At 39.5% G+C, this 72089-nt stretch overlaps 4 protein-coding genes across 5 annotated transcripts in view; 2 read left to right on the top strand and 2 right to left on the bottom strand.

Annotated features, from left to right (window-relative positions):
• The window catches only part of adcyap1a (adenylate cyclase activating polypeptide 1a), a 6563-nt gene extending 2920 nt beyond the window's left edge, over positions 1 to 3643 (bottom strand). The window contains exons 1-3 of the mRNA XM_062993100.1: positions 3570 to 3643; positions 2300 to 2428; positions 1151 to 1255 (exon numbers count right to left, since the gene is read on the bottom strand). Coding sequence (XP_062849170.1) covers positions 1151 to 1255; positions 2300 to 2428; positions 3570 to 3643 — 308 coding nt within the window. The remainder of the gene's footprint in view (positions 1 to 1150; positions 1256 to 2299; positions 2429 to 3569) is intronic.
• A 14582-nt stretch (positions 3644 to 18225) lies between these two features.
• enosf1 (enolase superfamily member 1) lies at positions 18226 to 32689 on the top strand. The gene is made up of 15 exons (XM_062994010.1): positions 18226 to 18357; positions 18627 to 18729; positions 20457 to 20572; positions 20657 to 20743; positions 22545 to 22571; positions 22691 to 22763; positions 22866 to 22904; positions 23636 to 23718; positions 23807 to 23929; positions 24182 to 24316; positions 28278 to 28319; positions 28394 to 28523; positions 30248 to 30347; positions 31311 to 31392; positions 31993 to 32689. Exons 1-15 carry the CDS (start codon positions 18274 to 18276, stop codon positions 32089 to 32091), a joined length of 1323 nt encoding a protein of 440 aa, XP_062850080.1. The 5' UTR covers positions 18226 to 18273; the 3' UTR covers positions 32092 to 32689.
• Positions 30043 to 41827, bottom strand: tyms (thymidylate synthetase). Of its 2 annotated transcripts, XM_062994012.1 has the most exons (8): positions 41551 to 41827; positions 40391 to 40464; positions 39337 to 39511; positions 36935 to 37036; positions 36490 to 36665; positions 33281 to 33352; positions 33042 to 33195; positions 30043 to 30336 (listed from the first exon to the last, which is right to left on the bottom strand). In XM_062994012.1, the coding sequence occupies exons 1-7, from the start codon at positions 41765 to 41767 to the stop codon at positions 33058 to 33060; spliced, it is 954 nt and encodes a 317-aa protein (XP_062850082.1). In that variant the 5' UTR covers positions 41768 to 41827; the 3' UTR covers positions 30043 to 30336; positions 33042 to 33057. The 2 variants fall into 2 exon arrangements, with proteins under 2 accessions (XP_062850082.1, XP_062850081.1); XM_062994011.1 differs by lacking the exon at positions 30043 to 30336 and having other exon boundaries at positions 32693 to 33195.
• Positions 41828 to 49515: 7688 nt separating this feature from the next.
• LOC134311467 (collectin-12-like) lies at positions 49516 to 62525 on the top strand. Its single transcript, XM_062993099.1, has 6 exons — positions 49516 to 49717; positions 50002 to 50052; positions 54130 to 54255; positions 57171 to 57257; positions 57438 to 58481; positions 61880 to 62525. The coding sequence occupies exons 1-6, from the start codon at positions 49711 to 49713 to the stop codon at positions 62311 to 62313; spliced, it is 1749 nt and encodes a 582-aa protein (XP_062849169.1). The 5' UTR covers positions 49516 to 49710; the 3' UTR covers positions 62314 to 62525.
• Positions 62526 to 72089: the final 9564 nt, after the last annotated feature.

Raw genomic sequence — 72089 nt, 5'->3', positions numbered from 1 at the left:
ACCATATAGAAGCACTTTGTAGTTCTACAATTACTAACTGTAGTTCATCTGTTTCTCTGCATGCTTTTTTTTAGCCAGTATCACCCTGTTCTTCAATGGTCAGGACCCCCACAGGACCACCACAGTGTAGGAATTATTTAGGTGGTGGATCATTCTCAGCACTGCAGTGACACTGACATGGTGGTGGTGTGTTAGTGTGTGTTGTGCTTGTATGAGTGATCCACCACCCAAATAATACCTACTCTGTGGTGGTCCTGGGAGTCCTGACCATTGAAGAACAGCATGAAAGGGGGCTAACAAAGCATGCAGAGAAACAGATGGACTACAGTCAGTAATTGTAGAACTAGAAAGTGCTTCTATATGGTAAGTGGAGCTGATAAAATGGACAGTGAGTGTAGAAACAAGGAGGTGGTTATAATGTTATGGCATATATGATCAGTGTATATAATCACCAAAAAGTTTTCATGTCCTGACATGTGTCTTTATTAAAAAAATGAACTTATTAAATATCTATCACTCTATTTATTAATAAATGTACAAATTACCCCCTCAATCCCAAGCTTTTTAACAGCTTTGTTTTATTATTTTAACTCTGTAAACTACTTCTTAGGTGCGGTGCAATTAGAAGGTGGTGTCCAGCGCAGGTTAAGTGATTAGTTATGGTCTTATTATATTGGATGTTAATTTCAAAAGGATTGCCAGCACACATAGTGTCACAAAAAAGCACAATTTGCATCTCACCTTCATACACCTAGTCTACACTTCCAAAGCACTACATTAAATACCATTCCCAACGTTACTAATTTTAAACTGCCCCCTAATACTAATGTTATTGATCAGATTCAACTGTTACTGAGTGTACTGTTTTAATCCCGATGTAGTAAGGTGGTATGCAACATAATACGAAATGCATTTCCAAAGAACTGTTTGACCTGCTTGGTTTAAATCCTTTCATCCTTTCATCAGATTTTATGCCCTAATCACATCCATTATTTCTGGCAGCACAATTAATGTTTCACTGAGTCATGACAGTGTGTTAGGGTGAGATTCCATGTAAAAGCTGCATTAAACATCACACGTCATTTCAAAATTTTGAGTCAGCGATAGATTATGTTTGGACAGTAATACAGGGAGGTGAGGGTGCGCTTACCCTACACGCTTTGCCATCAGTGAGTGCAGGTATTTTCGGGCTGATAATTGACCCAGCGCCTGCCTGTAGGCTTTATTAAACATCCCGTCTGCATGTCTTTCCGTTCTAAGTAACAAAATCAAAATGTAAACATACATAAAATCACACACTCGGTACTCCATTCTTACACACAATGGCTCAGTGCGGTCCAAAAACCAAATTCTAATTCTATTTCACAGGTTGGAGGATGACAGAGTTTTATAAATCAGGTACAGGTTTATATTCACTAAGCCCTAATCCTGTTTAGAGTTGTGGTGGGTCCTGGACAATGCACCAATACACTGCCGAACACCACACTCTTTACCATTCACTCAACCAGTCTACCTTTTGCATGAGGAATGACTGAGAGGACACCCACACAAAGGAACATGTAGAACTTGCTCAAGGACCCAACAGTGAAAGCATGACAGTGGTGGGATTAGAACATTTATCAGCCTCCTGATTGGCAAACTAGTCTCTTAACATCTTAGCCACTACAGTCCCTATTTTTGCATGTTCTGTCGTGTCCACATGACCTTTCTTTGGGTTGTCCAGTTTTCTTCAACCTGAAAATATGCCATAGGTGGACAAAACTGACCCTAGGTATAATTGTCTAAGTGTATGGTGCCCTGAGATGGATTGTTGCCCTGCCCAAGGTATATAACACAGCAACCCTGTGAAGTGGATAGTTAAAATTAATGTATGAAAAACACACATACTGGACATTCTAAACCCATACTGGACATTCTAAATGCATTCTGAACATCAGATCAAGTAACACAAAACATTTAACACAGTTTGATATGATACTATCTACTTCCACTGGGACACAACAGTATATTTTAATATTTCAAATGTTTGTGACTCGCATTTTAAAGTATCAGCTCATGATTAAGTGTGTTCACACAGCAATCATGAAAGACTGTCTCACACTATATAACTTTTTTAAGTCTTTCTTCTTTTCTGTATTAATTTTAACAACAGTCTAGTTTTAAAGGAAGAATAAACTAAATGATCCACGTATCATCACAGAATATCACAATAATAAACAATGAAACATGGAAACCATTCAGGTTCTGATTATAGGTTAGTAACATTATATAAAACAAAGGGTCTGAAGAGGAGCTTTACCTTGGAGAAGAAAATATGTCATATACATCGTCCATCCCTGATGGAGAGCTTCTCAGAGAGATCTGCTCCGAGTCAAAGGCCAGATTTGCTAGTGAAGTGCCTTCTTCATCATAGCTCGCATTCTCCAGTCTGTAATAATAAAAAATCTGGCTATTTAAGATTCACTTGTTGAACATTTGACAGATTATACTGACTTTAATGTGTTTTGTTAGGTCATGTTGGAACATGAGAATTGCAAAATATGTTCAAACATTTCTCTGCATATGTGTTTTATAGGCTAGATAGTTTTATAATATTTTTGTTATATTATTATTTAAAGTAGGCTACCACTGTGTCCTTTTTAAAGGCTACAAAAATTATAAGAAATATTTTAATACTGCTGTTAAAAATAAAAATATCATAAAAATATATATCATTATACAGTAGTATTTAGAATAGGATATTATTTCCAAATTTAGCAAAAATTACAGTTGGGACCTTATAGTTTCATATAGTTATTACTTGTCCTCAATTTTTAATTTGTATTAATTAAAATGACACTATATCTCCTTCCTTTTAGAAAACATATATTAGCAAATTGTTTCTAATATATAATTAATATACAATCTAAAAGGAAAACATAATGTGCTGTTTATAGCGTATTCATTTCCTTCCAGGATTGTCAAGCATATAGTTATAGTCTATGCCTATATATAGTCTCATTGCAGCACATGTGTGTGTGCCGCACAGCACTAGCGTTCGAACATCACGGTCTGGAGTTTGGTATGTTCCCCTCGTGTCCGCGTCTTTTTCTTCAGGTTTTATTTTTCAAAAAGCGCATGAGGTGAACTAGTTTATGTCAATTGTCCCTAAGGTGTGAGGGATCGCTTTATGTCTGCAATGAACTGGCGACCTGACCAGAATGGATTACTGCCTTGTACCCAGTGTTTCCAGGTGGCGACGAACCCACCGTGATAATGGCATTGCGTTTTTTCTTTTTTTTTTTTAAAAACATAAAGGAACGGGTATAGCTGTATTGTAATTTATTTGTTAATTAGACAAAATATTATTTAAATAACACTATATTACACAAACCAACAATGTTCTGTACAGTTTTAATTCATCCTTAATAGATGAAAATATGGGTTTAGTCAGATGATGCTCCTTATCGCCAATTTAAAATTCTTTGTCTAGCTTTTTATTTTATAATTTATTAATGTATTTAGCTATTTACTTATTTTGTCCCTGAAGCAAACGACAACTTTTCAGTGAGCGCTTCATCGTGTCCTACCTGAGCGGAGAACAGGAGCTGCAGTGCACCAGAAGCGCGTAAATGAGGAAACCTAAAGTCCCCCTGCTGCCCATTATATTCCTGCAGGAGAGAGGACAGAGAAAAAACACTACATTATTAGAGAAAGCATTTAATAAACAGTATAAAAACATGTGGAGTGAAGTATTTAAAGCGCAGCAGGTGTCCCAGCCTTCATCTGGCTGAATAAGGAGCGAATAAACCTAAGCGATTGTAATCCAGATTTTTTATTTACAGCATTACGCACGCACATATTTTCCCCAAACAAATATACATGTTTATATAGACATAAACGAATACTTAAATTATTCCTATTCATCTATACACATTTTTGTTTTGCCTGTTTTGTTCTGTGCTTTGGAGCTAGAAGTGTGATAGGTTTCCACCCAGAGCACAGCAATTTGCGAGTGCAGTCTGGCGCGATGCGATCACTCCTTCTTTCTCTCTTTTTACCTCTCTCTTTTTCTTTCTCTGTTAATATATTGTACCTTTCTCCCTCAGTCCGTCGCCCTTTTCCTCCAGCACTGAAACTTTCCCTGTCTTGTGCGCTTCTGTCCTCCAAGGCTCTTCGCTCGGAGCTGGACTTGGGTATCTCCGTGCAGATAGATGGACGTGGTTCAGATCAGGTGTCTCCTGTCTCCCAGTCCCGGCCACAGCTCAGTTTTATTCTGCTGGATGAAGCCAGGCGAGCCCTTTTACTCCCTTTCTACGTCACTCTTTTCCTCTAGGACCGACGCGCTTTCCTTCGTCATGGACTTATACTTGGACTTTACGCATAAGGAAAAAAAAGGGAAAAAGGCTCATTTGACACCGCAGGTGAATGCTAATATTTGTCAGTTTAGTTCACAGTTTAGAAGGGAGGGTGGGGATTGCTGGGTAGGGGGTGGTTGGTGGTGATGGTGGTGATAAGGGAGGGGTGGTGGTGTTGGAGTTTGCGTGGGCAGGAACAGGTAAGTGCTAAATGACTCATAGAGACGCATAGAGCTCCTCTTCATAGCTGTCCACGTTCCCAGTGCTGAAACTGGCTTTTGGTTTCATGTGCAGTTTCTGAATTTTAAAACTTAAAACTGAGACCAAAGTTTTGTAGCACATCTTTGTCCAGAACAAACCGTTATGAATAAAAAAAATCATACCGTTATAATTTTATTTCTGGGATTTCTAAGTTGAAATGTATATTTTGATGATTTTGTGGCTGTGTATGTGCATTTCCTTCTTAATTATTGTTATTGGTTAGCATTAATGTTCATTTGACTTAAATACACACCAATAAATAGTAAAAACAGAGAAACCTAGAATGTATTATGACAATGTGTATAGAATTAAATATACCAATATACAACAAGAAGTCTCAGTAAACATAGTAAGAATATTTGTTGATACACACAAGCAATTTTGATTAGTCAACAATTTTGAGTTTAAATGAAACTCTCTTTTTTTATGCATTTTCTCTTTTTCTCCCGATTTTTAGCACGTCCAATTTTTACCCAATTGCGTTATGCTGACCCCCGCCCCTAATTGAGTAGAGCGAACTGACACACATCCCCTTTGACACGTGAGCAGTAGCCGACTGTATTTTTTCACCTGCACCAGCCGAGTTCATATGAAGAAGAGCCACACCCTGATCAGCATTATTCCTCTACTCTGTGCAGACACCATCAACCAGCCAGCAGAGGTCGTAATTCCATCAGTTATGAGGTCCCCACCTGGCTTCCTAACCCTGTATGAACAACAGCCAACAACGTTGTTCATGTAGCCGCCCAGCCGGACAGCAGAGCTGAGATTCGATACGATGTATTCAAAATCCCAGCTCTGGTGTGCTAGCGTATTTTACCGTTGCACGCCACCTGAGCGGCCCACATCTAGTTCTTTTGACAAATGTCCATTATTTAATTCCAAGCCTCTGTACTTTTTAAACATCCTTTTGCCTTAATAACTTATATATAACTAAAATTAGCGATTTTAGTAAGTGCTAACAAGGTTCTGATACTTCACTTGTGGAATCTTCTCATGCAAAAGATTCCAGCTCATTGAGGTTTGATGGCTCCACCAAAGATTTTCTATGGAATTTAAAACTGGAGGCTGAGAACACCAATTCAGGATATTCCAGGACTGACTTTTTAACCAAGCTTTGGTTTTGTACTTTGGATTGTCTTATTGGAAAGTCTGATCATCAACAAGGTTCAGTTTCATCACAGAGGGCAAAACATTCCTCCTCAAAATGACTTGTTTTTTTTGTGAATCCTTGATCTCAGTCACACTATAAGGAATGTCAGTTCCCATAGTAGAAATCCATTTTCACATTACTAATTCATCTTTTTGCTTGAACATTTTTCTAGTAATAAGCCTCACTTTTTTTGTGCCGTACAACCTGCTGATCCATATGGCCACACAGTTCCAGTTTTGATGTATCACTCCGTAAAATGATGTCTATGGCAGGTCTATTTAAATTATATCCTGTATCATTAAGTCCTAGGAGCTTTTCTTCATTGTCCTGACAAAAATGCTAGGGCCTAAATTTGACAATAAGTTTAGACCTTCTGGAAAATAGTCGCAATTGTGTCTCTAGCAATGTTCAAGGTTTTGGAAACCTTGTGTTTCTGTAACACTTCACCGCGGAAATTTATGGTCATTAGTCATTATCTGGCTCTGCACAAGCGTTTTGAGTTTTATATGGATCTAAAATATTTATTAGGGATGGGCACTTGAGTTAGCAACTTGACTTGTAACTTGTCTCTAATGACTACAGACTGGACTCAGACACTCATCTTGTAAACAGTAAGCGTCTTTCCATTATCATCCAGACAGGGTGTGTGAAAGTTACAAAAAAAACCTGTTCAATAAGTTGTTGCCCTTTTGAGAGAACTTTATGCTTTCCACAGTAGTTACTGATGTGACGGGTGGGACCCAATTACCTTGTGACAGTGCTTAACATTAGTATATCACATAAATATATCTCTCTTTTTTAGTTATGCTGTAATAATTAGGGGTGTCGGAGTCTAATTCTACTCTCTACAGAAATGATTATTTTACTCTTAACAATTTCACATTTTAACTACATTTTCTGTTGTTTTACTTTGAGGTGGTTCTGATGGAAACCTGTTTAGCCACCCGAGGTTGTCGAGACTGCTGTGCCAACAATGCTGCTCCTGCTAGATTGGATGGAATCCTGGCATGTTTGCACCAAAAAATGTCAAGAACTCCCTGCGGACTTTATCACAAACTGGACTTAATAATGAAGAACTGATTTGTATGATTTGTGTGGATTCTGCTCCGCCCAAGGATAGGGTCCCTGCTGAGTCTGGTTCCTCTCAAGGTTTCTTCCTGTATTTTTAAGTGAGTATTTCCATGCAACTGTCACCCTTGGCTTGTTCAACAGGGGTTTTTGATCTGTTGGTCCTGGAGTCTGTAAAGTTGCTTTGAGACAATGTACAGTACATTGTAAAAAGTGCTATACAAATAAAATTGACTTGACTTGAAATATAGATGTGGTGTCGTGTTGCACTTTGTAAGAAAATAACGCCAGCAAAGTTAATGGTTGGGCTGCAATGAACGGCTTTTAAGTTTTGGAGTTTACCTGTTATATAATTTTGTTCAAATTAAATTACACAATTAAAATCAAAATTTTGTTCATTGACATTGTGTGTGTGTGTGTGTTCCATGATTTTTTGAGCAGTTTATCCAATCTGTGATTTCTTTATTAAACTGTAGATAGGAAAGATTTCCAATGTTTTACTGATCAACTTCACTGCCACATCACCCCACTGCTGTGTTCTCTTTACTGGCTTCCCATAGCTGCATGCATTCAGTTTAAAACACTGATGTCTACAAAGCCAAAAATGGACCAGCCTCAAGTTACCTTTGAGGTCTAATAAAACCCTGCTCTGTACCACACAACCTCCGAGCCCAGAACCCAGACCTCGGGAAAGACAAGCATCAAGCATCTTTAAAAGACGATTAAAAACCCAACTCTTTATTAAGCACTTAAGCTGACATGTACTAACTCTTATGTATTTCTTGCATAAAAAAAACTTTGGTTCTAACAGGGTTTCAGCAGATTTGTATTCTGGGACTGTTGTCTACTTAAACTAGTGTAAGGTCATGTTTACTGTGGAAGCACTTCTGTAAGTCGCTCTGGATAAGATGCTAAAAATGTAAATGTATTTTTTAAATAGAAACATATTCAGAACACATTCATGTCTGCAACACACTCCAAACCAGTTGGGAGAGAGGCATGTTTACTTCTGTGTTCTTTTCCTGTTAATTTATTTTCACTGTTGCAGCGCCAGATCGCTATGAATAATTTAGACTGATGATTGGCTAAATCCAGTTGCCCTAGACATCTGACATGCTGACTTATGGGTCTCGTGTTCAACAGGGAAATAATTTTGATAATTGATCAACATTTGCCAAAGTTATGTGCAAACCTATGAGGTCACTTTTTGACTTACAGTGTATATATGGTTTGTCTGCCATTGGAAATGGCATATTGCAATTGCTTTTAATTCATAATGTAATCAATATAATTTATTTCAGTGTTGGAAATGGTATTATTAGCATGATATAAAGACATATATTAATAATTAATAATGAATGCATTTTAGACATTTCACTCACTCACTCACTTAACCAATTATCCCCTACTTAGGGGGTTGCTGGAGCCTATTCCAGCTTTTCAGTGGGCGCAAGGCACACAGTAACACCATGGACGTGTGCATACACACACACATACACACACCCATTCACCTATAGGGTAATTCAGTGTCTCCAATTAACCTGACTGCATGTTTTTGGACTGTGGGAGGAAACCAGAGCTCCCGGATGAAACCCACACAGACACAGGGAGAACATGCAAACTCCGCACAGAAAGGAACCGGACTGCGCCGCCTGGGAATTGAACCCAGGACCTTCTTGCTGTGAGGCGACAATGCTACCCACCGAGCCACCATGCCACCCACCGAGCCACCATGCCACCCATCTTAGACATTAAAATAAAAATAATAAAATAAATAGCATTTATGGTATTATGCAAACGTTTAACACTACCAGCAAAATTATATGTAAATATTTACTTGCATTGAAGTGAAAATTCGACCTGCTTTCAAAATAAAAAAATAAAAAAGATATTTAATATTTTATCTTATTTTTATGCAAAGAAAATGGAATGAGGCAATTTAAGACAATGGCTGTGGAAGTTTGTGAAATAATTAAAAACACCTGTTAAAATGTTTTCAACAGGTGAATATGTAACAGGTGTATATAAAACATTGTCAAAATTATTTAAAAAAAATACAACCACATGGGCTCCAGAATACTAAATCATCTATAAATATGTTAAACATTATAAATATTAAAGAATCTATTAATGCAATTTAAGAATTTAATGCAAATGAAAGTAAATAAATAAAGCCATATATCAACAACGTTCATTTCTCTGTGTTCAAATTCTTTTGAGATGTACTCAAATTGGAAATATGTGTTATGGTCTGAAACGTCCACTCTTTAAATTGTTCTTGGGAATAATGAAAACAATTTTGGAAACATATGTGAAGGCAATATAAATGCTAAAGGGTACACAAACGTTTTGAAGCAACATATGCTTTCATTCAGACAATGTCTTTTTCAGGGATGAGGCTGCTTTAGCAGGTCAATGTTTAATCACACTCGGAATGTTGTCAACAGTGTTACGGCCTCCCATTGAAAAAAGTGTGAAAGAGCAAAAAGTATATTTGAAAAAAACCACACTATCCAAATGTCTCTCTTTCACCCATTACAGTAGACATGGAACAGTTGTCTCTTTGCTTAAGTTACCTTACGTTGGAAGGGAATTTATCCAGATGATCAGATATAATGCAAACACCACTAAAACAGTCTGTCAATACAGATTAACTAAAATGTGTTACTGGGCAAAAAAGTAGAAGGGGTTTCTTTATTGCATGGAAACTTTTTTTTCCCTGTACCTCATTTACCAATTAAATAGGGAACACTATAGAACCCCCACTGATCAGATGTTTGGGTGGACCATTCTCAGTGCTGCATTGATACTAATATGGCAATGGTTTTATATGTATGTTAATCTTTTTCTAGTTTTCTAGTCAGTGAACACTGTCTGATCACAGGATGCTGTTAACTATACAGCTCTGGTGCCACAACGGTAAAAACACACGCTGGAACACCAGAGCTGGAATCTCGAATACATCATATTGAGTCTCAGCTCTGCCTGCCGGCTGGGCCGAGTGGCCACATAAACAACGATTGGCCTGTTGTTCAGATAGGGGTGGGAAATTAAGCCGAATAGGGACTCTCTCAAAACAAAAGCAATTACGACCTCTGCTGGCTAATTGATGGCGCCTGCACAGAGATGGAAAAAGAGTGTTGTCAGGGTGTGTCTCTCTGTACACAGTGCTGATCCGCATTGCACTTGTCAAAGTGTAGATGACAAAATGCATACGGCTGCTGCCCACGTGTCAAAGAGGGCATGGGTTAGCTTTGTTCTCCTAAATCAGAGCAGGGATCGGCATTGGTGGAGAGGAAGCATGACGCAAAAGGGCAATTGGATGCTCTAAAAAGGGAGAAAAAACTATTTTTGGTTGGAGCACTATTCTCATACCAGGATTGGCATTAAAGTGTTTGTCACGACCGGGGGTTAAGGCAAGACAAAGGGGCGGACACACACGCAGAGATGGGCATAAAACAAGGATATTTATTATAAACAAAGCAAAACAAAATAAACAAGGCTTAACAAAACTAAACACAGCTAACTAAAACCAACCTAAACATGAACAGAAACACAATGACTCTAAACAAGAGCTAGGAACATGACTACACAAGAGCTAGGAACATGACTAAACAAGAGCTATTTAACATGACTTACAGAGCCAAAACGAAAGACCAATAGTCCCCACTGTGTGCTCCAGCGCACCTCTTAAATAGAGGGCAGCTGGAGCTAATTAGTCCCAGAGAACCAATCAGTGAAGGGTGGAGGAGACAGTATTGCTGATCTTAAGCTACAGCTCATCTGTTTCACCTAACGTAAGGTTACAGCATGATTTACCTATTGGAAAGTCAATAACAACTTTTTATTCGGTGTATAACTTTTTATTCATTTAGATGTGTAACACCACCCACCACACAGTGTTCAAGGTGTGTTGCAATCATGGTGACAATGAAAGAGCTGTGACAAAAACTGAGAGGAGATTATCATTGCATCAACAGGCACTGGGTATTAAAAGATTAATAAAGACACCATTGCTAGTTTTGTCTGGAAATTCCAAAATCCTGTCTGGCCATAAGTCCAAAATTTTGTCCAAAGAAACAGGGTAGCAAAGAATAACCCCAATTTTACCTCAAAGTAAAATAGACTCTGAGTTACAAACGGTTTACCATACGAACATTTCGGGTTACGAACGATCTTTTTCAACTTAACGTACGAACAAATTTCGGATTACGAACAGAAATTCATGAAACACATGACATCACAAACAAGTTCACTCCAACCGTCTCTCTCTCTCTCTCTCTCTCTAGTGAGTGAACATTTGGACAGCAGACAGTGTTTTTCCTGTGTTTTCTTTATATTTTGTAAAATTCAATATTAAAATGTCCCCAAAGAATGTGCAGAGGAAGTGCAGTGGTGAGAAAATTTAAAAAAATCACTATTTGTTGTTGTATAATTACTCCTGCCAGTAGCTGTCACTGTGTATCAGACAGAGGGGACAGTGAGTGAGAGAGAAGAAGGAAGTCGCTGAGTAAAGTATTCTTTCTTTCGTGCAATTACACCTACAAAATACATAACTATTGAAATAAAGAAGGAGATAATATAGACATATGAGAGCTATTGTTGTTTATGGTAGATACATTTAACAAAAAAAAAAAAGAAGGAAATGTATTATGGTGTATGGTACAGCACACATACTGTACTGAAATGTGGTGTGTGTTTTATGTACAGTACAGTACTACTGTGTATTGTTTGTTATTGTTTATTACAGTAATGTCTATTCTATTATTGAAGATTTAAGGGAAAATATACTTGTATTTATAACAAAAAAGATCATTTAAGACATTAGAAAGATTAGGTAAGGGGGGTTTGGGAGGTCTGGCACGGATTAATTGTATTTACATTATTTCTTATGGGAAAAATAGGTTTAACTAACAAACATTTTGACTTAAGAACAACCCTTTGGAACCAATTAAATTCGTAACTCAAGGGTCCACTGTATTCGTTTTGCTGGCAAATTGATTGTAAATACTTTTAAGAACAGACCCACACAAAGATCATTTCGATTATCCGTCATATGTTATTGGACATTTTACCATTTTACTGGACAAAGCGCGCCATCCAGTGGTGAGGAGCAACAATAAATGAATAAAGTACCTTTGGGCTATCTCTGGACCACAAGGTCCATAAAGACATGTTTTGACATGGAGTAATCTCACTAGTCCGCACGTACCAGAACACCTTGGAATGAACTGTGCCATCTGTTGTGAGCCACTCAAACATTGGTCCCCAACCTTTCAAATGCTTTTTGACTGAATGGCCACAGAAACACCACAAAATCTGTAGAAAGCTTTCCAAAAAGTGCTGTGCCTGTGATAGCCACATGGTCAGGTGTCCACATTGTTTTGGCTATAAAGTAGAAAAAGGCCACACAAACGTTTAAAATGAATTACAGAAAAGGCCAGATCACTCCAATGTAAAAATATCACTGCACTTTGTACCACATTGAACTCTGTTCTTTTACTAATGTATCATCTCAACTGTATATACAGTGTATCACAAAAGTGAGTACACCCCTCACATTTCTGCAGATATTTAAGTATATCTTTTCATGGGACAACACTGACAGAATGACACTTTGACACAATGAAAAGTAGTCTGTGTGCAGCTTATATAACAGTGTAAATTTATTCTTCCCTCAAAATAACTCAATATACAGCCATTAATGTCTAAACCACCGGCAACAAAAGTGAGTACACCCCTTAGTGAAAGTTCCTGAAGTGTCAATATTTTGTGTGGCCACCATTATTTCCCAGAACTGCCTTAACTCTCCTGGGCATGGAGTTTACCAGAGCTTCACAGGTTGCCACTGGAATGCTTTTCCACTCCTCCATGACGACATCACGGAGCTGGCGGATATTCGAGACTTTGCGCTCCTCCACCTTCCGCTTGAGGATGCCCCAAAGATGTTCTATTGGGTTTAGGTCTGGAGACATGCTTGGCCAGTCCATCACCTTTACCCTCAGCCTCTTCAATAAAGCAGTGGTCGTCTTAGAGGTGTGTTTGGGGTCATTATCATGCTGGAACACTGCCCCGCGACCCAGTTTCCGGAGGGAGGGGATCATGCTCTGCTTCAGTATTTCACAGTACATATTGAAGTTCATGTGTCCCTCAATGAAATGTAACTCCCCAACACCTGCTGCACTCATGCAGCCCCAGACCATGGCATTCCCACCACCATGCTTGACTGTAGGCATGACACACTTATCTTTGTACTCCTCACCTGATTGCCGCCACACATGCTTGAGACCATCTGAACCAAACAAATTAATCTTGGTCTCATCAGACCATAGGACATGGTTCCAGTAATCCATGTCCTTTGTTGACATGTCTTCAGCAAACTGTTTGCGGGCTTTCTTGTGTAGAGACTTCAGAAGAGGCTTCCTTCTGGGGTGACAGCCATGCAGACCAATTTGATGTAGTGTGCAGCGTATGGTCTGAGCACTGACAGGCTGACCCCCCACCTTTTTAATCTCTGCAGCAATGCTGACAGCACTCCTGCGCCTGTCTTTCAAAGACAGCAGTTGGATGTGACGCTGAGCACGTGCACTCAGCTTCTTTGGACGACCAACGCGAGGTCTGTTCTGAGTGGACCCTGCTCTTTTAAAACGCTGGATGATCTTGGCCACTGTGCTGCAGCTCAGTTTCAGGGTGTTGGCAATCTTCTTGTAGCCTTGGCCATCTTCATGTAGCGCAACAATTTGCTTTTAAGATCCTCAGAGAGTTCTTTGCCATGAGGTGCCATGTGGGAACTTTCAGTGACCAGTATGAGAGAGTGTGAGAGCTGTACTACTAAATTGAACACACCTGCTCCCTATGCACACCTGACACTTAGTAACACTAACAAGTCACATGACATTTTGGAGGAAAAATGACAAGCAGTGCTCAATTTGGACATTTAGGGGTGTAGTCTCTTAGGGGCGTACTCACTTTTGTTGCCGGTGGTTTAGACATTAATGGCTGTATATTGAGTTATTTTGAGGGAAGAATAAATTTACACTGTTATATAAGCTGCACACAGACTACTTTTCATTGTGTCAAAGTGTCATTTTGTCAGTGTTGTCCCATGAAAAGATATACTTAAATATCTGCAGAAATGTGAGGGGTGTACTCACTTTTGTGATACACTGTACAATCAGTATTTTGCAAATTTGCACATGGCACTATTGCACTGTTTACACCAGCACAACAATAATGTATATACTGTATATATCTGCTATACTTATATACTTATTTATTCTCATTCATTACCCATTCATGTAGCCACTTTAGTCACCTTCATTACTCTGTAAATACATATTAGTCTATACACTGTACAATCAACATTATCTGTTTAATATTCTTAATATTCTTATATGTCTCCTCATTTCACTACCTGGTCACTTCTGCACTTTAACTGTATTATATGTATATAATCTCTGTCTTGCACTTCTGGTTAGTTGCTACTGCATTTCGTTGACTTTGTACTTGCTTACTCTGCACAATGACAATAAAGTTGAATCTAATCTAATCTAATCTCTCAACTGACAATAATTTTTTTCATTATGAATTATTATTTACCAAAACGTGCAATTAATAATGCATGAATCTATTTTATATGTCATGTTATGTATAAGCAATGCAGATTATGTGTGCACTGCTTAAAATTTGTAGTAAATGTTTGAAGAATTAATAGCAATAAGGGCTCAGCTAAAAGTCTGTTTGTTTTATTGACTTCCCAGCCGTTTAAATGCCACTGAGAGCTCAAGTATAACAACATGCATTAAATTTCATAAAAATCGCTTCATTAAAAAATTCCCACTTCATAAAAAATCTAATCTTATTCATCTTTACGTTACACGTTGACCTGTTTAAGGTCCCAGTTAGGAGTTCTTTCTGAACCTCATTTCATGCTAATTAAATTTGGGCAAGCAATGTTGCACAAATGTGTAAATGCAGTAAAACTGTGTACTACCACTCCTGTCTCAGCTAAAGCTTCCTTCAGGTCTTTTGCTGGTATCTCTTGTTTCCCTGGCCAGCATAACAGCACATAAATGATATCAAATCTTTATTCATTCATTTATTGTCTGTTTTACCACATTATATTGAAGTGTTGAGACACCTTTTCTAATTTTTGAATTTATGTATTTTAGTCACAATAGTTGCTAACAGGTGTAATAAATCATTATATAAGGAAAATCTAAGCTTACAAATTTGCAGCAACAGTTTAGCAAAGACCCTTTCTTGAACCAGAATTACTGTGCCCCTGTGCACAAAGTAAGGTCTTTAAAGACATGAAGAAAAGCTTTTCCCATGGGCCTGTACAGAGCTCTAACCTCAGCCCCACTGAACAACTTTGGAATTACCTGGAACATCAATAAAGGCTTTCTTGATCAACATCAGTGCCAGTTATACAAATGTTATTTTGACTAAATGGGCACAAATTCACACAGACATACTTCAAAGTGTGGTCAGGATCACATAGAGGTCCAGAAACATCTAGTGATGTTTCTGCTAGTGTATGATTAATAAAGACAAGTGTAAGAAGTATACAATTATTTCTGGGAGTAAATGCAGTGTGCTGAATATTTAAAACTGATAGGGAGACTTTATAACGTTTCGATTTTTCATTATAAATACCATCACATGACTTGTTGACATGACACATGTAAAGATGTGTCATTTTACATAACTTCAATCTGCTTTTTCAAATTTGACAGTGAATTCTTTAATCCCAGGAGCTCTTGTTTATTGGAGACACAAAATGCATTGTATTTGCCAAGATATATTTGTTGACCCAGCTACATCAAATAATTTCTTAAAGTAAAGCCATTGATTGACAGCCAGAATTGGAAACTTTTTTATTGGTAGTCTGATCACTGTTTGGGGTAAGGCATTAAACCACCAAACAAAGGTTTACCCCCTTCCCCTTCCCTGTTTTTCATTTGCACTTCATTAGCTGCATGACTTTTAACTAAGACAAAAGACTGAAAAGTTGCTAAAGATAAACTGCAATCCCAAATCAGAAACGGCAAATAAAAGTGATATCGGCCCAGAGAACTTGAGCTGGTTAAATCCCTTCATTTGGAATGCCCTGCAAGGTCATTTGGTAAATGTCAGCGTGCCGCATTGACAGCAATCATTGACTTTTCCTTTGCTTTCTTAATGACCTAGCAAACAAATGAACCGTAGCCATGTATCATATTGTATGTGCAATATGGGAATATGCATGATTTTATGAACACAACAGGTTTGTGTGGTGTTTAGATTGTTTTGTTTTGCTCATGATAAGCTATGTAACATTTGAGGAGCTAATTTTATTTTCTGGTGGATTTCTGCAGCGTTTCTGGACATTCTAGGTAGTTTACATTGTTGGCATTGTTCAGCAAAGATTTATGAAACTTTAGTTTGAGGAACCGCTCAGGTGGCGCAGCAGTAAAAGCACACGCTGTTCACCAGAGCTGAGATATCGAATACATCGGCTCTGCCTGCCGGCTGAGGCTGAGCGGCCACATGAACAATGATTGGCCTGTTGTTCAGATAAGGGCGGGATTAAGCCGGATGGGGACTCAGACTAGTGTGATTACGACCTCTGCTGGCTGGTTGGTGGCGCCTGCACGTAGATGGGAAAGGAGTGCGGTAGAGGGTGTGGCTCTCCGTACACAGCGCTGTACTGCACTGCACTCGTCAAAGTGTAGGTGATAAGATGTTCGATTGCTGTGCACGTGTCGGAGGGGGCGTGAAGCAGCCTCGTCCTCCCTAATCAGGAGCAGGGACCAGCATTAGTGAGAGGATGATTGCCAGGCAGAAATTGGATGCGCTAAAGTTGGAGAAAAGGGGGGGGGGGGGGGGACCTTTAGTTTGATATAATCCCTCTTGTTTCATTTGCTGCTCTTTATGGTGGCACGCTGATTACAACAACAAAACAAAGCAAACAAAAAATGAGAACACAACAGCATTAAAGAAGAACACAAATATATTGTCAAACATGCATAAAAAATGCTGCATTAACTGAAACTAAAACACTTTATGCAGCGTGTTTGTTTTTTAGATTTTTTTTCTGTTTCAGTTAATGCAGCATTTTTAAAATGAATTTTGTTTCAGTTAATGCAGCATTTTTCAAATGAATTTTGTTTCAGTTGATGCAGCATTTTTGAAATGTACAACCCCAAATAAGAAAAAGTTGGGACAGTTTGGAAAATGCAAATAAAATAAAAATACAGTGTTCCTTACCATTACTTTGACTTTTTTTTTTTTTATCCGAGATATTTCATGTTTTGTCTGCTTAACCTTATTTCATTTGTTAATATACCTCTATTCCTCCATTTCAGGCCTGCAAAAACATTTGAATTGAAATGTTTAAAAACAATGTACCTCAAAGAAAGATTGGAAGGGATTTGCATATTTCTCCCTCTACAGTGCATAATATTAATAAATAATCCAAGGAATCGGGAGGAATTTCAGTACGTAAGGGCCAAGGGCGCAAGTCTAAGCTGAACGCTTGTAATCTTCGATCCCTCAGACGGCACTGCATCAAGAACCACCACTCAACAATAGCTGATATAACCACATGGGTGAGGAATTACTTTGGTAAATCTTTGTCAAGCACTACAATACAGAGTTACATGCACAAATGATACTTAAAACTTTATTCTGCAAAAAAGAAGCCTTATGTTAACCATGTCCAGAAGCAGCGTCAACTTCTCTGGGCTCTGAGGCATCTAGGAAGGACCATCACACAGTGGAAATGTGTATTGTGGTCAGTTGAATCAGCTTTCCCTGTCTTTTTTTGGAAAAAATGGATGCCGTGTGCCCCGGACCAAAGACGAAAAAGACTATCCAGACTGTTATCAGCAAGTCCAAAAGCTAGAGCCTGTCATGGTATGGAGCTGTGTCAGTGCAAAGGTTGGCAAAGGTCATTTACACTTCTGTGATGCAGCATTAATGCAGAAAAGTACACTGAGATCTTGGAGCAACTTTTGCTGCCTTCAAGACGTCATCTTTTCCAGGGACGTCCATGCATTTTTCAAGAAGACAATGCAAAACCACATGCTGCACACATTACAAATGCCTGGCTGCAGAAGAAGGGGGTACGGGTACTGGACTGGCCTGCCTGCAGTCCTGACCTGTCCCCAATAGAGAATGTGTGTAAAAATGTGACAACAACCCCGTACTGTTGCACAATTCAGACATGTTACAGCTGTCTTAACCTGCAAGACACGCGTTGACTGATGGGTAAAAATTACTGTCAACTTCCTTAGTAATGATTAATCATTAATAAAGGTTTCATCTTCTTCGGTCAGGCCGCGTTTGCATAGATCACGGTTTAGCCAATCACAGCGATGCAGGGGCGGGACTTGTTCGTAAATTTCACAGGTTACTGAATTGTACACGGTGGAGCGACGGATTGACTACTGTCTACAAACTGACTGCAAAATGCTGAAAGCTAAACTCACCAACCTGAGTGTAACCGATGTGAGGTTTCCTACATCTCTACAGCAGCATGGTTCAGACGCCATGGTGTGTATAAACTACAGCAGTGAGTTAATAACGCTTCTGCAGATTTAGCAAGCGATAGATGTTATTAAGCATATTTCCGCTTTAAATGTCACACAGACTTTATCAGCTACTATTATTAACTACTATTGATCTACTACTATTATTAACTACTATTGATCTACTACTATTAACTACTAAACTGATGCATGGAGAATCGGTTCACTTTGTAACTGGTCTGATACGGAGTAGCAGTGTGTTTGACAGTTCGTGTGTCATGTGACATGTTGTAGCACACTGATCCAGATTACTCTGCTGCATATGTGATGTTGGAGACAGACACCGATCTGAGAGGTTATGGATTAACTTTCACTGTGGGGAGAGGAACTGAGATCGGTGAGATTTATAATGTTCATAATATTTACAATCACTAATACATACACACTGTAGGATTTAATACAACGGGGCTGTTTATAGTGCTGGTATTGCACTGGCTGTTGCCAGTAAAATGGCACCACCTTGTGGTAAAAAAAAAGACAAATAAAATGTACACCTATGGTTAAAGATTTTGATTCGTTATTATTATTTGTAGCAGAGATGTTTACAAGTCACAAAATACGAGTCCAAGTCAAGTCACGAGTCTTTAGGCTAGAGTCCAAGTCAAGTCACGAGTTAATATAATATACACACGTCGCTCATCAAAGTACGCTAGCTCATCAGAGTTGGGGTTTCGAATACATCGTATCGAATCTCAGCTCTGCCTTTCCGACTAGGCTGGGCGGCAGCATGAACAACGATTGGCTCTAACCCAACGAACGGGTTAGAGGGTAAGAAAGTCGGATCATAGGTCCTCATAACTGGTGCGACTGCGGCCCCTGCTGGCTGACTGATGGAGCCTGCACAGGGCTGAGGAATAATGCTGATGGGGGTGTGGCCCTCCATACACAGTGCCCGTCAAGTATATGAACTCGACTCGTGCAGGTGAAAAACACCCTATCTGTACTGACTGTGCGTACCGGAGGTGTCCACAGTCAGCGGTGAAGGGTCGAATCAATATTGCGACTGTATTTTGCCGTTTTACTTAGTGCTTTTACTTTCCTAGGTACCAGTTAAAAGCTTAAACTGATACGTTCATTGCAAAACAAAAGCGCACGATAAATCAGGCACAGCAGCCAAAATCCAAAACACAGCAAAAAATCATAACCACTGCTTACCTTAACTTCTGTACTTCCAGATGCTATTAGATTTATAACCGTGTGTCCCATTAGGAATATAATCCGTTATTTTGTAAATGTGCTTATAATTAAAAACCTCCAAACTTTTCCCGGTTGTGAAGTAAAAGACGAACTCGTTAGAAAGCCAATCAAAAGTTTCATTGACAATCATCTGTGTGACGCTGCAAACTGAATAAATGCAAATAACAGCATTTATTACTAAAAATTTAAATCAGAAGGTCTGATTGGATCAGATAGCGGTCTTTCAACTATTAGCGCCAGTTCTGTCACACGTAAATAATGTTAACACATGCTGACTTTTGTTGTATACAAGTCATTTTTTGCGAGTTACGAGTCGAGTCCAAGTCATTTGAAACGAGTCTGAGTCGAGTCTGAAATTGCTGTGTGTGCAAAAAGGTTTAGTTTTTTTGCTCATGTGAAATTCAATGAATCCATGATAAAGATAAATATCTTGGTATTTTCTCATTTTGGTTGATGTAGTGGGTTTACTTTTGGTAAACTGGTGGTTTTGAGCTTGCTTACCTGGGTCTGCTTCAAGGGGATTTGGACATACAACTAAATCAGAATCATTCGTAGTCCCTATCCATTGACCTTTGCACTTATGAGGGGGGCGAATCAAATATTTCTAAATTTTTAAAGACCCAGTGGCAGTTTAAAATAGATCTATGTGAAATCACAAGAAATCTCCTATATGCCTATAATAACCTATTGATTAGTCCGTCCCGTGTGACTATTTTATGCTCTTCACAATCAAATGCAATGGGACCCCCATCTAGGCCTACTGAGGCCCCCTATTGGGCAACGGCCCCCTGACTGATAAGTGAAATAGGTGAATTTTACTTCACTTTTTCAGGGTCTTCATATAAGCTTAAGTCTCTCTGTCTGTAGTTGTATGTGCTGTGGAGGCCTTGTCGACTTTAGTCATCGGAAAGACGTTGGAAGAGATAGTGAGTGATTTTAGAAGCTTCTACAGAATCCTAACCAGCGATGGCCAAATGAGATGGGTAAGTAACATGACACATAAAAATGTGTAAATGAATGAAGAGGTAGTCAATCATTTTCTGGCTTTATTGTTGACTCAATTACAGATTGGACCTGAGAAGGGAGTCATTCAGCTGGCAACAGCTGCCATCCTTAATGCTATCTGGGATATGTGGGCACGTGCAGAGGGCAAGGTAAAACACATACATGACATTTGCTCACACCTTTCTTAGTTCTGTTAAGCTTATCAGTTTGGACAGAGTGTTGTCAAAAACACTCACTCATAACTGATGGATTTGCTTATACAGTAAAATGGAGCATCAGAACCATGATTACAGCAGACTAGAATAAAATAGAAGTGTGTAATGTGTGGTGGAATAAAAGTGAAACTTTGGTGTGACATTATTCTATAATTAAGGTTTAAACATACTATTTATTGGGCCGCTCAGGTGGCGCAGCGGTAAAAACACACGCTGGAACCAGAGCTGGGATCTCGAATACATCGTATCGAATCTCAGCTCTGCCTGCCGTCTAAGGCTGAGCGGCCACATGAACAACGATTGGCCTGTTGTTCAGATATGGGCAGGACTAAGCCGGATGGGGTCTCTCTCTCATGACTGGTGCAATTACGACTGATGGCTGATTGATGGCGCCTGCACAGAGATGAGAAAAGAGTGCTCTCAGGGTGTGTCTCTCCGTACACAATGCTGAGCTGCACTGCGCTCGTCAAAGTGTAGGTGATAAGATGCATACGGCATGCTGCCCATGTGTCGGAGGGGGCTTCGTTCTCCTCAATCAGAGCGGGGATCGGCATTGGTGGAAAGGAAGCATGATGCAATCGGGCAATTGGACGCGCTAAAAAGGGGAGAAAATGCATAAAGAAAAAAAAAAACATACTATTTATTGCAAAAACAGTAAACCAAAAACAGCTACACCTACAAGACAAATTAAACATATTATAAATTCTGGAGACCCCAAAAATTTGATGCTTGGTTGGCAAATGTTCGGGCTGTAATGCTAATCCACCAACAACAGAGAACTTGGGCTCTCAGATTACATTACATTTACATTTTTGGCATTTAGCAGACGCTTTTCTCCAAAGCGACTTACAGTTGGGACTGTATACACTGCAAGCAATTGAGGGTTAAGGGCCTTGCTCAAGGGCCCAACAGTGGCAACCTGGCACATGTGGGGCTTGAACCAGCGACCTTCCGATTACTAGTCCTGTACCTTAACCACTGAGCTACCACTGCACTACCACTGATTTGAATCTCAGCTGTGCTATCAAACTGGCCAGACATCCAACAGGCACAGTTGGCTGAGGCACAAAGGTCCACTGGGTTTCATTGCCTCTGCAGAATTGTGACCTATGCTGATTGACTGGGAGAATCAACCACTGGCAGGTAAAAAGAATCAGCTGGCTGCTATTCTCATGCTAGGCTGCACCTCTTCTACCTTCTGGGCCAGCATGGAGGTAGAAGAGGAAGAATGTCTTTATTTGTCATATATACATATACATGTGTACAGTATAAAGCTGGGGTCAGAGCGCAGAGTCAGTCATGTATGGCGCCCCTGGAGCAGGGTTAAGTGCCTTGCTCTAGGGCCCAACAGTGGCTGCATAGCAGAGGATGCATTTGAACTGGCAATCTTCCTATTAATAGCCCAAAGTTTTACCCGCTAGGCTACCACTGTTCCAGTGCAAGCAGCAAGGGAATTGCAATGAATTCATTGGAAATTTTTAGATTAGCAGAAAGGCACTTTTTAAGTTTTGTTGACGACTTATTTAAATATTTCATTGGTTAAATGATAACAAAGGCCCCTCAATGGATTGGCATCTTGTCTGGGGTGTGTTGCTGCATTGTGCCCTTTGATTCCGGGGGAAGGCGAACTCTCTGCATAAAAACATAAAATAAAATGAAATAAATTTACTCCACAATGCAGATTTACATTTTCATATACTGCATGAAACTAATGTAATATCTATCATTATTCCAGCCCCTGTGGAAGCTCCTGGTGGACATGGTAAGCTCATAGACCCAGTATATAAACAGAGTTTGCCGTCATCGTGTGCAAACATTGATTTAATGACTGCAAAATACTGGAAATGGTCCAATAACAAGGAAGTATGTTTGTATGCGCAGGACCCGAGACAGCTCATTCGCTGTATAGATTTCAGATACATTACTGATGCTCTGACTGAACAGGAAGCATTAGGTAAGGTCATCATTATTAGCAGTTAATTAGATTATGTTTACTCAGTAATATTTTAACCTACTTGTATGTCTCTCTCTCTCTTTCTATTCTATATGGACATAGATATACTGGAAAAAGCCAAAAAGGGAAAGCAGCAAAGAGGTAAGTGGCTTAACATTTAATATAGATCTGGATATAGCTACAGTTCCATGCAAAAGTTTGAACATCCCTTGACAGAGTTTATGCTTGCAATTGTTAGTGTAACTAAGTTAACACATTTAAACACTATAACAAAATACTGAAAAACTATTTTTCATTTATTATTTTTTAGATTTTGGTGCACATATTCTAATAGTTTGCCATGTGTAACCTTTTGGAAAACTACAACATTAATGTGGCATATTTTTTTGGCAAACTATTAATTAAAATTTACCACATAAGCAGTAATTGCATAACAGTAATTTTAATGTGAAGAATGTTACTTTCTTTTGTAACTTTTTGACCAGGGGGTTCCAAACTCTTGTAACATCCATAATTTTAATGTAAAAACGAAACGTCACACTGAGGATACACACTAAATGCACTGATTTCAAAGCATTTGGATATTGTGTTAAAGTCTAATAGTTTCTCATGGTGTTTTTGCTGTTTGAATGGTGAGGTGTTTGAGACACTGTAGGGCCATGCATGTTAATCCTTAGTTGTAAGATTGGTAGTGTTCTGTCTGTAAGTTATTATTAATAAAAAACAATGTTTATAACACAGTTTTAACCATCATTAAAAACAAGTAGATAAAAGTACTAATACAATGGCCAAAAGTATTTTAATACATGTTTAATTTAATATTTTCCAATGGAAAGTAATACTGATTATAAGACTTAATTTAATCCTTACAGAGGAACAGATGCTAAAGGAAGGGTATCCAGCCTACACCACATCATGTGCCTGGCTAGGATATTCAGATGAACAGCTTACCCAGGTGTGTTTTCAAAAACTGAATAATGAAAATAGCAGCAGAATAAAACTATATGTATAAGGTCACGGTAATTATGCTCGTGTATGTGTAGTTGTGTTCTGCAGCACTAGCTGAAGGATGGACGAAGTTCAAAGTGAAGGTGGGGGCAGACCTGCAGGATGACATTCGCAGATGCAGCCTCATTCGAAAGATGATCGGCCCTGAGAATACTTTGGTAAATTTTAACAACATCTAAACTGCACTAAAGTCAAATGTTTATAAACACAGCCAGCTAATGGCACATAAATGTGTGGTGGGCAAGCTTAATAGACCACTGCGCCACCTGAGCTGAAGCAAATACTTTTTAGTCAAAAATTGTTCTTGTTTGCATGCCATGCAGTGCTAACAGGTCATAGCCAGGAATCTTTCAGAATAAAGTAAAGTCAAAGATAAAACATTGTGTGATCCATCACCTCTCCACTGTTAGATGATCGATGCCAACCAGCGATGGGATGTAAGTGACGCCATTTCTTGGGTAACCAAACTAGCAGAGTTCCGCCCACTGTGGATAGAAGAACCCACATCTCCAGATGACATCCTTGGACATGCTGCCATCTCCAAGGTAGCTACTAACCTGTATTACCTATAAACTTCGTCATAAATATGCCTGAACCATAAGTTTGTTGGTTATCCAAATGCAAAATCATGGGCATGACAGTGGAGTCCACCTTTTTGAGCTACAACAGCCTTCACTCTTCTTTGAATGATTTCCATAATAATTAGTATTGTATTTTGTGAATCTGTAGCCATTTAGTCAAAGGAGGTCAAAAGAGTGAGGTCGGGTACTGATGTTTGATAAGAACGCCCAGTTCGCAACTGGCATTCCAATTCATTTGTAGTGGATTGAGGTCAGGGCCAAACTCATCAAATTATGTCTATACGCACTGCCCTCAGAACCCTCTTTCCAAATCAGAAGACTTCAGATTAGCTTACAAACAGCCCTCAGAATTCAGGATAACAAAAATAATCCAACGTATCAAGCCATCTTCGATGACTCACTTGCTCATCTTTAAGATGCCAGACCCCAGCTTATCAGACCCCTTGGCCTGCGAATTGGCCACATACTGACCACTTTAAATATCCCTGAGGGCCCCACCAAGCCCCCTCTGCCTGCCCCCTGGACTCTGAGAAAACCGAACGTAATACTTAATGTAGCAAAGTCCTCGAAAAAGACTATGTCATCACTTGACTGCCTGTCTTTCTACAACACAATCAGACTCAGTTTCCCAAAACACAGTGTGTGCTGCGTTTTTTTACCAACGGCCACTGTTATAGTATTCGCCTACCTCATCATGCCTCAATATTCACGGCAGAGGCTCATGCACTCCTCTTGGCCATTAGACATATATCTATTAGTCCCCATAACAGATATGTGATTTGCTCTGACTCTAAATCCTGCGTGCAAGCACTTGAGTCCATGAGAACAGATCACAAGAATACAAGAACTGCTTAAACTGGACAAAGAACTATACAGCCGAGGAGTTGCCATACAGCTATACAGCCATTGTCTACTGATGGATTTCCAGTCACTATGGTATAGAAGGAAATGAAAAAGCAGACAGCTTGGCAAAGGAAGCAAGAAACAAAGAGATTGTTTGGAGATACATCCCAAAAACTGATGCTTACCCAGAAATCAAAAACGATTGCAGAATAAAATGGCAAGAAGACTGGTCCACCAATACCCAAAACAAACTGAATGAAATGAAGTAACTCCCAACATCAATATTAAACACAATCGAGATTTCTTAAATAGGCACGACCAGACAATTATAACCAGGTGCCGAATTGATCATACTGCCCTTACCCACCGACACCCCCTGGTTGGAGAGCAGGCACCAACCTGTCAATTCTGTGATACACCCCTAACAACCAAACATATTTTATTACTATGTCCTACAATTTCAGCCATCAGAGACTATTTTTATAGAGTTGAAAATATAAAAGAATTGTTTGAGATTCCTCCAGTTAAAATCCTTAACTTTTTAGAAGTCTTCATATTAAACAACTAATCTGAGCATATAATGTTTTACAGTTCTAATATCTGTCTATGCCATAAAATAGCCAATATGTTGCTGATATGGCAATAAACCCAAACAAACAATAATGATGAAACTGTTAAGGGATGGGGGGGACCGTGAAAGTGAACTAATATAATAACAAAGGAAATAAGGTGTGGAGAATGTGTTTGTGTGCTTTTACTGTTGGGTGTCTGAGGCTGGATTCGAACCAGCAACTCACTGAACCGAAGAGCAGTGCTTTACCACTGCTCCACTGAGGACATGTACAAATGGGAAAAGCACTCGAAAAGGTGGTAGTAAAAAAGGCGGGAAACGGCAAACAAAGGAGACGCCGAATATGGCTTACTCAAACAATGGAAGACTCTAATAAATACTCCTACACAAAATTATCCTCAGCCTTAGGGCTGAAAACATTCCTTTAACTAAAATTTGTTTTCTCAGAAGTAAACATAGACAGTGAGCTGAACCCTTTAAGTTCAGCTCACCCAGAGTTTGTATCTCAGTTAATCTACTTTATTTATTTACTTTTTTTGTTTCAGCTTTCTGTTCTTTTTCTCTCTTTACTTTTACTTGTTTGTTGTAGCTTTCCCTTTCTTTTCCTTTTCTTCTTTTCCTAATAACCATACCGTCTGCCCCTCTACAAAGATGCAGTACTGAGCAATGGTTTGTGTGAGCTTTTATACAGCATCCTGCAGGTGTGTCTGATTGATAGTAATTAGTGCTGGGGCTTCTGGGAACTGGAGCTCTTACTGCGCCGCCCATGCCCCCTGGTGCTGGTGACCGGCGGCGTGGACCGACCCCTTACAAAAACAAAAAGTTCTCTTCCAAAAATCTGAAACAAATTTAGAATAGATTTTATTTAGATTTATGTTAGCAGTGAGTATGGCTGAACACCTGAACCTGAAAAGTAGGGGGTAATAAAATTACCTAATTAGTAGGTATGTAACAATCCCACTCTACCCACGATGCGATACGATTCACGATACTGGGTTCACAATACGATTTTTTTCACTTTTTAAACAAAATGAAATTGAAGACATAAGAAAATTATGACCTTTCCTTTTATTACTTCTGTTTAAAATAAAATACTGTATTTGTGCTTATATTTAATTTATCTAAATAATGAATGCCCTTTTATTTCTGAGATAGGTGCAAACTATGCCGAAAAATGTTGCACGTTATCCTTATTGTGTAAAAAAAATATAGCACCAGTGCCCTCTGCTGTTTAAAGTGAATATCGATTCATCTTAAAATGAATAACCGATTCAAATCGTGGCACATGCGCACCGATTTTTAACTGTTTTCCAGTGCATCGCTACATCCCTACTAATTAGTGCTAATTAACGGTTTATTTATCACTACTTATTCTTTTGGCTGCTCGTTATGTGTCTTCACAGCAGATCATTCGTCTCCATGTTGCACAAACCTGAACATCCTCCTCCGTCACCCCAACAACCTGCATGTTCTTCCTCACTGTATCCATAAACCACCTCTTTAGCCTTCCTCTCCTCAGCATCCCTTTTCTGCACATGCCCAATCCATTTCAATCTCGCCTCCCTGACTTTGTCTCTAAAACATACTACCTGCACTGTCCCTCTAATTAATTCGTTTCTAATCTTGTCCATCCTTGTCACTCCTACTGAGAATCACATCCTCTTCATCTTGGAGGTCACAAGCTCCAAACCATACAACAATGGGTCTGTTCGACAACCTAGTGAGCTATCTTGCAGCTGCCCAAGTAGAGATGATTCTAATAAGTCATCGACTTATAAGTCAGGTTATTCGGACGCGCTACGACAGCGACTACAGTGATTACATCAGTTTTCGCTTACTAAGCTAACACAGCCTCATGCCATTCAAACCAATGAGATGAGGTGGCACAACACACTAGCATGTCAACTAACATCTCCCTCTGTGTACCGAAAACGGTTAAATTGTCACTGATGAGCCCAAATTTGCACATGAATGACACTCGTACATGTTTATACAAATTTAAATTTTGAAAATAACTAGTTCATTGCTCTGCATTCATCTGCCATATTTGTAATTTTTTTGTAAGAAAAGTTGTGCCGCACTGAATGTTGGGATTGCCTTTACTGCTAAGAAAGCATCGGATGCTCCCTCATTATTAAGTCAAAATACCGTTCAAATTTAAGGTATCTTACTAGGCAGCATTTTAAGGCATCTGAGAATTTAAACAGCCTTCTTCTTGGGAGCGTGCATAGGATGACATAAAATGCATCTAAGTAGAAGGCTCACTAGGTTTTCGAACAGACCCGTAGAAGGCCGCATTGCTGTATACTTTTCCTTTCACTCTGGCAGACACCGTTCACTAATCACTCCCGCCACTCTACACCACCCTGCCTAAACTCACCTCTTTACCTCTCTCTATCATGCTCTTCATTACTTTGTACACTCGACCCTAGGTATTTAAACTCATCCACTATCATCTCACCTCCTTGCAGTTTCATATATCACTAACAGTTTGTATCATGTGGGTTGCAGGCTCTTGCACCTTTGGGAATTGGAGTTGCCACAGGAGAACAGGTCTGTAAGCGTGATTTAATTTGTTTACACCGTTTGCATAATTGAGCATGAAACTAATTTGAAATGTGTTGTAGTGCCATAACAGGGTGATGTTTAAGCAGTTTCTGCAGGCCTCAGCTCTGCAGTTTGTTCAGATTGACAGCTGTAGGGTGGGCAGCGTCAACGAGAACCTTGCTATTATGTTAATGGCTGCCAAGTTCAAAGGTAAGCCCTGTATGAACAGCTTAATTATAGTCATTTATTCATTAACATTTCATAACCACTTTATTTTGTTCAGAACAGCACTGGGTCGAGCGGCACAGAAATAACACTGGATACAGGGCAGAAATACAGGGTTGTCAGGGTGCCAATCTCACACTGACTCACCTGCACTTTAGGGCAATTTAGAATGGCAAATCCAAGTTCGGTATTTTTGGAAGTGGGAAAATTCCAATGTACTCCTTGGAATCAGTGGCAAGGTTTGAACCAAGGTGCTGTTCAACACCCACACTACTTGCTGTGCCACCCAGTGTAATTGAACAGCTTGAAAGATGTTTATTCACTCTTCTAGTAGGTTTTGTTGTTAGTTAAACTAGAACTTGGGGCTTTGGAGTAGTTCAACACTAAGTACTGTACTTTTCTTTTAATGATCTATAGTTAAAGCCCCAATAATGCCAAAGCCACCCATATCTGTTCTATTTGATCTGGCTCTCTGGGAAGGATGGCATACCTTTATAATAATGCTGCAGCTCAAAAAGAGGCTGTCTAAGAAGAATCACATGCTAGCTCTCAGTTCCAGGTGGGTAGGTCAGGTTTTTCTTTTAAGTATTGCAAGCAACATTTCTAGTGCTAGTTTAGTTTTAGCTTTAATGATGAGTAGCATGATGGTGCCTCTGGTAGAGTGGGTCTCAAGGACCTGGGTGTCTAACTGTTCAAGGTGGAGTTAAGATGAGGGCTCTGCAGTACTCACCATGCTTGTCAAACCATATCATTAGAGACTTTGTGCAGTCAAGCTGAAACTGTGCCACATTGTTGCTATAGACTTGAACGTGTATAATTTAAGAAAACTGACAGCTGTGGCTGAATCAACCAATCTCAGTAGAAGAGTGAGCACATGATGGATCTTCAAAAAGTTTCCGCACTTTTATATTTTGGTAGGAAAAGGTGAGGGCGGGAGGAGTAGTAATTGGTCATGTCTTGAGAGACAGAGAGACCTTATAGTTCAGATTTAGCGCCATCTGATTTTCACCTTTTTGGACCTCTCAAAGAAGCTTTAAGGGGAAGAAGATTTATGTGATGATGATGTGAAAACAGCGGTGCATCAGTGGCTACACGCTCAACCGAAAACATTTTTTCCTGATGGCTTTAATAAGTTGGTATGACGCTGGGGAAAATGCATCACAAAGGAAGGTGACTAGAAAATTGATGTAATTTGTTTTTAAAATTCTTAATAAATAGAGTTTAGAAAATGTGGAAACATAGTGGACATAGTGGGTATTACTTCTTAGCTACAATGAGGTTAACCATTAACAGCAACATGCCCTGGATACAAGCACACTTAGGATTAGAGAAACATTTTGACATTTGACATTGTACCACCATGTGACGGTTGTTTCGGCACTAGCAGTGTCTATAGCTAGCCATTATTAATTTGGTGAATCTTGAAGCACCGCTTGATGTATGAATGCAATGAAGTACAGTATCTGTGTAGTTTACATAAATTGTTTAATTAACACAAGATAAACATGTTTTAAAAATGTGAATAACTGAAATAAGATTTACAGATTATAAACAATTACAGATTATAAAAAAAATATTTTTATTATTATTATTTCCATAAATGTAGCATATTTTGGTCTGGCGGTACCACTTACTGGAGCTTCTGTGGAGCTTAGAGGTATAAACTATTATTTCAAGAATTTTATATATATAACAGTTTTTGTTTGCAGTTCCAGTGTGTCCTCATGCTGGTGGAGTGGGACTCTGTGAGCTTGTTCAGCATCTCATTCTGTTTGACTACATCTGTTTGTCAGCCAGTCTGGATAACAGGTGAGAAATTAGGTTTGATGGATCCAGGGACTCAAAAATACTAGGTGTCAATAATGTCTGTGTAGACACCCAACCAGCCAATAGCATCGCTGTGGTGGTGGTGGGCTAGCGCCATGCAAGCACCAGAATAAATGTGAGTTTTAGTTTTTTAGATAAAACACATATGATGTTGTTTGAAGACATCCATATGGAATGACGTTATTTTAGTCTTCTGCCTACTTATCATATACTCATAAAAGCAATCATTATCATGGAATATTTGTGGTTGACTCAAGAGACTAGTGATTGCCCAATACACATTTACAGCATTCATCCAAAGTGACGTACATATAAACGACATACAATATATACAATATGCAGTTGGGGGGTTGAGGGCCTTGCTCAGGGGCCCACCAGTGGCAACCTGGCAGTGATGTGGCTTCAACCCATGATTTTCCTATCTCAATACCTTAACCCCTAAGCTACCCCTAAAGCTGTTCAGCAGGCAAGTATAAATAAAACACTGTTTGTTCATGCCCAGGCTAGTGATTTGTTCTCAAGACTAGTTTCCAAACAAGGTAAAGGTGCTTGCATATCCTGACTTGAATCCCTTTAAAAATAAATACAGGATTTTAAAATCTTGGGATTATTGAAGTGGCTTTGCTGAGAGGTACAGGAGAAAAGGTAACCACATGGTTGTAAACAGCTAATTATCTCTTCACCATAGATGGCTTAATTTGTAGTTTTCAATAACAACTTGGCGACAAAATACTAATACTAACTATATTAATTTGTGGTATCTACACATTATTTTACAACACGTTTTAAAATATTCATATTTCGTTCATAACTCAAATTGAATGTGAAAATGTGTGTATGTAAATCTGAAATATACAATTTTAAATGGCAAAAATACACATGAACACTGGGACTTACAGTATATGTGCATGAGCATAAATTCATACGCTTCTTATTCTGTGCTAGGATGTGTGAATATGTGGACCACCTTCATGAACATTTTAAAAGTCCCACTATAATCAGGAATGCCCACTATATGCCTCCTAAGGTGAGTCCTTTAAATCATTTTTTAAAAACATGTAACCTAATAATCAAATTTTGTACTATTTTTTTTTACGCCAAGAATGTCTAACAATTGCAATCAGAAATATTGAACCCCCCAAAGAAAGTAAGGATGTATAAATAAACTTTTATGCAGAACTAAGTCTTTATCATTTAATTGAATGAATACAGTGACAGTTATTCAACCCTTACATAATACTGCTGATCTTAAAATTTACTGCTAGTCTGTATGACCTAAAGTTTGATTACAACATGATTAAACCACTGGGACCTCAATAACCACCCTTGTTTTTTGTTTTTTTTCAATTGTGATGTGTTACATTAACATCTAAAGTTGTATTCAAGATGTGTTGCTCTTGCAGAAGCTAAGGGATGGTCACGAAAAGGGCAATTGGTATAAGATTTAAGACCTGCAGTTGATTTGCCATTGAAAATCTTAGTATTTTTAAAAATAAATTTAAACCAGAGTGCATCAAAAATATGTGATTATAAACTTTCTAGTTAAGTTACAGTGGGTTTTTAGACTAAGGGTATGTGACTTCATTTCAAACATATTAATAAAAATACTGGCATTTTCTCCTTTAAGGATCCTGGATTCTCTTCTGAGATGCTAGACACATCGGTGCAGAAACACCAGTTTCCACATGGTGAAGTGTGGAAAAACATTCTTAAGCAGAAATCTTAAACGCTTATGCACTGAGGAACTGCTGCTTAACAATCATAACTTAATCAAAACCTTCGAATCATCTTAATAGGGGACTACATTTTGTAGTAGGGTTGCCAATCATCCAGTGTCAGTTGACAAATTGCTACCAGCACAAAATCCCATCCAAAAAGAACTTTATGTACCTGTTGTACCAGGTTCAATTTGATTTGTAGGGGTTTTTTGAACCAGTGTTGAACCAATGTCTTATACTGTATAATACTAATTATGCAAGGATTTTGTCATAAAGGGTGATCATTCCTGAGAAACAAACCAAATCTATGAATCAAAAATGTGTCTATTGCACTTGAAGTGGAAACGTTTTGTTAAAAACAAAACCATTTTACAGATGTACTTGATTACAAGAATATCTGCACTTTTTATTAACACTACTACTTGTTTTTGGTATTTAAAAATCAAATTACAGTATTTATATAATACTGTATAATTAACCAGTTTACATTGCTTAATTTACACAAATCCAAATACATTTATACTTAACCCTGTGTAGATCACTTTTTCCCCTCAGAATCCCACATTCATTTATTACCACCTTACTTTTTCAAGTTACAGTATAAAGATGTTTTGGATATAAAGTGTTTATTTTAAATACAAATTCTACACAAAGAAAACTGACAAAAGCTTTTACATTAAACACACTTTCACATACATGGCCAAATGAACAGTAACAGGAAGTTGCCGATCCCCCTTCTCCTAGCAGCTGTGTAAGGCCGCACTTTTTGTAAGTGCTTTTGGAGTGTGTAAAATTTTCTCTTAATTACAGTTGATTGTATAAACCAGTTAGGCTCAATAAAAAAGATAGGTCTACATACTTTTGACCATACAGTGCATATCCCAAACCAGTAAAACCAGTAAATCCAATAAAACAAAGTCTTAGAAAAGCATCTACATGGAAGTACTTTCACATTTACCAAGAGTTTGTAGTGTTTAAACAGCCATCTGCATCTTGATGGTGGGGTAGGGATCATAGTCACAAATCTCAAAATCCTCAGCTCTGAAGTCATCAATGCGTTCCACAGTGCGAAGGATCTTCAGTTTAGGGAAAGGACGAGGTTCTCTCTGAAGCTGTTGGGGGGAAAAAGGAAAATGTGAAGATACACCAAAACTTAGTCACCTTATGTGTGGACACATTTTCAATACCACAACATACCTGCACTCTTAAAGGCTCAACGTGATTGAGGTAAATGTGGGCATCACCTAGAGTATGTACAAAATCTCCAGGCTGTAAAGACACAAAATGACCAGCAAATAAAAATCTGACAGACATAATTTGTAATTACAGATTACTGTTATGATGATGATAGATAAAAAGGCTGCATTCCAAAGCTCACTCGCTTTTAAATATTATGCACTAAATATTGCACCACTGTGTTGGTGTAACAGCTGACCCCTCCTCCCCAAACCTTCAAGGTGTGTGACTGAATTAGTTGTTCTGCTGAAAGTAGAACTGCTTCATTCAGCAAAACAAGTCATATACAGTGCCTTGCAAAAGTATTCGGCCCCCTTGAACTTTTCAACCTTTTGCCACATTTCAGGCTTCAAACATAACGATATGAAATTGTAATTTTTTGTGAAGAATCAACAACAAGTGGGACACAATCGTGAAGTGGAACGAAATTTATTGGATATTTTAAACTTTTTTTAGAAATAAAAAACTAAAAAGTGGGGCGTGCAATATTATTCGGCCCCTTTACTTTCAGTGCAGCAAACTCACTCCAGAAGTTCAGTGAGGATCTCTGAATGATCCAATGTTGACCTAAATGACTGATGGTGATAAATAGAATCCACCTGTGTGTAATCAAGTCTCCGTATAAATGCACCTGCTCTGTGATAGTCTCAGAGTTCTGTTTAAAGCGCAGAGAGCATCATGAAGACCAAGGAACACACCAGGCAGGTCCGAGATACTGTTGTGGAGAAGTTTAAAGCCGGATTTGGATACAAAAAGATTTCCCAAGCTTTAAACATCTCAAGGAGCACTGTGCAAGCGATCATATTGAAATGGAAGGAGTATCAGACCACTGCAAATCTACCAAGACCCAGCCGTCCCTCTAAACTTTCAGCTCAAACAAGGAGAAGACTGATCAGAGATGCAGCCAAGAGGCCCATGATCACTCTGAATGAACTGCAGAGATCTACAGCTGAGGTGGGAGACTCTGTCCATAGGACACAATCAGTCGTACACTGCACAAATCTGGCCTTTATGGAAGAGTGGCAAGAAGAAAGACATTTCTCAAAGATATCTATAAAAAGTCACCTGGGAGACACACCAAACATGTGGAAGAAGGTGCTCTGGTCAGATGAAACCAAAATCGAACTTTTTGGCCACAATGCAAAACGTTATGTTTGGCGTAAAAGCAACACAGCTCATCACCCTGAACACACCATCCCCACTGTCAAACATGGTGGTGGCAGCATCATGGTTTGGGCTTGCTTTTCTTCAGCAGGGACAGGGAAGATGGTTAAAATTGATGGGAAGATGGATGGAGCCAAATACAGGACCATTCCGCTACAAATGGCGCTACAAAGTATTAACGCAAGGGGGCTGAATAATATTGCACGCCCCACTTTTCAGTTTTTTATTTCTAAAAAAAGTTTAAAATATCCAATAAATTTCGTTCCACTTCACGATTGTGTCCCGCTTGTTGTTGATTCTTCACAAAAAATTACAATTTCATATCGTTATGTTTGAAGCCTGAAATGTGGCAAAAGGTTGAAAAGTTCAAGGGGGCCGAATACTTTTGCAAGGCACTGTATAAACATGCATGTAATAAACCTACACTAACTGAGCTAGTAAAGCCCCAGTGAGAGTGAATAAGGACATACAATTAGAATGAACGGGTCGCTTTAGATACAGATCCATTTCATTTTTAAACCATGGGTGAATGAACGCAGTGTTGGTTTTGGCTAGCTTTTTTAAATCATAAAACACTGTTACAGTATCCAGGGTTCATGTGAAAAAGCAAATGCTTTGACTGTTTTTTTAGCATCATTGTACCAGTTTTACATTATTAATTAATACATTGATTTAGCATTTTAACAATATATATAATGTTTATATTTATTTGTTTGAGTAAATGGACTTAGCAAAGGTTTTTATGTAAAAAGTCGGGTGAATTAGGAAAACTATATTACCAGATCCATTAGAAAACATAAAACTGGTGCCGCTCAGGTGGCGCAGCGGTAAAGTACGCTAGCGCACCAGAGTTGGGTTTCTAGATACATCGTATCGAAACTCAGCTCTACCTTTCCGACTGGGTTGGGCGGCAGTATGAACGACATTTGGCTGACGGCACCTGCACAGGGCTGAGGAATAACATTCAGGGTGTGACCCTCCGTGCGCAGTGTCTCTCGGTGTATGAACTCGGCTCGTGCAGGTGAAAAATGCAGGCTGTACTGATTGCGTGCCAGAGGGGGCGCAAGTCAGTTGAGTGGCGTCCTCAGTCAGCGGCAAAAGGGTCGAATCAGTATAGCGGACACAATCAGGGTAATTGGACATGACTAGAATAGGGATAAAAGTTGGGGGAAAAAAGTGGGAAAAAATAGATAATAAAAAAAAAAAAGAAAACATAAAACTGTAGTACTTTCTTCTAAATGTAAATTGAAATCCTTACTTTACATCAACTCTTGTTTTTTAGTTGGTGAGGGGCACTTGTCTCGAAAGGGAAAATGGATGGTCATTGTATTTATAATTTTCAGTTAGATTATAACCCAACACTAATATTGATATAGCCATCTTCATAGTAACCAAGCAACTGTGCAAGCAAGATTATAGAAAAGGACCAGTTGTGGCAGAAATTAAGATATTTAGGGTCCTATATTTATGTGAATAAACTTTGGCAGTCAAAGTCTAAGGAATTCATATCTTTAAAAGAGCAAAGGAGGCACTCAGATGGCACAGTGGTGTCATTCACTAGCACACCTCTACAGAGTGCTCAAACTAGTCTAGTTTGAATCTATTAAATCTTTCAGCAGAACCACCGATCTGGCCAGGTGTCCACACAAACACAATTAGTCGTGTTTGAAGAAGGGAATGCCGCTGCAATATGCGATGTGGTGATCTGGCTCGCCTTGATCGGATCAGGAGTTGTGCAAGCAACAACAAATTCACAATAAAAAATTGGAAAAGACTTGATTGGGACATACAAAACAGATGCAAGCAAATCGAATCGGAAAGTCTTAAATCTGTTTTGTATTTGTCATTTAAGGTCCACAGGACAGGATCAATGTTATTTGAGAAAAAATATTGGATGTCTGGTTACTTTTCTCATGCAAGTAATTAAACATTTGTATTGACAGTACAGTTCACAGTAGTTAAAATAAATTTAGCCTCAAATAATAAGGAAGCAAAACTCAGCTTACCTTAAGTCCTGTGATATGAGCGATCATGTACGTGAGTAAGGCATAGCTGGCGATGTTAAATGGCACCCCAAGACCGATGTCTCCTGATCGCTGGTATAACTGGCATGATAGCTCACCCTCAGAGACATAAAACTGGCACAAAGCATGGCAGGGTGGTAGAGCCATCAGGGGCATATCTGAGAGGACAGAGAGGTTTGTTTTAAGTGTACTCTACTACAATCAAACTACACATGAATAAGAAAGAAACAGTTTCAAGCAAAATTCACTGTCTGAATAAGATGTGCCCAAAATCTCCTCCAGTTACTGGTTAGTAAAGATGTGTGACTATGTGTAGGTGGGCTATAACTTATGTTTGTTTGTTGTTTAACGATTTGTTAGCAGCAATAAGCTATTAAGTGTCAAGTGTGAGCAGTCAGTCTTTGTTGAGCACTGCATGAGTCTGTACCTTTAGGGTTCCAAGCACACATAATAATCCTCCTGTCCTCAGGATTAGACTTGATGGTGTCGATGACTTTCTGCAGCTGATCAACACCCTGGTTAGAGTAATCTGTAAATCAGAGAGTTCATTAGAGCTAGAATTTCTAAATGCATGCATGTGCACATACACAAGACAAATCAATTAAAGCTATTAATATTTTATAAAACGCAATAGTCCACAGTTTTACTAGTGGAATTTTTGCCCATTCCTGCTTGATACAGACGTTCAGCTGCACAACAGGACAAGATCACTGTTGTCTTGATTCTTCCCATTATGATACATGTTCAATAAGAGACAGATCTAAACAGCAGGCAAGCCAGTCAAGCACACACACACTGTCTTTAAAGTCATGCTGTTGTAGCATGTGCAGAATAAGGCTCAGCATTGTCTTTCTAAAATAACCATGGACAGCCTGGAAAAAGAGGTCTTACTAAATTTTCAGTATATGCCTCTGCATCAGTAGTACCTATTTAAGTACATTTACAAGTCACCCATGCTGTGGGCACTGATGCAGCTCCATACTGTAAGAGATGTTAGCTTTTCGCACCTTTTCATCTTTGGCATGGAGACATCACTGTCTATTTTTCTTAAAAACAAGCTGAAACTGAAACACATTGCCACTGTCTTACAGTCCATCTAAGATGAGCTCGGGCTCAGGGAACTGATGTATGGTTTTCTCTTTAATTAACCAAATTTCAGGTTGCATTTCATGATGCAGTGGTGGACTGTGATAAGTGACAACAGTATATAAAGTACTTCAGACTATAATTAGAAGTATCAGTAGCATGACAGTGTCTTATGCAGTGCTGTCTGAGAACTTAAAGATCACACACATTCAGCAGTGGTTTCCAGCCTTGCCTTACAAAGACTGAGATTTCTCTGGATGCCCTAAATTTATTTTTCCAATATTATGTCTGGTGGATGGTAAAACACCTCAGTTATTTGCAATCTTGTGTTGAAATTTGACATTTGCAAGCATCCTTCATCATGGTACTTTGTTATAATGTTATAATCAAAATGTTATAATTTGATGTCCTAATTTTTCTGGAAGTGGGGTTTATATACTGCAGCAGACATTAGGTATACATAGTGCTGGACAATAATTCGATATCGATATATATCGCGATAGAAAATGTTTCAATAACGGTGATATGATTTTTAAACAAATTCGATCGATATGCATTACGTCAGTGCGCTTTGCCCGTGTTACTTTTTTGCGGAAGCATTTCTGTACGCAGGTTCCCACAGGGACGTAATTCAACAGCGCACCTCAAGCAAGTAGTTCTCCATCAAAACAGTGCAGTAACACACTCAACATGAACGTCAACCACCAACACAATTACAGAAGAAGTACTACTACTACTGAGTACTAATACCAGTTATTAATATTACTTCTTATTAGTTGTGGCGCGCTACGAATAAAGGCACCAACGGGATATTCGCGTTCCACTGTTGCCAGATTGGGCTGTTTTCCTCCTAATTGGGAGGTTTTTAAAAAAAAAACTATTTAATAGCATTTAAATAACACTTCTACTGAAAATAGAATATTCAGTTTTAAGAAGCCCCAGCATTGTAGAAGGCTATTAAAAGTAAAGTCCATTTTCAATGCTGATTTGGCTTAATAGTGTTGGTCAGAATGTATCATATTCTTGAAAGAAAATTAACATTTGTTTTCCATGCATTCACACTGGCATGTTCTGGGGTTCAAATGAGTCTCATCAGTACACACAAGTTTGCAATCAAATGATCAAGTATTGCAAAGGAATATCTTTGAAATTCTGTTAAGGTTATAGGCTATATTTTAGTTTTTCACAGGGAAAATGAGAAAAAATAAAAAGCTTATTATGCTAGGCTTGATGTAATTCTACATGGTACTCACTGCCTGTATAGGTAAACAAGTGAGTGACCAAAACATTACTAGATCAACAGCCACTAGCCATATACAAAAATAAGGTATCAGACAGTTTCTGTGCCACCCCTGTGTGAGCAATGGTCTCAGTCTGGCCATCCCTATGAAAACTGTCTGGCTTTGCCACTGTCCACAGTTGAAAAAGAAGCAGATGAAATAGCTGATAAGAGAGGAAGGACTGATTCAGTCGTGTATTCAGCTTGTATTTCTTGCCAGAATCCAGAAAAGAGGTTTGCAGGTACAGCCATCCAATGTTGGTGTTTTTGGCAGTTTTTCTGACATTTGTGTTATTCATATCGATATCGGAATTATATCGTATCGACCGAAATTAGGAGTTATATCGTGATATAAATTTTAGCCATATCGTCCAGCCCTAGGTATAGTGTTACTCTTACTTTCATGCCAGTTGACAATTTTAATAAATAAAACCTTAATTTATCTGTAGAACTAACAGACCTACCAGTATGCATGTCTTTGTACTCTGCACCAAAGTGTCTCCACTGGAAGCCATACACAGGGCCCAAATCGCCTTCCTCACGCTCAGTAAAACCATTTTTATCAAGGAACTCCCGAGAGCCATTTGCATCCCAAATCTTCACCCCCTTTTCTGACAACTCTTTGGCATTCGTTGAACCCTACAAGTTGGAGAAATGTTTTTTTTTTATTTATTAGGATTTTAACGTCATGTTTTACACTCTTTGGTTACATTCATGACAGACACACGGTAGTTACTCGTTACACAAGGTTCATCACTTCTCAAGGTTATATCGAACACAGTCATGGACAATTTAGTATCTCCAGTTCACCTCACTTGCATGTTTTTGGACTGTGGGAGGAAACCGGAGCACCCGGGGGAAACCCACGCAGGCACGGGAAGAACATGCAAACTCCACACAGAAAGGACCCAGACCGCCCCACTTGTGGATCGAACCCAGGACCTTCTTGCTGTGAGGCGACAGTGCTAACCACTTAGCCACCGTGCCGCCCTGGAGAAATGTTAAAAAGCTGAAGAACAATCCTACTGCTAAATTTACCTAAACACACACATTCAGTTAAGCATACAAACAATGTAAATACTTTTTAGTAGGTACATTTCCATTTATTTGAATGATTCTTAATGAACCTCTTATATCAGGTTCATTAAAAACCATTCAAATCCCCTTTGCACTAGCAGTTTAGCTCTAATGCAAATATGTGTTAACAATGTGTTTACAATTGTTTGTAAAGAGAATGCATGCTTTTTTATAGTTTTTTTTATAACCACCACTAGTGCACTGATTTCGTTGTACAACACTACATTCAGAAACATTTTGTATTTGGGTGACATGAGTCCAATATGCATTTTTGTCTTTATAAATAACAAATTTCACTCATTCCTTTATCTATTTGTGCTTTTTATTTGCTCTATTTGTTTTTTTTCTTATGATACACTTGCTTTAATTACATTGTTTTAATTGTTTCATTGTGCAATTGTTACAACAACAAATACTGAAACTTTTATAATAGTTACTTACCTTTATGAACCACAGCAGCTCCTCCAAAATGCCCTTCCAGAAAACTCGTTTTGTCGTTAGTATAGGAAACTGATCTAAATTCAGAAAATAAGAATCTTAGCTTGGGAAAGAGTTCAAACAAGGTAAAAGCAAAGTCAGAAAACATAATTACTTTGTATATACACATACACTCACTAAGCACTTTGTTAGGAACACTATACTAACACTGAGTAGTAATACTTAATGCTCTAAAAATAGCCCTTTACACCGATCAGCCATAACATTAAAACCACCTTTTTGTTTCTACACTCACTGTCCATATAGAAGAACTTTGTAGTTCTACAATTACTGACTGTAGTCCATCTGTTTCTTGACATAGTTTATTCAACGGTCAGGTCCCCCCCACAGGACCACCACAGAGCAGGTATTATTTGGGTGGTGGATCATTCTCAGCACTGCAGTGACAATGACATGGTGGTGGTGTGTTAGTGTGTGTTGTGCTGGTATTAGTGGATCAGACACAGCTGTGCTGCTGGAGCTTTTAAACACTGTGTCCAGTCACTGTCCACTATATTAGACACTCCTACCAAGTTGGTCCACCTTGTAGATGTAAAGTCAGAGACGATCGCTCATCTATTGCTGCTGTTTGAGTTGGTCATCTTTGAGACCTTCATCAGTGGTTACAGGACGCTGCCCACAGGGCGCTGTTTTTGGTTGGTGGACTATTCTCAGTCCAGCAGTGACAGTGAGGTGTTTAAAAACTCCATCAGCATTGCTGTGTCTTATCCACTCATACCAGCACAACACACACTAACACACCACCACCATGTCAGTGTCACTGCAGTGCTGAGAATGATCCACCACCTAAATAATACCTGCTCTGTAGTGGTCCTGACCATTGAAGAACAGCATAAAAGGGGGCTAAAAAAGCATGTAGAGAAACAGATGGACTACAGTTAGTAATTGTAGAACTACAAAGTGCGTCTATATGGTAAGTGGAGCTGATAAAATGAGGTGGAGGTGGTTTTAATGTTATGGCTGATCGGTGTAAGTTGGCCATAGTTTATGTTACTTTTTTTCTCAAAGTAAATTACAGTTATCTTACAGGAATTAATAATCTGTATACATTGATAATGTGTAATGAAACATAAATAAATAAAATGTGTGTGAATGTAGCAGACCTCGGAGGCTGTATCTGGCCTGTGAACCGAACACAGAAATCACTCCTGTTCCTGTCCGGTCTCCTTTCTTCACGCCATTCTGCAGAATGTATTTAATCTGGTTCAGATAACCGCGTTCATCACAGAACAGAGAGAAACCAGCTACGTCCTCCTGAACCTTCTTCTCCTCTGGTGCACCATTCGCTTCAGTAGTGTGTATTTCTGAAGTGGCCGGCATTTTATCAGTAAATAAATAAGAAAACAATTGCGAGAGATAAGTTGGAGTGCAGCTTGTTATTCAACGTTCCCGGGTTTTTTAGTGCGGGAGCAGGCATCCACCAATCACTTTCTCTGTTTCAGTCATGTGCTGCTGCATGACTTCATATAAAAACAGGAAACTCAAACGCATACATACATAAAACGATGAATATGTTAATGTTTTATAAATGTAACACTTTCCCTATATAAGACACCAATATTATGAGTTATTTATGTGATATACTTTCTCAAAGCGGTAATTTATTGTTGCACTGTAAATTCTTTCCTTAATTCTAAGTACTTAATAAACAACGATCATCCATAACATTATGACCACTTTGTTTCTACACACTATTTTATCAGCTCCACTTACCATATAGAAGCACTTTGTAGTTCTACAATTACTGACTGTAGTTCATTTGTTTCTCTACATACTTTTTAGCCTCCTTTCACCTTGTTCTTCAATGGTCAGGACTCTCACAGGACCACCACAGAGCAGGTATTATTTGGGTGGTGGATCATTCTCAGAACTGCAGTGACACTGACATGGTGGTGGTGTGTTAGTGTGTGTTGTGCTGGTATGAGTGGATCAGACACAGCAGTGCTGCTGGAGTTTTTAAACACCTCACTGTCACTGCTGGACTGAGAATAGTCCACCAACCAAAAATATCCAGCCAACAGCACCCCATGGGCAGCGTCCTGTGACCACTGATGAAGGTCTTGAACAGGGGTATTCAACTAAAATTTAAAAAGGTCCAGTTAGAGAAAAATTCTTGAAGCAAAGGTCCGGAATGTTTAACTATATATATATACTATATATATATTGATATTTACATTTTCAGCAGACGCTTTTATCCAAAGCGACTTACACAATGAGCAATTGAGGGTTAAGGGCCTTGCTCAGGGACCCAACAATGGCAACTTGGTGGTGGTGGGGCTTGAACCCGGCAACCTTCTGTTTACAGGTCCAGTACGTTAACCACTGAGCTATCACTGCTATATATATTATAACATATATATAACATATATATGTATATATATAACATATATATATTATATATAAGTAGCCTAGTAGTTGTATCAACATCTGCATGTAATCAACTGACTGTCAAATCAGATGTTTGTTTATTTTTTAGGATTGTAACGTCATGTTTTACACTTTGATTACATTCATGACAAGAATGGTAGTTACTCATTACACAAGATTCATCAGTTCACAAGGTTATATTGAACACAGTCATGGACAATTCAGTGTCTCCAGTTCACCTCACTTGCACGTCTTTGTACTGTGGGAGGAAACCGGAGCTCCCGGAGTAAACCCACACAGACACGGGGAGAACATGCAAACTCCACACAGAAAGGACCCTGACAACCCCGCCTGGGGATCAAACCCAGGACCTTCTTGCTGTGAGGCGACAGTGCTACCCACCGAGCCACTGTGCCACCCTTTATTTAAAACTGATGTAAAAAAATAATAATAATAATTTAAAAGGCCATTCCAAAAAGGTCATCTTAAAAGATGTGAAATTGCGCTGTAATGCTTCTGAGGTTATTCAGTAGGGAGATGCATGGCAAGGTGAGATTGTACTGCATTCAGAAAAGCTCGCAAAAAGCACAGAAAGATTCAAGACCTTAGAGGCTTGTGGCAGTAAATAATGCCATGTCAAAATGAAAAATGGAAAAATTTTTGGCATTTAATAGTACTGACATAGAACAAAAAAAGCTGAGTGCTCAGGAGGTGCAGTGGTAAACCATTCAACATACCAGACCTGACATCTTGAACTCGTCGGTTTGAGTCTCAGCTCTGCTACTAGCAGGCTGAACGCCTACACGAACCTACACCTTGTTGGCGCCTGCACCTTGTTGTTCAAAGGGAGGGTGCCGGAGGGGATTCCTCATAACTGATGCAATTACGACCTCTGCTGGCTGATTGATGAAGCCTGCACAGAGGCGAGGGATAATGGGATCAGAGTGTGTCTCTCCATACACAAAACTGATCCACATATGAACGCTCCTTGTGCAGGTGAAAAGATGCAGTAGGCTACAGCACACGTGTCGAAGGGGGCGTGTGTTAGTCATGGCTCTCCTCAGTCAGAGTGGAGGGCAACATCAGTAAAGAGGAAGCGTGGACATATTGTGTTCCTGTAATTTGTACAAAGTAAGTGTACTGTAGGTACAGTAAGTGGTACTAAGAGGTTTTGATTTTATCAGGGGTGGTAGTAAGTCTAAACAGTTCTGCATGTTTTGAAAGGTAGGAAGAAACCCTCAATTCTATGCAGGTAATTTTTAGGGTGACCATACGTCCGGCCGGGATTTTTAAATCACCAAAAATGTCCGGGATTCGGCTTTTCTAGTCTGCACTGGTTATTCTGTGTGTATGTTTTTGCATTGGTTTGTTTTTAGGTCTTTTTAGGAGTGCATCCGTTTTGTTAAAATAAGTCTGATTTTCACGTCAGTACCATGATGGCACTGCATCTTGTCAGTACCGTGATGGCACTGCATTCTGTGGAAATTGCTCAGCAAGCACTAGAAGACACATCTTACTGCTGGGTTTCTACTGATGGGAGCAAGTAATTAAAGTGAATCAAATTAAAGTTAAAAACACTCCTAATAAGTCGGCTGATACAATTGTACAATACATCAAAGAAACTAAAAAATAAAGGGATTTTTATTTATAGGTGACAACTGTTTTTTTTTAATTTGTTATTATTGTTTAGGGCTTAATGCTGAATGTGAAGGAATAAGATTATCTGACCATAAAGGCCCTTGTTAAAGAGCAGCTGTACATTTATTAAAGTTCAGTAACACAGCTGGATGGTTATTGACTCATTTGTCAACTATTTAAACCTCTACCCCATACACATTGCCATGGTGTCACCAACGACATGAAATACCCCCACTCCCATTCCTTTCCCGAACCAGGCGTCCTCTTTTTTAAAAACCAAAATATGGTCACCCTATAATATTAGCATATAGCTAGATGGCCAGATGCTAGCAAGCTGACTTGCTATCTGCTAAAAAGAAATTCTCACATGAGAAAAAAAGGAGGCCTGCGTGTTGTGTGGGAGGAGTAAAATGATCTGTTTAAATATTCTTGCTGTGAGGGTGAGTTTGCCAAAAGATTAGGAGACATGTACAAACATACACACAAGACCACATATGTTACATAGTTAAAGATGTTAAGGATTCCTGCATAATTGTGGCGTTTCAAACAAAAACAATCAAGACACTGCAATTCCACCGCTTCCTCTTTAGCTGGGTCTGCTTTCTAATTAACCCCTAAAGCTCTAGCATACTGTATTTGCAGTGTTTTACTGCCCTGGTTTTAGGCCATTTAGAAACTTTTTAGGTCTATGCCATATAATGTCTTTTTTTCAGAAAATTGAAAATTATACACTGATCAGCCATAACATTATGACCACCTCCTTGTTTCTACACTGTGTTCATTTTATCAGCTCCACTTACCACATAGGAGTACTTTGTAGTTCTACAATTACTGACTGTAGTCCATCTGTTTCTCTACATACTTTTTAGCCTGCTTTCACCCTGTTCTTCAATGGTCAAGACCCCCACAGGACCACCACAGAGCAGGTATTATTTAGGTGGTGGAGGATTCTCAGCACTGCAGTGACACTGACATGGTGGTTGTGTGTTAGTGTGTGTTGTGCTGGTATGAGTGGATAAGACACAGCAGCACTGCTGGAGTTTTTAAATACCGTGTCCACTCACTGTCCACTCTATTAGACACTCCTACCTAGTTGGTCCACCTTGTTGATGTAAAGTCAGAGACGATCGCTCATCTATTGCTGCTGTTTGATTTGGTCATCTTCTAGACCTTCATCAGTGGTCACAGCACGCTGCCCACGGGGCTCTGCTGGCTGGATATATTTGGTTGGTGGACTATTCTCAGTCCAGCTGTGACAATTAGGTGTTTAAAAAGTCCATCAGCGCTGCTGTGTCTTATCCACTCATACCAGCACAACACACACTAACACACCACCACCATGTAAGTGTCACTGCAGTGCTAAGAATGATCCACCACCCACATAATACCTGAGTCATTCTATAATTTGGGGTACATTCCATGTCCAATGATAATAATTATATTTATTCTAACTATTTTCTTTAAAAATGTCATATTTTACCTATTAATGGAAAACATGTTGTAATATCACAAAAACATTATGTGCATCCTATGCTTCATTTAGCTTGAAATTTGTCATGATGTTCCTAAATTAACAGTTTTTGCTGTGTCCGTTTTTTAAGTTGAGGGTGCCTTGGTTTCAAAATAATGAATAAAATTATTAAGGGAAACAACATCTATTTTTTTTATTTATTTCAATAGTTTAAATACTAAAGAAAAATAATATTTTTTAAATTGAGTTTCTCTTTTAAATAATTTAAATATATTTATTTATTATTGTCCCCAAAAGTTCTGTCAACTATGTTACTAACCGAACTCCACTCAGCAACTCAAAAATGGTTTGTTCTAAAACTATGTGACCAGCATCACATGATATCATTTTTCTCTGTAGAGGGCATATTGAACAAACTGTGGTGAATGTTCTCTTATTTTTAAAAATATTTTTTCTATAATAGAACATTGTCAATGAGTATATTAATTGACTGTCAACTATGTTACATACATTGTTATGGTTAAATTTTTTTTTATAATTTTAATTCAAATGTATGTTCAAATTAGACATTACTCTGTTCAAGAAATGACATGTGGTCAGCCAGGCAAGGTCTACCACTGAAGTTATGGGTCAAAATAGGGAAATTGTCAACTATGTTACCTGTCAACTTAGTTACCTAGTAGTCTACATCTACTGTCCCTTTAAAATTAAAATAAAAAAAATAATGTTTAAGCTTTGCAACTAGTGGATATGTTACACTAAAGGAATATATTAACTTGAACCACTGATTGTTCTGTTGAGAAAGAACATTGTTTTTGTACTTTTTGGTGATGTGAAATGTACCCCAAATTATAGAATGACCCACCTACTCTGTAGTGGTCCTGTGGGGGTCTTGACCATTGAAGAACAGCATGAAAGGGGGCTAACAAAGCATGCAGAGAAACAGATGGAGTGAAGCCGATAAAATGGACAATGTGTGTAGAAACAAGGAGGTGGTTTTAATGTTATGGCTGATCGGCGTATATTAACAAGCAGCATATTTTAATTGCCTAAAATGACCTCAGAACAATTTACCGTGATGAAGCTATTGCTAGGAGAATTTAATGGGAATTATGAAATGCCAAAACACCTGCTAACTGAATACCTGTGTCTTAAACCACTCTCTGCTTTGCATTGTAATTGCATTTGTATTATTACAATCATTGAAACATTTAATTTAGCATACTGCTTAGTATATAATGAGATATTTGGCACACAGCAATTCTCTAAGTCATGTGCACCATTATAGATGGATATTAGGAAACTGCTAGGCTGAAAAATGCAGTCTTTCATGTCTTTTCTTTACTTAGATCTATATTCTATGCACTCCCTCTCTGACACTTTTCTTTATGCACACGCACAGCATGCTTCACCACTTTAATCACCACTTTAAATATGCATTTCCTATTGCTTTGGATATCTTAGGCCCAGTGTGTTACCCGAAAGCTTTAAAGGGGTTTGCCTAATGATTTCCAGATGTTTGACCCGATGCTGTGCGCTCCACCGGGGTTTGGTAATGTGATCGTAACCCGTGCCAGATACTCCCTTTAACATCGGTTCATCTGGATTTTAAGGAATCAAGTGGTTGGTTAAACCAGCTGCGAGTCTACAGCTTAGAGTTTATTAAAGTGTTAGTAAACCGTTGGTTGTAAAATCTTAATTATTTAAGATACACGGGTCAGCATATTTAAGAGCTAAAAGTCAGACTTCAGCCTAAACATCAAGCGGAAACTGTCGTTGGACTTTTGATTCAGTTTAATTTGTGTATAGGAATACAGGGATCGATTCGCTTCGGCTCGTCAATCGATTCATTTGTGTACTCTATAAACAGTGGTTTAAATGAATCGTTTAAAAGAGCGATTCGTTTGGTTGTAAATGTATTTAATCACATTTTAAACATGGTAGCCGTCCTGCTGGGATGATTCACACTATGTACAATATTGTGGGGAAGGGAAAATGGCCGAAGCCAACAGGACAAAGCGGGTGTTATGAAATAAAATGAAATGAAAGCATTTATTTTTTCAGTGAGTCATATGGTTTGGCTCAGTTTACCACAAGGCCAATTTGACTCTCTTAATTATTGGTGCAATTTAAGCGGTATTGTGTTTTTGTCCATCACTAACATAATATAACAACATTTGATCAATGTTTAAAATGACCCCTAATCAACGTACTGTATAGTGTTGGTTATAAAAACCATGTAAACAAACAAGCCAAACCATAACAATTTGTCATTACAGTGGCATTAATACCACTAAAAGGACCCCTAATCTAATCAACGTACTGTATAGTGTTTGTTATAAAAACCATGTAAGCAAACCAGCCAGATCTCAACAATTTGTCAGCACAGTGGCTTTCATACAATTTTCTAGGCCTATTTATGTATTAAATACTTAATACAGTAGTCGGGATCTACTCTGGAACTGCATTTATAGTCAAATGTTGTCATACACTCAAATAAATGGAAAACAAAATTTCCTGAGCAAAAAAAACCCCCCAATATATTCATTAATTCATTGTCTGGTGTATCACAGCTTTATCCAATTCAGAGTAGTGGAAAATAATATATTGCTTTTTAAAATATGACTAAAATAACCATTGCATGCCATGCGATGGACTGGCAACCCATCCAGGGTGTGACTGTGTGCCTTGCGCCCATTGAAAAGCTGGGATAGGCTCCAGCACCACCACCCCACACGACCCTGATTGGATAAGCGGATAAGACAATGAATGAATGAATAACCAAATGCATACCACAGTTACATGTTTAATAAGTGGGCCTTACAACACTATGGACTTAGACACTACAATGAAGAAAAGAAGCCTATGGTCCAAAATCCCAATAAAAGTTTGTTGCCTAAGAAAAACAGGACAGACCCTTAGCCCTCAATTGCCCATATATGTATTCAGTGATAACTGTAAGGCAATTTTGCATAAAAGCATCTGCTAAATTATGCAAATGTTAAATTTATTTATTTATTAGGAATTCAACATCATGTTTTACACACTTTGGTTACATTAATGACTGAAACGGTAGTTACTTCTTACACAAAATTCATCAGTTCAAAAGTTTAATGTCAAACACAGTGATGGACAATTTTGTATCTCCACTTGCGTGTCTTTGGAATGTGGGAGGAAACCGGAGCTCCAGGAGGAAACACACGCAGACACGGGGAGAACATGCAAACAAGGACAAGGACCCAGACCACCCAACCTGTGGAACGAACCCAGGACCTTCTTGCTGTGAGGCGACACAGTGGTAAATGTAAAAACAGAAGCATGGGCTTACATAACAGCAAATTATTATAAAAAAAAAAGTCACAAGTGTAACTTTTTTTTTTTTTTTACAGAAAAGGAAACTTTTGCACCAATGTCATGTACACATGGAAATTACAGGCGAATGTAAACCATTGGTAGTAATTGAAAAATTGAAAAATTGAATTAAATTCGGAGTCGACTCATATAGTTCATGTAAAAGAGCCGAGTGAACGAGCCAGTTCATTCCCGAACGACACAGTACTGTATTCTTGGATCAGCTGCGGTTCAGGGCTGTTCGTGCGGGGCGCGTTGATGACATTTGCTCATTTTATGTTAAACTTTTCTCTAGAAGTAGTAAAGCAAGAAGTTTAGCAGTTTTTTACTCAAAGAGCTATAAACCGAGTAGTATGCACATAGTTTTGGTTAAGGAGTTAAGTTGTAACATAAACGAATCTGAAGCTTTATTGCTGAACAGTGAGTGTCAAGCGCAATGAAGGGTGAGTTATTGTACATTTTACAATCACACGATTTACTGCATATGATAGAAAATAGGAAAAAACACGACAAAATAATTTTCGAGTGGTTGGGAGTGTGCTACATCTGATAAGAATGAATAGTCCTTAGTAAGAAAGCATAACTTTACTGTTTTGACATTAGGACACATTGGTATTTGAGATGCATCCAGTGGCATTAAGGGTATAAATGATGAAACTGTTAAGTTAATGTAAGGTAATGACATGAGTCTTTCTTGTTTGTGTCTGTTTTTTATTTTACTTTTCAGACGAGTTTGCTGAAGACGATGATGTCCAATCATTTGGATACAGGAGGTTTGGTAAGCATGTTTTCTATTCTCTAAAATGCATCAATTTGTTTGGGTCAATCTAGCATCATGAAAGTAACATTTCAACACATATTTACTTGGATGATTCATCTCATATTAACTTGGATAATGTCTGCACAAACTCCGTGCCAGTGCAGCAGTTTGCACATCTGGTTATGTCACCAGATGTTGCATTGAGAACAAAGAACTATATTTAAAAGGGATGTGGAATTGAAATCTTTAAAGCACGCAATTGGCAGTTGGAATAAATTGTTCATCTATTTCATTATTTGTACTAACAGTGGGTTGCAGAAGAGTTGGCACCACTTGGAATCAATAAACACAATATTGGAACACACCCTGGACAGACTGAGAAGAATTGTGAATGTAGACAATGCAAGGCATTTCATCAACAGAAAACACAGTTTTGAACAATGTTGTGGTTTTTTAAAGATACAAACCCCATTTCCAGAACAGTTGGGGTGTTTTGTAAAATGCAATAAAATAAATCTTTATTTAATTGATAAAAGTAGAAAAAAAAGATTTTCAATGTTCTGTTAATCAACTTTGTTACATTCATTGTAAATTGTAAACACATTTGGAATTTAATGCCAGCAACACATTCCAAAAAGAGTTGGGACAGAGGCGTGTTTACCACTGTATTCTGTCACCTTATGTATTAATGTGACTTTGTAATGGTTCAGTAACTGGTGACACCAATTGTTGCAGAAAATAAGTGAAATTTACCTAAATTCTTGCTTGATACGGCACTTTAGCCTCAACAGTCCATGGTTGTTGTCATCTGACTCTCCTTTTTATGTTGCACCTACATAATACATTTACAATTATGACTTTTTTTATGACAATTATGATTGAGGGTTAAGGACCTTGCTCAGGGCAGCCTGGCAGTGGTGGGGCTTCTGATTACTAGTCCAGTACCTTAACCACTGGGCTATTACTGCCCTTACATAATGGCAGACAGATCTGACATAATAGGAGACAGATCTGGATTGCAGGCAGGCCAGTCAAGCACACACATTTTGTGTCTATGTTTGATCGAATACAAAATGAGGGCTGGAATTGACTTGCTGAAATCATCATGTACATCACCTTGATGGCAGCAAGTGTCTTTTAAAATCTTAGTCTGCTTCACGGAACAATGGAACCTTCATACATATGCAAGTCACCCATGTCATAGGCAATGATCCACCCCATACCTTGACAGAGGTAACACCCCAAAACTTTAATTGATAACAGTCTAGATCAGGGGTCAGCAACCTATGGCACGTGTGCCAAAGCTGGCATGTGAAGCGCGTTTGCCTGGCATGCTGATTGGTAAGAGTAAAAAAATGTATTTCATCCTCAGGGCTGAGCCTTATTAGTTGGACCCGTCCTTACACCCTATGCCATATGCTCACAGGGACTAAGCCTGATAGGGTCTCTCTCTCTGTCAGACTGGTGCAATTACGACCTCTGCTGACTGATTAGAGGCACCTACACAGAGATGAGGAAAGAGTGCTCTTAGGGTGTGTCTCTCCGTACACAACGCTAGGTGGCACAACACTCGTCAATGTGTGGGTGATAAGATGCATGCGGCTTGCTGCCCACGTTTCGGAGGGGGCGTGGGTTAGCTTCGATCTCCTCAATCAGAGCAGAGATCGGCATAGGCGGAGAGGAAGCACGATGCAATTGGGAAATTGGACACGCTAAAGGGGGAGAAAAAGGGGAGAAAAAAAAAGGATGATGCTGACAAAACGGAATCAGCCAAACGAGCAATTTCAAGGTACAAGAAACAGACGAGTGTTCTTCAGAATTTAAACCATGGTAAAAGTTTACCTCATATACACCACAGATGGATCATCTTTGCAGAGAAAGTCAGGGACAAGGATCACACTGACATGTAAGTTTAATTAACTGATTAATTGGTTTGTCAGATACATAGCAACAATTTGTGTTATATGACGTATTTGTGTTATGATGATGTATTCCATGGCACACTTAGTACTTCATCTTCAATTTATTTTTTTCATTGGCAGAGTACAAAAAAGGTTGCCGACCCCTGGTCTAGATGGTCCTTTTTTTCTTTAGCAACTAACTGTGGACTCAGCACGTTTCCATTGTCTTCAGACCATCTGAGATGAGCTTAGGCTCATTGAGATGTTTCTGCATAGAATTGATGCACTGCTTTCTATTTGTGTAACAGAGTTTAGGTTGAATTACTTCACACAGTAGACTGTAACATAGCCAGTGGTTTTCTGAAGTACCTCCGAGCCCATGGGGTTACATTTATCACAATAGCATGATGGTTACTCATACAGTGCCGTCTTAAAGCTCTAAGCTTACGCACATTCAACAGTGGTTTCCGGTTGTGCTCTCCATGGACCGAGATATCTCCAGATTCCCTGAATCTTTTGACTATATCATGAATAGTAGATGGTGAACCACTAAATTATTTGCAACCTTGCCTTGAGAAATGTTCTTTGTGAACTGATAGGCAGTTCTCTCTTAGGGTTTGGCACAAAGTGGTGAGCCATGAACAAATCATTGCATGTACAGACTGATCCTTAACTTTTTTTTAGTGTGTTGCAGGCATCAAATTCTGATGTGTTTCTATTACAAAATACAATGAAGTTGATCAGTGGAAGCATGGAAAATCTGTCAGTTCTCAGATTCTTCTTTGTACTGCGTTTTACAAAACGTCCCAACATTTCTGGAAATTGGGTTCATATTTACAAAACATTTATATAGATTTAGTACTCAATTCATTCTGGTCAGGGTTGTGATGAATTTGCAGCTTACCCAGAAACACAGTGCAGTGCAGGAATACATCTGGTGATACTCAGTTTGTAGCAGGGTATCACATGCACCCATTTTCTTACACCTAGGGCCATTTTAAAACTGCAAATCAACCTACTGAAATAGGAAGTGGAAGGAAACAGGACATATAGAAAACATAGAATTAATTTGATATACTTCCAAGAAAATATTATCAATAGGGGCAAAAAGACAAATATATAACATTAGTACGTTCTTACAGAACTTTTATTTGTGTGTGTGCACGTCTGCTGTCTTTCATTATTACAGTCAGCTGGGAAATCATTCAGAAATTCTTCTTGCTTTTTTTTTCTTGCTCTCATTGGCTGGGTCTACACATTACATGTAAAAACAACCCCATTCAGCTCTGTTTTATCTTATTGTGACCCAAATTAGTTTTTTTTTTTTCTTTGTGGTAAAGTGAACAGCACAAATTAAAACTGCCGATCCTGTATGGGCCACTTTTGTTTGTATGACTGCCATCAGATAAGTATGTGACTGGCAGCACTCCAACCTCACAGCCAAAACAGATCAGATTAAAACCACCTCCTTATTTCTACACTTACTGTCTATTTTATTAGCTCCACTTACCATATAGAAGCACTTTGAAGTTCTGCAATTACTAACTGTAGTCCATCTGTTTCTCTGCATACCTTTTTAGCCTGCTTTCACCCTGTTCTTCAATGGTCAGGACCACCACAGAGTACGTATTTTTTGGGTGGTGGATCATACTCAGCACTGCAGTGATAATGACATGGTGGTGGTGTGTTAGTGTGTGTTGTGCTGGTATGAGGGGATAAGACACAGCAGTCACTGCTGGACTGAGAATAGTCCACCAACCAAAAATATCCAGCCAGCAGCGCTCCATGGGCAGCGTCCTGTGACCAGTGATGAAGGTCTACAAGATGACCAACTCAAACAGCAGCAATAGATGAGCTGTCGTCTCTGACTTTACATCTACAAGGTGGACCAACTAGGTAGATGTGTCTAATAGAGTGGACAGTGAGCGGACACGGTCTATACAAACTCCAGCAGCGCTGCTGTGTCTGATCCACTCATATCAGCACAACACACACTAACACACCACCACCGTGTCAGTGTCACTGCAGTGCTGAGAATGATCCACCACCCAGGCTAAAAAGGTATGTAGAGAAACAGATGGTCAGTAATTGTAGAACTACACAGTGCTTCTATATGGTAAGTGGGGCTGATAAAATGGACAGTGAGTGTAGAAACAAGGAGGTGGTTTTAATGTTATGTTGTCTCTGATTACAGGTTTCCAAGATGGAACTCAATGTACCAAGTATAAGAGTGACTTCGTGGCTTTGAAGACTGCCATCGGTCTTCTCTACCTTCTTTGTGCCCTTCTTACCGTTGCTGTAGCTGTAATGGGTTACAAAGGTAACACACCCACACTTCTATCTCTTCTTTCCTTTTAATTTCTTGGATTGGTTAAAATCCTGTCAGTAATGACCACAGATTTCTTGGCTCAGTTTTGTCCGCTTTGTTAGCGTAATTATGTTTTATCGGTGTGTTTCTGTCAGTTGAGCATGAGGTTATGTTGGTGTGTGTGTGGACCTCTGTCCAAGATTCTGTGGGGTCTGATTCCAGCCAAGAAAAAAGTACTCAATTCTGTTTGGTCACTATGGTTACTCTAGCGGCTTTGTTTTGTTTTTAGCTAGCTTTGACCACAGCCTTTGTGTGTGTGTATATATGTGTGTATATGTGTGTGTGCACTTTACAATTAAATATAAGGGTGACTTTGCAAGGACATGGCAGATGTTAGTTATCGAATATGCCACAGAGCTAAAGTCCTGTAAAACTTGACCAATTCTCCTAGCTTTTCAATTGTTTCCATATGCCTTAACAACTGTTTTTGTAATGTGCTATTATGTTCATAGTGAGAGAGTGAGTGAGTGAGTGAGTGAGAGAGAGATCTCTCATTAATCTCACTTTTAACACTGTTTTAGTTTCTGATAATCTACAGTATCTGTTTAACATAGCATATTAAGACTTCTTTATACATATAAACACCGATGAGGCATAACATTATGACCATACGTTCCTAATATTGTCTTGGTCCCCCTTTTCCTGCCAAAACTGTTAGGGTGCCTGCGACGTCTGGTGAACGTAACACCAGTTCCCAGCGTTGCAGGCGTTACAGAACAAAGAACAGTGTGGCCTCAAATAGGAGGCCAGCTGATTAGGGCGAACGACCTGCAGCTGCGAGCTCCCTATTTAAGGGGGCGTCGCCAAGCTGCAGGCGTCGCACCTTTGTCTTGGTTTTGTGGGCTTAGCTGCACCGCACCAGCCCGTACCTTTTTAGGGCCAGACAGGTTACCCCAGACGCTATTAGAGCGTAAGGGTGTGTAGGTCGCAAGGCCGAGGTAAATAGGGTTTTATTTCTCTTTGATAGGGATAGATGGTGCGATTTGTGCAGCCCTCGTGCTGCGTTTGTTTTCAGGGTTGCTAAGCACCAGCTAATGCGGTTAGCATCGGGCTATTGCTAAAGGCGCCCTCACTAGGTTTCCGCAGCTCCTCAGGGCGTATACCGGTGTCCGAGTTCGCTTATGCCCGTTTGGCTCAGCGGTTAGAAACACCGCTTTAGCAACGGCACAACCCCGGTTCAAATCCACGCCTTACCACTCTTTCTCTCTTTCTTAAAGATCGACTCCTTCCCAGCAGGTGATTGGTGACACAGTCGATTAGTTACGCTAAAAAGATATTTAGAGTATTCCCCGCATTTTCCCGGATAGTATCCGTGGTTTTCACTGGCTCATCTTACGAGCTTTAGGCGAATACTGTCTCAGCTGCGCCATAGCGTAGCACCTAAGGCATTCACCTAGCGAGTGAGCGACCAGGGTTCATGTCTCGCAGTTATTGTTTCTCTTGTGTTCTGTTTTCTTCTTTTTCAGTTGCCTGCAGTCAGCGGTCTCATTCGGGATTCACCGAATTGTTTTACGTTTGCTTGTTTTGTTTATGTTTGATTATCCTTCGTTGTGAAATTATTATTTATTGTTAATAAAAATAATTTTATCTCTGCATCTTTGGGTCCAAAAGCCTCTCTACATAACAAAAACAGCTCTGACCTGTCAAGGCATGGACTCCACTAAACCCCTGAAGGTGTGCTGTGGTATCTGGCACAAAGATGTTAGCAGGAAATCCTTTAACTCCTGTAAGTTGTGAGGTGGGGCCTCCATGGATTGGACTTGTTTGTCCAGCACATCCCACAGATGCTCGAATGGATTGAGATCTGGGGAATTTGGAGGCCAAGTCAACACCTCAAACTCGTTGTTGTGCTCCTCAAATCTTTCCTGAACCATTTTTGCTTTGTGGCAGGGCGCATTATCCTGCTGAAAGAGGCCACAGCCATCAGGAAATACCGTTTCACGAAAGGGTGTACATGGTCTGCAACAGTGCTTAGGTAGGTGGTACGTGTCAAAGAAACATCCACATGGATGGCAGGACCTGAGGTTTCCCAGCAGAACATTGCGCAAAGCATCACACTGCCTCTGCCGGCTTGCCTTCTTCCCATAGTGCATCCTATGGTAAGCGATGCACACGCACCCGGCCATCCACGTGATGTAAGAGAAAATGTGATTATCAGACCAGGCCACCTTCTTCCATTGCTTCGTGGTCCAGTTCCGATGCTCACGTGCCCATTGTTGGTGCAGTGACAGGGGTCCATCTACTTTCAACAGTGGACAGGGGTCAGCATGGGCACCCTGACTAGTCTGCGGCTATGCAGCCCGAAACACAACAAACTGTGATGCACTGTGTATTCTGACACCTTTCTATCAGAACCAGCATTAACATTTTTAGCAATTTGAGCTACAGTAGCTCGTCTGTTGGACCAGCGGGCCAGCGTTCACTCCCCACGTCCAACAATGAGCCTTGGCCGCCCATGCAGTTTTGGAGATGCTCTGACCCAGGCATCTAGCCATTTGCATCTTGTTAAACTGGCTCAAATCCTTACGCTTGGCCATTTTTCCTGCTTCAAACACATCAACTTTGAGGATAAAGTGTTCACTTGGTGCCTAATATAACCCACCCACTAACAGGTGCCGTGATGAAGAGTAATCAGCTATTCACTTCACCTGTCAGTGCTCATAATGTTATGCCTTGGTGCATTGGTGGACTGTGTTATGTGACAATGGTTCTCTGAAGTACTCCTTTGCCACTGAGTCTCTATTTATTACAGTAGCTTGATGGTTTTTCATGCAGTGCCATCATAGGGCTCAAAGGTCACCTTAATTGAAGACCTTAATTTTTTTGCAATCTTGCATTAAGAAATGTTCTTTTTAAACTGATTTTAGTGGTTCAGAGGGTGGATGATGTTACCCAGGGATATTACGGCTATGAAGGAAAAATTGGTGCTATGGAGACGGATGTTAAAAACATAGGTAAGACTTAATTTAGTACCTACTGCAGCTCAAAGTAAAAATAGTTAATTATGTCATGTTTAGTGTAACATTTTTACTTGTTCATACGCTATTCTATTTCTCTGGCTATCTGATGTCTTTGATGGCTCATAGCAGTTAGCCTTTGTTTGTTACTTTAATGGTGATCATGTTTGGTTTCAGATAATGACGCTGGTGAAAAGTTAAGAAATGCATCCAGTGAGTTGCAGGTGTTTCGTACTGGGTTGTCTGCGCTGTGTCAGAAGCTAGCTGCCATCTCCAACCATGTCAGCAGCAATGCTGCGATCCTGCAGCAGCTCAGAACATCCTCACAAAATGTGCTCACTCAGCAGGGATATCTGCGTACACAGATGAACGCCCACACCAGTGCCCTGCGCTCCGCTAATGCCACTCTTCTATCAGCAGCTGCAAAGCTGCCTGCGCTGCAGCAGACTACAGCACAGCTTCAGCATGACCTACAATCACACATCAACACACAGCGCACGCTTAAATTCACCACAGACCGGCTTAAACTTACTCACACGACGCAGGACACCACCACAACAGTAATGCAGCGTACTCTGGAAACGGTAGTGGAGAACACACAGGGCATACGGCGGGACCAGCTAGGTTTGCAGCGGGACACGCAGCTGGTAAGCAGCAATGAAGACTGGATTCGGGAAAAGATCCAGACTCTGGAAAAGACAGAGTTTACTGCTTCTACTCAGGTTTTGGCCACTGCACAAGGACTGGATGAGGTGAACAATCAGCTGGTTAACATTTTAAATCAAATTCTTAATATCAGCGCACTCGGCGATGCTAATGCAGCCAGCTTGCGGGACTTGCTGGAGCAGCAGCGGGACTATGGTGGTCGGACAAGCGGCCGCTTTGACAGAATGGAGGAGCGTCTTGATGCAGCAGAACTGGAGGTTGACATGGTGACTGGGAATCTGAGCTATACAACATGGATGCTAGGGGGTGTAAATAACAGGCTTGTTGCACTGCGGAGTTGCTCGGATACAGTGGGGCGGCATTCAGACCTTCTGGTTTATCTGAACAGAAGTCTGGCTGAAGCACAGGCAGATGAGTCTGCTCTAAAGTCCCAGCAGGAGGATCTGTCTAACCGATTGGGCAAGGAGGTCAGCAGTCTTTCCATTATCATGGAAGAGATGAAGCTGGTGGACAGCAAGCACTCACAGCTTATCACCAACTTTACAGTATTGCAGGGTAGGAAATGACACTAACACACACACACACACACTTTGTTAGTATGCACTGATCAGCCATAACATTAAAACCACCTCCTTGTTTCTACACTCACTGTCCATTTTATCAGCTCCACTTACCATATAGGAGCACTTTGTAGTTCTACAATTACTGACTGTAGTCCATCTGTTTCTCTGCATGCTTTGTTAGCCCCCTTTCATGCTGTTCTTCAATGGTCAGGACTCTCCCAGGACCACTACTGAGTAGGTATTATTTAGGTGGTGGATCATTCTCAGCACTGCAGTGACACTGACATGGTGGTGGTGTGTTAGTGTGTGTTGTGCTGGTATGAGTGGATCAGACACAGCAGTGCTGCTGGAGTTTTTAAATATCGTGTCCACTCACTGTCCACTCTATTAGACACGCCTACCTAGTTGGTCCACCCTGTAGATGTAAAGTCAGAGACGATCGCTCATCTATTGATGCTGTTTGAGTTGGTCATCTTCTAGATCTTCATTTTTGGTTGGTGGACTATTCTCAGTCCAGCAGTGACAGTGAGGTAATTAACAACTCCATCAGAGCCGCTCAGGTGGTGCAGCGGTAAAACACACGCTGTTCACCAGAGCTGAGATCTCGAATACATCGTATTGAATCTTGGTTCTGCCTGCCGCCTGAGGCTGAGCGGCCACATGAACAACGATTGGCCTGTTGTTCAGATAAGTGCGGGATTAAGCCGGATGGGGTCTCTCTCTCAGACTAGTGCGATTACGACCTCTGCTGGCTGGTTGGTGGCGCCTGCACGGAGATGGGAAAGGAGTGCGGTAGAGGGTGTGGCTTTCCGTACACAGCGCTGTACTGCACTGCACTCGTCACATGTAGGTGATAAGATGTTTGATGGCTGTGCACGTGTTGGAGGGGGTGTGGAGCAGCCTCGTCCTCCCCAATCAGGAGCAGGGACCAGCATTAGTGAGAGGATGATTGACAGGTTGAAATTTGATGCGCTAAAGTGGGAGGAAGGGGGGGTGGGGGGGGACTCCATCAGCATTGCTGTGTCTTATCCACTTATACCAGCACAACATACACTGTCACTGCAGTGCTGAGAATGATCCACCACCCAGAGTAACAGATGGACTACAGTGCTTCTATATGGTAAGTGGAGCTGATAAAATGGACAGTGAGTGTAGAAACAAGGAGGTGGTTTTAATGTTATGGCTGATCAGTGTAAGTCAATTGCTTTGTGCATTTTTTGTTTAATCTTTATCTCTTTTGTTAATGTTTTTTTTTTTTTTTACATTTGCTCCAAATTTAGTCATCTCCTATTTCTTTACATTGGAATCATGCCACTAACATTGGCCCTTTTGCTGGCTGAGAAGGGCTGAGACTATTACGCATCTTTTCACCTGCCTGAAAATGAAAATCAGTGAGAGCTGTATGATTGTCGGACAGAGACACGTTAAGCAAAATGCTCTATAGATAATTTATTGCTAGTGCAGGCACTTCGACCACACAGCAGAGACTGAAAATAATTTTTTGACTCGGCAAAGCCAGTCAGCCTGGGTGGCCCGGCACAGCTAAGATTCAAACTCGGATTCCAGCGGTGTTGGGTTCCTAAAACACACTGGAAAAATCTATTAACTATTTGCTTAATATGGGTTGTAGAATTAAATGCGTGTAACAATTTAAGGAAACAGGCAACCATGTAACCATGCAATTAGCTATGACAGGGTACAACGAAGAATTCTAGTGATTGGCTCTGGTAAATCTAAAGCACCCATCCCCACACACTCACAACCATAAGCAACGCCAGAGAATTGTTGCATTCTAGTGTAAATGCATTGAGCCTTTCTCTGAGGGGACAAGTGGACCTAACTCATGATAACAAAATGCCCTCAACAGTAAAACAGAGCCAGCAGATCTTCTCACTATAAAGGTTGCCATTCTTATCTGAATTGTTCTTTTGGTGTTTTAGCCCTGTAGAAAAAGACTTCCAGCACTCTGTGCTAGGGATGTAATGATACACTCTACCCACGATGCGATACGATTCACGATACTGAGTTCATGATACGATTTTCCTTTTATTATTTCTTTTTTATTTAATTTTTTAATTTTATTATTTATTATTTTTATTATTTTATAAAATAAAATACTGAATTTGTGCTGATCTTTTTTTTTTTTTTTAATCTTTTTCTATTTTTCCCTTTTTTTCCCCCCAATTTTTTCCTCGTGTCCAATTACTCTGAATGCGTCCTCTATACTGATTCAACCCTTCACCGCTGACTGAGGACGCCTCTCAACTGACATACGCCCCCTCTGGCACGTACAGTGCTGAAAATTTTGAATGCTATTGATAGTCTGAATACTTTAAATGCTATTGAAGTTATGAATAGAAATCTTTTTTTTTTATCATGTAATGCAGTGTAAATGTGTCAGTTTAGGAGCTGTAGTGTGTAATGTGGGGTAAACTTGATACAAGACAGCTGTTTTGGAGCAATTGGATGCATATTTTAAAAGTTATTGAAGTTTTAATATGCTGAAAATTTTAAATGCTATTGATAGGCTGAATACTTTAAATGCTATTGAAGTAATGAATAGAAATCTTTTACTGACAGCATTTTTCACCTGCACGAGTCGAGTTCATATACTGACGAGCACTGTCTATGGAGGGCCACACCCCCATCAGCATTATTTCTCAGCCCTGTGCAGGCGCCATCAGTCAGCCAGCAGGGGCCGCAGTTGCACCAGTTATGAGGACCTATGATCCGACTTTTTACCCTCTAACCCTGAACAACAGCCAATCGTTGTTCATGCAGCCGCCCAGCCCAGTCGGAAAGGCAGAGCTGAGATTCGATACGATGTATTCGAAACCCCAACTCTGGTGCGCTAGCGTACTTTACCGCTGCGCCACCTGTGCTGCTATTTGTGCTTATCTTTTATTCATCTGAGTAATGCATGTCCTTTTATTTATGAGGTGGGTACAAACTATGCAAAACAATGCTGCACATTTCCCTTTTTGTGTAAAAAAAAAAACCTAAAATGAAATTTACAAACAAATCCCACATTCAATGAATAAATGAATAATACAAATAAAGAAAGTATCCTCACATAAATACATTTATAGTAGTGATGTCAACCAGGCAAGGTGAATCGCGCCAGTGCCCTCTGCTGTTTAAAGTGAATATCGATTCATGTAAACTGATTTGAATCGTTACACATGTGAATCGATTTTTAACTGTCTTGTGGTGCATCGTTACATCCCTAGTCAGTGCCCTATTAATGAGCCATTTTATATTTTTTCTAAAATGTTTATATTTACTTGTTGTTTATTTTTTGGTCAACTATATGTTGCATTTGTATTTTTCTTCAACGTGCACCCTTTACTCAAATGACAATTTCCTGTGTTCTTTCTATATTTTCTCAAGGCCCTCCTGGTCCAAGAGGTCCCCGTGGTGAAAAAGGCCCAGCTGGCCCAGTTGGTCCAACTGGTCAGAAGGGAGAGAGAGGTGATAATGGACAGACCGGTGTTCCCGGCCCTCGAGGTGAAAACGGAACCCTTGGTTTTGTCGGAATGACAGGACATACAGGCATGCAAGGGTCTCGTGGAAGCCTGGGATCAAAAGGCCCACGGGGCTCCGGAGGCCGTGCAGGACCCCAGGGCACTAAAGGAGAGCCAGGCACTTCTGGCCTACCAGGTAGAGATGGACTGCCTGGTCCCCAGGGTGCTCCAGGTATAGTTGGTGATTATGGACCAGTCGGCCCTGAGGGAGAATCAGGACAAAGAGGACCACCCGGGTCTGTTGGACCGCCAGGGTTACCAGGTCCTCCAGGCAGAGCAAGACAAGTTTCAATGGCATAAACACTAGAAAAAATGGTTATAGACTCAAATGGTGAGACGCAATTGGCATGACCTCAAGAAATTGTTTGTCAACCATTTCAAAACATAAAGAAAAAACTGAATTGAGGATGTTACCTCTAAAATATCTAATGGATCAATACATAAGCTATCTGTCCCTTTCTGTGCTGTGTTTGAAACTTACTAAAACTTACTGTGCTGTGTTTGAAATTTACTAATGTTAAATGAATAAAGATGCTTTACAAACAAATACGTTTTATAATTCTTTAATAAATAAAAATGCAATCAGTGTTGAAAGTCATTCCTGCTACATTTAAAACCAGGAAGAATTGGGTTAGAAATGTAAGTCCTAGAAATAAATGTTAAGAAAATTACATAGGTGAAGCAGTGGGTAGCACTGTCGTCTTACAGCAAGAATGGGCCTTAGTCCTTCCTGCGTAGAATTTGCATGTTCTCACTGTGTTTGTGTGGGTTTCCTCCACATGCTCTGGTTTGTTCCCACACATCCAAACTTGCTCTAGGTTTAAGTGTGTGCCCTGTGATGGCCTTTGCAACCTGTCCGAGTGTTTCCTGCCTTTTGCTCAATTAATCAGTTCTACCGCAACCCTGACTAAGATAGTAATGGTATTGGTAGTATTGGTACAACAGATGAACAATGAATAAATTAATATGGCATATCTTGGATGTCAAAAAATATTAATAACAATAATATAATTACAAATTTTTTTTTGAATCATTGGATTTCAGAATGAAGGTCCTTAAATAGGGCAGTGGTAGCCTAGTGGCTGAGGTATTGAACTACGAAGGTTCTTCAAAAAGTTTCTGCACTTTTTAAAAAACTATTTATTAAGAATTTTAAAAAACAAATGACATCACTTTTCTACATAGTCACCTTCCTTTACGATGCATTTTTCCCAGCGTCATACCAACTTTTAAATGCCATCAGCAAAAAATGTTAGTGTTTTGGTTAAACATGTAGCCATTGATGCACCGCTGCTTTCACATTATCGTCACATGACAGTCTTCTTCCCCTTAAAGCTTCTTTGAGCAGTCCACAATGGTGGAAATCAGATGGTGCTAAATCCAGACTATAATCTCTCTCTCAGTCTTTCAGAGACGACACATTAATACTCCTCCTGCCCTCACTGTTTCCAACCATACTCAATTTTTTTTTTTTATCAGTGGACACTTGTTCACCTGATACACCATATGCCATATCATTATCATGTCAGTGTCATTGCAGTGCTTTATAGATGGTGTAAAGGGGGCTGACCAAGTGTAAAGAGCAATAGGCAAAAGTAAGTATATGTACACCCACACTGTCCGTCTTTATGGTAGGTGAAGCTTACATACTAGTCAATGAATTGCATTCAAGACAAAAGTTCCTAATAAAATGCTTGTGGGCGTATTTTTGGTTATACAAATTTGTTAAACCTTTTGAAACACATACAGTGTATCACAAAAGTGAGTACACCCCTCACATTTCTGCAGATATTTAAGTATATCTTTTCATGGGACAACACTGACAAAATGACACTTTGACACAATGAAAAGTAGTCTGTGTGCAGCTTATATAACAGTGTAAATTTATTCTTCCCTTAAAATAACTCAATATACAGCCATTAATGTCTAAACCACCGGCAACAAAAGTGAGTACACCCCTAAGTGAAAGTTCCTGAAGTGTCAATATTTTGTGTGGCCACCATTATTTCACAGAACTGCCTTAACTCTCCTGGGCATGGAGTTTACCAGAGCTTCACAGGTTGCCACTGGAATGCTTTTCCACTCCTCCATGACGACATCACGGAGCTGGCGGATATTCGAGACTTTGCGCTCCTCCACCTTCCGCTTGAGGATGCCCCAAAGATGTTCTCTTGGGTTTAGGTCTGGAGACATGCTTGGCCAGTCCATCACCTTTACCCTCAGCCTCTTCAATAAAGCAGTGGTCGTCTTAGAGGTGTGTTTGGGGTCATTATCATGCTGGAACACTGCCCTGCGACCCAGTTTCCGGAGGGAGGGGATCATGCTCTGCTTCAGTATTTCACAGTACATATTGGAGTTCATGTGTCCCTCAATGAAATGTAACTCCCCAACACCTGCTGCACTCATGCAGCCCCAGACCATGGCATTCCCACCACCATGCTTGACTGTAGGCATGACACACTTATCTTTGTACTCCTCACCTGATTGCCGCCACACATGCTTGAGACCATCTGAACCAAACAAATTAATCTTGGTCTCATCAGACCATAGGACATGGTTCCAGTAATCCATGTCCTTTGTTGACATGTCTTCAGCAAACTGTTTGCGGGCTTTCTTGTGTAGAGACTTCAGAAGAGGCTTCCTTCTGGGGTGACAGCCATGCAGACCAATTTGATGTAGTGTGCGGCGTATGGTCTGAGCACTGACAGGCTGACCCCCCACCTTTTCAATCTCTGCAGCAATGCTGACAGCACTCCTGCGCCTAGCTTTCAAAGACAGCAGTTGGATGTGACGCTGAACACGTGCACTCAGCTTCTTTGGACGACCAACGCGAGGTCTGTTCTGAGTGGACCCTGCTCTTTTAAAACGCTGGATGATCTTGGCCACTGTGCTGCAGCTCAGTTTCAGGGTGTTGGCAATCTTCTTGTAGCCTTGGCCATCTTCATGTAGCGCAACAATTCGTCTTTTAAGATCCTCAGAGAGTTCTTTGCCATGAGGTGCCATGTTGGAACTTTCAGTGACCAGTATGAGAGAGTGTGAGAGCTGTACTACTAAATTGAACACACCTGCTCCCTATGCACACCTGAGACCTAGTAACACTAACAAATCACATGACATTTTGGAGGGAAAATGACAAGCAGTGCTCAATTTGGACATTTAGGGGTGTAGTCTCTTAGGGGTGTACTCACTTTTGTTGCCGGTGGTTTAGACATTAATGGCTGTATATTGAGTTATTTTGAGGGAAGAATAAATTTACACTGTTATATAAGCTGCACACAGACTACTTTTCATTGTGTCAAAGTGTCATTTTGTCAGTGTTGTCCCATGAAAAGATATACTTAAATATCTGCAGAAATGTGAGGGGTGTACTCACTTTTGTGATACACTGTATATACACAAACTCAACAACATTCACTAACCTTTTTGGCAGTAACAATTCAGACAGCTGTGTTAGCAATAGGAGTTTGAATTCACACCTAAAATGTATAGTCCTACCTGTTACAGGTGATGCTGGTTGCCCTGCTGACTGGCTTGGTCATGAGTTCATTCATGGCTATCATCAAAGATAATGAAGAACAGGTAAGAGAAGCTTTACATTGGCAGCATGTTGTTCTGTAATGGCTAGTCTAATCTACATGACAATAGTTCATCTGACATTTTGTGTAAAAAACCCCGAGCCTGTGTGAGTGTGAGATAAAAGTTTAAAAAAAATAACTCCTAAAGATAAATGTTAGCTATAATAATAAAAAAAATGCAATAAACTTAACTGAGAGGAATGCAATTTACATCCAACATTATATTGCATATAGCTTAAAACTCACTGTATGGCACTAAAACACTAAAGCTTCAGTGTTACAAATAATAATTTTTTTCTATTTTATTTATGCATTTTCTCCCATTTTCTGCCAATTTAGTCAATTTGTCTTCCACTGCTGAAGGTTCCCTGATTGCATTCAAGGTGGGTATATTGCTGCTCATGCCTCCTCCGACTGCACAAGCACTTCTCTATCTGCTAATCAGGGTCCTTACACAGCGTTTAAAGAACCAATCCACGTAGTCCAGTCATCCCACCCTAGCAGTAACGTGTTTGCTACAGGCACTGCCAGTTATGCCTGAATCTCGGCGCTGGTGTGCTAGAGGAATAACCCACTGCACCACCTGGGCGCCTCACAAATTATACTTTGCATACTAAACAGTATGTTGCATTAAAACTACATATCAGAATCAGAATCAATCAGAATCAGAATACTTTATTGATCCCAGAGGGAAATTGCAGTTTTTTACAGTAGCACCCATTTATGTAAAAAGAATAAAAATTTAAAGTTAAAAGGTTATATACACACAATTAAATAATTAAAATGCTTACGTTATTATTATTGCACATATGAATACTGAATATTGCACATATGAATACTGAATATTGCACAGATAAACCATAGTGTCACACATTAAGTGAGGAATTATAGAGTTTGATGGCCACAGGTAGAAAAGACTTACTGTGGCGCTCTGTGGTGCATTTTGGTAGGATGAGTCTTGCACTAAATGTGCTCCTGTGTCTCATCACTGTGTCATAAAGTGGGTGGGAGCCATTGTTCATAATGACCTGCAGCTTAGACAGCTTCCTCCTCTCTGACACTGCCGTCAGAGAGTCCAGCTCCACACCAACAACATCACCGGCCTTGCGGATCAATTTGTTGAGTCTGTTGGCATCTGCCACCTTCAGCCTGCTTCCCAGCATGCAACAGCATAGAGGATAGCACTACTAAGTAAACTGTTTGATAAATTAAATGTAGTTTAACACACAACCCCTCAACTCAGTGGATGCAACAGTGCCTCTTTTTTTTGTAGGCTTTAGCATAATAAATCAAGTTTTATTAATTGAGAGTAAATGTTTTGCATGCTCTCCACAGCTCATTTGTTATCCTTATATTTTTTCATCATTATATTTTCAATTGGTAATACAATATTTCAGCGGTCATACATATAGTTCTTGCATTGTATTGCATTTTATTATACAGGTTCAATATGGGTGATTTAGGGGTCATGTACAAACCACATTTTTAAGAAAGCTGAGACACTTTCCACTAAAAATGGAATAAATACTACAATTTGTTAATTCATTAGAACCTGTATTTAACAAAATGACAGATTTCCAGTGTTTTCAATGACTAACTTAATTCTATGTATAAACAAATTTAGAAATTGATGACTGTAACATACAAAAAAGCTTGGGCAGGCATGTTTACCATTGGGTCACATGACCTTTTCTTTTAATTATATTTTTTAATCATTCAAGTATTAAAGATACTAATTGTTGCAGTTTTGTAAATGGAATTTTTGTCCATTCTTGCTATATACAAGACTTGCGCTGCTCAACAGTCTGTGGTTGCCGTTGTCTGATTATCGTCTTCATGATGCATGATCCATGCATTTTTAGTAGAATACAGATCTGGACTGCAGGCAGACCAATCAAGCACACACACTCTGTTAATATAAAGCCATACAACTCATGCAGAATGAGGCCTTTCATTGTTCTGCTAAAATAGACATGAAGTTCCTGGGAAAAAATGGCATGTTGACAGCAGCATACAGTATGTCTCTCCATAATACTAATATAAGTCTCCCCATTAAAAGTACCTTCACATATGTGCAGATCATTCTTGCTGTGGGCACTGACACACCTCTATGCCATCACAGATGCTGGTGGTCTTTTTCATCTTAAGCATGTAGAATGTGACATCCATTTTCCCCAAAAAGAAACTGAAAAGTGGGCTTGTTTGACTACAGAACACTCAGATGACTTCAGACCAAGAGAACTTGCCAGTGTTTGTGTGCAAAATGAATATACAGCTTGATGTTTGCATAATACAGTTTCAGGTTGCATTTCTTGATGCAGTGGCAGGCTGTGTTAAGTGTTAAGTAACAATGATTTTCCAAAGTACTCACAAGTGCATGTTGCTTTGTCCATCAAGGTAGCATGATTGATTTTCTAACACTACCATCTGAGGGTTTGATGGTCACTTACATTTAGCAGTGGTTTCTGCCCTTGGCCTTTACAAGATTTCCCTCCGACTTCCTGACCTTTTCATGATATTATGAACTGTAGATGGTGAAAGACCTAAATTATTTGCAATATTTTACTGAGAAACATTGTCTTTGAACTGACTGACAATTCTTTCACAAAGTTTGGCACAAAGTGTTGATCCATGAATCATCCACGCTTGCAAAGACTAAGCCTTTGGTGGATGTTTCTTTTTACTAATTTTTTAATCATCTTACCTGTTACTTGTTATACTGCTAATTATGGAACCTTTCAGAGCTGTGTTACTTGTAAAACCTTAGTCTTTTTTTTTTTTTTGCCTCTGCTAATTGTTTGTCCTTTGTACTTTTATTTTACTCTTTAATGAAGAGTACAACATTGTTACAGTAGAAGCAGTGTGTGGATGTTTATATCATTAGACACTTGCTGGATGTTACTGTATATTACAGCTTGATAAATTATGTGCTCTATTTTCAGCACTGGCTATATCTTCACACCGTGGGTAAGGGTTATTTTTGGTTGGGTTTGACAGACAGACAGAAAGAGGATGTTTGGCGTTGGGTGGATGGCACACTGCTTGCCTTTGCGTAAGTATAGCCGTGTGTATGTAACTAATTGGTGCTCTGTTTTGTGCTGACATGCAATCCAAGCCCACATTTAAAATAAATAAACACATTTAACAAGTGTTAAGGTATTAACTGCTTGTGCACAGCTGCATAATTGCAGCATGCTTATGTTATGCACAAATTAACCACAGCTGGTGTGGAGGCTTGATACAATTAAGCTACAACTGCCAGGTGACAAACAAAACAACACATTTTGTCTGACATTTCGCTATTTACAATGTTTTATGGTTTGTTTGTTTTAAGTTATAGACAGTACAAGTACTAGCTAAGTACATGCTTGGTCATTGCTTTTACAGAAGACGTCACCAGATCAATTAAGTAATATGTAAACTGGTTAGCGACAATCTGGTAAAGTAGCAACTTATCCATTGAAGATGACTGGTTTATGACGAAAAACTGGAATTAAGAAATAACAATAACTGTATGTAATAGCTATACAGTGGTGGGCGAACTACGAAACGTCGAGTATTTACAAAATTGTCCTAAATACCGCATTTATTTCGCCTTTTTTGCAATACCTTGCATTTCAGTTGATTCCACTAGATGGCGCACTCCAAACACTAGACTTTTGCTAAAGCCAGACTCCACACACAAATATTCATTCTTAGTTTTATGTTTTACTAAACAAAACCAAGTTTCCAGACATATGGCACAGAAGATGCAGGTGTTGTTTGGCTTGTGTGTTATCAAATGTTCAGCGTGATGAACATCGACAAAGCACACCACAGATCCCAGTTAACTGACGAACACTTGAGATCTGTCCTGAGAATTGTCACAACTAAACTGACAACAAACTTCAATATGCTGGCAAAAAAGGGTGAACAACAACACTGTTCTTACTGAAATTGAATAAGGCAGGTAGGTAATCTTCACTTCTGAGGTAATGAGTTACACATGTAATTAGGGTTGCCAACTTTCAGAACTGGAAATAAGGAACACCCTGGGCTGGTGGGTTGGCGGAAGGCATAGGGTGGGGGTGGGATGGCAGGTCTTTACCTGACCTTGGACGGGGGGGTTGCACCTATAAAAAATATATAAAAAACATAAAGAACATCATGTAACATTTTTTCTGAATAGTACAAACAACATTTTTACATAATCCATCTTCACACTGACATGCAGCCCCGGTTCTGGACTGCGTTGCTGATGGGGGAAGTGAGAAAATCTTGGGGGCAAACGCCCACCCTGCTTGTGTTACTTTGTGTTACTAATGAACGATTCCGTATTTTACGGGATGGTTGGCAACCCTACATGTAATTCATATTAGCTTATCCCTCCATCTGCTACTGGCCCAGGACCGTCTGTCAAATTTTAGAACCCAGCACTCAGTTAGAAGATAAAACATTATGCAGTTATATTCAATTACCTGTTGGTAATTTACTTATTGCTCCTCCTGGTCGAAGAGGTTCGTAACCACCACATGCCCCCCAAAACATGCGCAGTACCATCTTTTTACCTGCACGGGCGGGTTCATACGGATATCCATTTTGTCAGCCAATAGAGGCCATGATTGCAGCAGTTATGAGGAAACCATGTTCAGCCATTGCCCCGCCCTCTGTGGGGCATTATTGTGTCCCAACGTTTCTGTAAATTGGGTTTGTACATGTTAGCAGTAGGGATTGTGACAGTTATATAGTTAGTCGATTAGTCAAGTCATTAGATTTACCAGAGTAAGTTACTAGATAACATGATTAGCTGGTATCATATTACACAGTCTGTACACAATGCAGATTATTATTATATGGACCCTATAACCATTAAGATTCTAAAATGTCATTTATTTCATGTATTTATTCACTTTTATAAACCTCTTGGTATGTAGGAAGTGGATGCCTGGTCAGCCTGACAACTAGAACCATGAAAATGAAGGAGAAGACTGTGCTGGGCTTGTTAGTGGTAGTCTGTGGAACAACTTCTACTGCAATGATAAGCTCAATTGTATCTGTGAGAGAGCAACACCAAACTGAGTCCTGTGAAAAGTACACAGAACTGCGGTCATACAGGTCAGAAAATGATCAATGACTATTATGGTTGTTACCATAGATGTATACACCTGATACAGGTAAAATGAACATAGACATACTGCCATCTTTTAAAGTGCAGTGTAACCATTTTTAAAGAGAATACTTTTACACCTGTGTGAACAAAGGCACCTAAATAAAACCACTAGACCCAGTTTTTTAGTGGACAGCATGGTCAGATGTCAGCTAAGCTATATTGTCAAGACTATGTAACTTAAACGTGCACAGGATGTTGATAAAATGCCTTTAAACTGCACCGCAATTGTGTCTGCAGCTACTCTGATAGCTCTGGTAAAAATAAAGAAGTAGCTTGCATTACTTAGCCAGTCTCCACACAACATTAAATGATTATGGATTATTTAAAAATTGTTAGTCCACTAGAGGCATCATTGTCACCTTAACTTTTTTCCATTTTGGCCTACACAGAAATGGTGTTGCAATCTTTCCAAACACAGTCATGGACAATTTAGTATCTCCAATTCACCTCACTTGCATGTCTTTGGACTGTGGGAGGAAACCGGAGCACCCGGAGGAAACCCACGCGGACAACATGCAAACTCCGCACAGAAAGGACCTGGACCTCCCCACCTGGGGATCGAACCCAGGACCTTCTTGCTGTGAGGCGACAGTGCTACCCACTTAGCCACTGTGCCGCCTACCTAAACTCTATTAAAAATTTCAAAAACAAATTACATCACTTTTCTATATAATTACCCTCCAATGCATTTTTCCAGCGTCGTACCAACTTTTTAAAATTTTTTTGCTGATGGCATTAAAATGGTACAAAGCTGGGAAAAATGCATCGCAAAGGAAGGTGAATATGTATTTACATTTTCGGCATTTAGCAGACACTTTTATCCAAAGTGACTTACAGTACTGTGACAGTATATTGTCTAAGCAATTGAGGGTTAAGGGCCTTGCTTAAGGGCCCAGCATTGGCAACCTGGCAGTGGCGGGGCTTGAACCAGTGACCTTTGGATTACTAGTCCAGTACCTTAACTGCCCTATGTAGAAAAGTGATGTAATTTGTAATGTAATTTTGACATTTTTAATAAATAGTTAATAAAAAGTGCAGAAACCCTTGATATACAATTCGAATTGCAACAGGTGAACTACATTTTAGTTCTAGACACATCACAAGCAATATCAATGCATTTGAAGTGCCAGCAGGGTCTTAATACTTAAGAACTTCAGTTTCTAATTTAATCTTTGATAAACTCTACAATTATACTTTCACTTTATCATTATGGGGATTAAGTATAGATTAATACAGTTGAATAATGGTACACCATACATGCATTTATATTGTTTAGATTTAGATTTTTTAATTTGTTCATTTATTCCTGCCAGTGCATTTACTGAAATTAACCATTCCATTCCTTAAGTATT

This window comes from Trichomycterus rosablanca, chromosome 4 (assembly GCF_030014385.1).
Source record: "Trichomycterus rosablanca isolate fTriRos1 chromosome 4, fTriRos1.hap1, whole genome shotgun sequence".
Lineage (NCBI taxonomy): Eukaryota > Metazoa > Chordata > Actinopteri > Siluriformes > Trichomycteridae > Trichomycterus > Trichomycterus rosablanca.
The sequence above is the reverse complement of the archived record's forward strand: the minus strand, read 5'-3'. Positions and strand labels throughout refer to the sequence as shown.

Excerpts from the sequence above, each read along its gene's own strand:
- enosf1 (XM_062994010.1), top strand. The coding sequence starts at position 18,274 with ATGCTGAAAGCTAAACTCACCAACCTGAGTGTAACCGATGTGAGGTTT. Across the intron at positions 22,572-22,690 it reads GGAAGCTCCTGGTGGACATG|GACCCGAGACAGCTCATTCG; the intron begins GTAAGCTCATAG and ends TTGTATGCGCAG. Across the intron at positions 31,393-31,992 it reads CCCACTATATGCCTCCTAAG|GATCCTGGATTCTCTTCTGA; the intron begins GTGAGTCCTTTA and ends TTCTCCTTTAAG.
- tyms (XM_062994012.1), bottom strand. The coding sequence starts at position 41,767 with ATGCCGGCCACTTCAGAAATACACACTACTGAAGCGAATGGTGCACCA. Across the intron at positions 39,512-40,390 it reads AGCTGCTGTGGTTCATAAAG|GGTTCAACGAATGCCAAAGA; the intron begins GTAAGTAACTAT and ends TCCAACTTGTAG. Across the intron at positions 36,666-36,934 it reads GTGTGCTTGGAACCCTAAAG|ATATGCCCCTGATGGCTCTA; the intron begins GTACAGACTCAT and ends CTGTCCTCTCAG.
- LOC134311467 (XM_062993099.1), top strand. Across the intron at positions 50,053-54,129 it reads ATTTGGATACAGGAGGTTTG|GTTTCCAAGATGGAACTCAA; the intron begins GTAAGCATGTTT and ends CTCTGATTACAG. Across the intron at positions 58,482-61,879 it reads CAACTTTACAGTATTGCAGG|GCCCTCCTGGTCCAAGAGGT; the intron begins GTAGGAAATGAC and ends TATTTTCTCAAG.